Source organism: Lathyrus oleraceus, chromosome 3, assembly GCF_024323335.1.
Source record: "Lathyrus oleraceus cultivar Zhongwan6 chromosome 3, CAAS_Psat_ZW6_1.0, whole genome shotgun sequence".
NCBI lineage: Eukaryota > Viridiplantae > Streptophyta > Magnoliopsida > Fabales > Fabaceae > Lathyrus > Lathyrus oleraceus.
This window is the reverse complement of record NC_066581.1, coordinates 6,502,927-6,575,015: the sequence shown is the minus strand read 5'-3', so window position 1 is coordinate 6,575,015 and position 72,089 is coordinate 6,502,927. Positions and strand designations below refer to the sequence as shown.

The following is a 72,089-nucleotide window of genomic DNA, read 5'->3' as shown; positions in this document are numbered from 1 at the left end:
ATTGATTCTTCCTAATTCTAACTGTGCTAACTGTAACACCCTTCTAAAATACCCCAAATATTTAATTAAAATAACAACATATAAATCAGAGTAATCATGCAATTAAGGGTGTCACACATTCATTTCGCACCATTCGTCATACTATTTAGTCATGCTCATTATTTAACTCAAAACATAAAGTATTGCACAATACGCAGCGGATAGAGATCAAATCGATCATTCAAAACATGTAACATACTACATGTAAACTGGTTCAGCAAACATCAACAACACAATTAAAATGTTCCCTCCCGATGTTACATCTATCAGAGCATGACCCACTAAGGAGACTACACTAGACTCCAAGCATTAGCTTCTACTCAATCACTGCTCGTTACCTGAAAAATAGTTGTAAGGGTGAGTTCCTCAATCGATATAATAAGCATTATAGAATATAATGTCATGTTAAGTAATTTAACACATTAATCACCCTAATCGTATCACACATTCAGTAACGGCACATCAACTCAAACATCATACTCAAGATCAACACAGTTCATACTCATGCTCAATGCCAACACAACACACGTATAACATTGGAATACATCCATTCATATTATACACTACACATATATTATGCAATGAGACTCCATGCATGCGGTACCGACTATTTGTGAACATATAGTTCAACTTCACCGACCAAATCCAGGTACGGCTACCAAGCTCACCAGTCCCACTCATTTGAGACCTAGTGACTCACATCACTAATTCCTCACCATGGGAATTAGCTACCACCCCAAGGGCCATGCTATGCACGCTAATTCACCTAGCATGCAAACATCAAAAAAACAGTCCAAATGACTAACATCACTAATTCCTCACCATGGGAATTAGCTACCACCATAAAGGCCACATTATGTGTAACACCCCGATAAAATAAGATAATTATTTAAATTGAGTTAATAATATATTTATTAATTTAATTAAATAATTGGAATTATTATTATTATTGGAATAATAATTATTGGAATATTATTGGGATTATTATTATTGGATTATTTTTATTGTTATTATTGGAATAAAAGTAGAAATCAGTAAAAAGGTTCCATTTGGTAAAAAGAGTTATTTTCACGTGAAAAGGGAAAAGAGGCAGAAAAGGGAAAAAGGGCAAAGAGCCAGAGGACGAAGGTTGAAGGAAGGAAGGAAAAGCTTGGAGCTCAGAGATTGCCGGATTTACTCAGGTAAGGGGGGTTTATCATCGATTAATGGGTATTATGGGATAATATGTGATGGGTAGTGAGAAACCGTTGATTTGCCTCTGATTGAATGATGTATGATGAATTTGTGAACTTTTGGGATGAACGAAATTGGGATTAAAATTGAAGAAATTCGTAGGAATTAGAGGTAGAAAGGTTAGAAATTTGTGAAATCGAAAGTGTATGATTCGTGTTAGACGAGATGAATGAATTGTGTGTAAAATTTGGACTGTGGAAGGTTGAATTGGATAGATCTCGTAGCAGGAGAAGCCATTGCAGATCTGGAAATTCTGGTTTCTGATCATACGCGTATGGCACTAGGCAATACGCGTATGATATGGCTGGTACGCGTATGGATGAGGCCTTACGCGTATGAGTGAAAAAGATGATGTTTTGAACGTGAAATTGTCTCTGTTGGTACGCGTATGAGAATGTGGTACGCGTAGCATACGCGTATGGGCGTGGGCAATACGCGTATGGACTTGGTCAGGAATGGGCAATACGCGTATGGGCATAGGCAATACGCGTATGGGCAGACTTGTGGTTTTCTGAACTATGGTTGTGCAGTTTTTGGTTGTTTAGGCTGAGTGATGTAACTTAGCTGATGTAGGACGTAGTAGGGATCATTTTCCCGTTGTTTTGAGTAGTATAGGTATTAGTAGAGTGTGCTAATACTGTGTTTGATTATGCGGCATGATATGATATGCTTTTGTGATAAAATGTGTTGATGATGTGTGATGGTATGCATGATGCTGTGAATGTATCAGTTATGTATGCATTTGTGAATAGACTGTTTTATGGCTTAGAGTGTGAGCATATGTCTATTCTTGAGTTGTTGTTGTTGTTGCATTGCTAGGTGATTAGCATGCATATTGTGGCCTTTATGGTGGTAGCTAATTCCCATGGTGAGGAATTAGTGAGTAAATCATTTTGATTGTTGATTGATGTTTGCATGCTAGGTGATTAGCGTGCATAGCATGGCCCATTTGGGGTGGTAGCTAATTCCCATGGTGAGGAATTAGTGAGTGAGTCACTATGTCTCAAATGAGTGGGACTAGTGAGCTTGGTAGCCGTGCCTGGATTTGGACGGTGAGGTTGAACTATATGTTCACAAATAGTCGGTACCGCATGCATGGAGTCTCATTGCATAATATATGTATGGCGTATAATATGAATGGATGTATTCCAATATTATACGTGTTGTTTGTGTTGGTGTTGAGTATTATGTTGAGTTGATGTGCTGTTACTGAATACATGTTTGGATTAGGGTGATGAAGTGTGTTAAATTACTTAACATGACATGATATTTTATAATACTTATTATATTGATTGAGGAACTCACCCTTACAACTGTTTTTCAGGTAACGAGCAGTGATTGAGTAGGAGCTAGTACTTGGAGTCTAGAGTAGTTCATTAGGGGGTCATGCTCTGATAGATGTAACATCGGGAAGGGATGTTTTGAATGTTTTACTGTTGGTTATGAACCATTTTACATGTAATGTGTTATATGTTTTGATTGATTTGATTTATATCCGCTGCGATTTATGCGAATGTTTATTTGATTAAATAAAGAGCATGACTGTTATTTTGGAACATGGTGTGAAGTGTTTATGTGACACCCATAACTGCATAATTACTCTGATGTTGTATTTTGATATTTAATTTAAATTATTGGGGTATTTTAGAAGGGTGTTACATTAGTGGTATCAGAGCATAGTCGGTTGAGTCGAGTCGTAATTATTCTGTTTCCCTGTACGGGATAGGTGTTGTGTACCCCTATCAGTACTTATTGTTTAGCTTGTTGGGTTTTCAGAATAGAGATGGCTGGAAGAGGTAGAGATGATGCTGCGATTGCTGAGGCGCTGGGTATGCTAGCTGGAGTACTTGGAGGGAATCCGAATGTTGTGGGAATGGGAGCTGCTCGTCAATTGAGTGAGTTCCAAAAGAACAATCCTCCAATGTTCAAGGGAGCATACGATCCAGATGGTGCTCAGAAGTGGTTGAAGGAGATTGAGAGGATCTTCCGAGTGACTGAGTGTGCCGAAAACCAGAAGGTCAGGTTCGGTACGCATATGCTGTCAGAGGAAGCGGACGATTGGTGGGTTGCTACCCGCACTGAATTGGAAGCTGTTGGGAATGCTGAGATTACTTGGGCTGTGTTCCGAGAGAGATTCCTGAGGAAGTATTTTCCAGAGGATGTCAGAGGAAAGAAAGAGATAGAGTTCTTGGAATTGAAGCAGGGCAATCGGTCGGTTACTGAATATGCTGCTAAGTTCACAGAGCTGTTGAAGTATTACACTCCCTATAACGAGGCTACTGGGGAATTTTCGAAATGTGTGAAGTTTGAGAACGGGTTACGCCCCGAGATCAAGCAGGCTATTGGGTATCAGCGGATCAGAGTGTTTTCTGACTTGGCTGACTGTTGCAGGATTTTTGAACAGGATTCCAAAGCCAGAGCGGAGAGCAATCAGCAGAGGGTTGATAGAAGAGGCAAGAATCAGAATGATCGTGGAAAACCGTATGCAGCTGGCAAAGGTTTTCAGAGACAGAGTGGGATGAAGAGGCCTAGTGGGGGAGACTCCAGTGCCCCTGCTAAGTGTTACAGATGTGGTCAGGCTGGGCATCGTATCCATGAATGTACTAGTAATGAGAAGAAGTGTTTCAAGTGTGGAAAAGGTGGTCATTTGGCTGCAGACTGCCGGTTGAAGACTGTGACTTGTTTCAACTGTGGAGAGTTGGGTCATATTAGTCCACAGTGTCCTAAGCCGAAGAAGGAGAACCAGTCGGGAGGCAAGGTCTTTGCTTTATCGGGTTCTGAGACTTCTGCAGATGATCGTTTGATCCGAGGTACGTGTTATATTAATGGCTTTCCTCTTGTAGCTATTATTGACACCGGTGCTACTCATTCCTTTATATCCTTGGATTGTGCTGTGAAACTTAAGTTAGAGATATCTGAGATGCGTGGAAGTATGGTGATTGATACTCCTGCGAAGGGTTCAGTGACTACTACTTCAGTTTGTTTAAATTGTCCTTTGAATATTTTTGGTAGAGACTTTGGGATGGACCTTGTGTGTCTTCCACTAGTACAGGTTGATGTTATCCTGGGTATGAACTGGTTGGTGTTTAACCGAGTCTATATCAACTGTTTTGATAAGACTGTGATTTTTCCTAAGATTAAGGAAGGAAAGAGTTTGTTTCTATCTGCAAGGCAGGTGAATGAGGAAGTAGCAGATGGGGCAGAGTTGTTTATGCTGTTAGCGACTTTGGAAACTAAAGATAAACTGGTGATTGGTAATCTAGTCGTGGTATGTGATTTTCCTGATGTGTTTCCTGAAGAAGTGAATGAATTACCGCCAGAGCGTGAAGTTGAGTTCTCGATTGATTTGGTACCTGGTACTAGGCCGATATCGCTGGCTCCGTACCGTATGTCTGCTGTTGAGTTAACTGAATTGAAGAGTCAGTTGGAAGATCTGTTGGATAAGAAATTTATTCGTCCGAGTGTGTCACCGTGGGGTGCACCAGTGTTATTGGTTAAGAAGAAAGAAGGTACTATGAGGTTGTGTGTGGACTACAGGCAATTGAATAAAGTGACTATCAAGAATCGGTATCCTTTGCCGAGGATTGATGATTTGATGGATCAATTGGTTGGTGCGAGTGTGTTCAGCAAGATAGATTTGAGATCTGGGTATCATCAGATACGTGTGAAAACTGAGGATATTCAGAAGACTGCTTTCAGAACAAGGTATGGACATTATGAGTATTCTGTAATGCCTTTTGGCGTGACTAATGCGCCTGAAGTATTTATGGAATACATGAATAGGATTTTCCATCCGTATCTAGACCAGTTTGTTGTGGTGTTTATTGACGATATTTTAGTGTATTCGAAATCTGAAGAAGAGCATGCCGAGCATTTGAGAGTGGTTTTAGAAGTTCTCCGAGAAAAGAAGTTATTTGCTAAACTCTCTAAATGTGAATTTTGGTTAGAAGAGGTGAGTTTTCTTGGTCATGTGATTTCAAGAGGTGGTGTTGCTGTTGATCCTTCTAAGATAGAAGCGGTATCTAAGTGGGAAGCTCCGAAGTCAGTTTCTGAGATAAGGAGTTTTCTTGGACTTGCAGGTTATTATAGGAAGTTCATTGAGGGATTTTCTAAGTTGGCGTTACCGTTGACGATGTTGACTAGAAAGGGGCAAGCGTTTGTTTGGGATTCAAAATGTGAAGAAGGTTTCCAAGAGTTAAAGAGAAGGTTGACTACTGCTCCTATTCTGATATTACCGAGTCCGTCGGAATCATTTGAGGTTTACTGTGATGCTTCATTGTTGGGTTTGGGTGGTGTGTTGATGCAGAATAAGCAGGTTATAGCTTATGCTTCGAGACAACTGAGAGTTCATGAGAGGAACTATCCGACACACGATTTAGAGTTGGCAGCTGTGGTTTTTGGTCTGAAGTTATGGAGGCATTATCTATACGGGTCAAGATTTGAGGTTTTCAGTGACCATAAAAGTTTAAAGTATTTGTTTGATCAGAAAGAGCTGAATATGAGACAGAGGAGATGGTTAGAGTTTCTGAAGGATTATGATTTTGGTTTGAATTACCATCCGGGTAAAGCAAACGTAGTGGCGGATGCATTGAGTCGGAAATCATTGCATATGTCTATGTTAATGGTTAAGGAATTAGATTTGATTGAGCAGTTTAGAGACTTGAGTTTGGTGTGTGAGAGTACTCACAATAGTGTTAAATTGGGAATGTTGAAGTTAACGAGTAATATTTTGGATGAGATTAGAGAGGGTCAGAAATCCGATATGCTTTTGGTTGATAAGTTGACTTTAGTGAATCAAGGTCAAGGTGGTGAATTCAGAGTTGATGAGAGTGGTGTTTTGAAATTTGGTAATCGGGTATGTATTCCGGATGTTACCGAACTTAAGAAGAGTATCCTGGAGGAAGGACATCGTAGTGGCCTGAGTATTCATCCTGGAGCTACGAAGATGTATCATGATTTGAAAAAGTTATTTTGGTGGCCGGGAATGAAAAGAGAAATTGCGAGTTTTGTTTATTCTTGTTTGACTTGTCAGAAGTCAAAGATTGAGCATCAGAAGCCGTCTGGGCTAATGCAACCGTTGGCTATTCCAGAGTGGAAGTGGGATAGTATCAGTATGGATTTTGTGTCTGGTTTGCCGAGGACAAATAAGAATTTTGAAGCTATTTGGGTGATTGTTGACAGATTGACGAAATCGGCTCATTTCATTCCGATCAGAATGGATTATCCGTTAGAGAGATTGGCCGAGTTGTATATTGAGAAGATTGTAAGTTTGCATGGTATTCCGTCTAGTATTGTTTCGGACAGAGATCCTAGATTTACATCGAAGTTCTGGGAAGGTTTGCAGAGGGCTTTGGGAACTAAGCTGAGATTGAGTTCTGCATATCATCCGCAGACTGATGGTCAGACTGAGAGGACGATTCAGTCGCTAGAGGATCTTTTGAGGGCTTGTGTTTTGGAAAAGGGAGGTGCTTGGGATTGTTATTTGCCTTTGATTGAGTTTACCTACAACAATAGTTTTCATTCGAGCATTGGTATGGCGCCGTTTGAAGCTTTGTATGGTAGGAGATGTCGGACACCTTTATGTTGGTATGAGTCCGGTGAGAGTGCTGTGGTTGGACCTGAAATTGTTCAACAAACTACGGAAAAGATTAAGATGATTCAGGAGAAGATGAGAATTGCTCAGAGTCGTCAGAAGAGTTATCATGACAAGAGGAGGAAGTCACTTGAGTTCCAAGAGGGAGATCATGTGTTTCTTCGTGTTACTCCGATAACTGGAGTTGGTCGAGCTTTGAAGTCGAAGAAGTTGACACCTCGATTTATTGGTCCTTATCAGATTTTGGAGAGGATAGGGGAGGTAGCCTATCGTATCGCTTTACCGCCGTCACTTGCGAATTTACATGAGGTTTTTCATGTATCTCAGTTGAGGAGGTACATTCATGATCCGTCGCATGTGGTCCAAGTAGATGATGTCCAGGTGAGAGATAACCTGACTGTTGAAACATCACCTATGAGGATTGAGGATCGAGAGTTGAAGCAGTTGAGGGGTAAAGAGATTGCTTTGGTAAAGGTAGCTTGGGGCGGACCAGCAGGTGGCAATGTGACTTGGGAACTGGAGAGTCAGATGAAAGAGTCCTATCCAGAGTTATTCGCTTGAGGTATGTTTTCGAGGACGAAAACTCTTTTAGTGGGGGAGAGTTGTAACACCCCGATAAAATAAGATAATTATTTAAATTGAGTTAATAATATATTTATTAATTTAATTAAATAATTGGAATTATTATTATTATTGGAATAATAATTATTGGAATATTATTGGGATTATTATTATTGGATTATTTTTATTGTTATTATTGGAATAAAAGTAGAAATCAGTAAAAAGGTTCCATTTGGTAAAAAGAGTTATTTTCACGTGAAAAGGGAAAAGAGGCAGAAAAGGGAAAAAGGGCAAAGAGCCAGAGGACGAAGGTTGAAGGAAGGAAGGAAAAGCTTGGAGCTCAGAGATTGCCGGATTTACTCAGGTAAGGGGGGTTTATCATCGATTAATGGGTATTATGGGATAATATGTGATGGGTAGTGAGAAACCGTTGATTTGCCTCTGATTGAATGATGTATGATGAATTTGTGAACTTTTGGGATGAACGAAATTGGGATTAAAATTGAAGAAATTCGTAGGAATTAGAGGTAGAAAGGTTAGAAATTTGTGAAATCGAAAGTGTATGATTCGTGTTAGACGAGATGAATGAATTGTGTGTAAAATTTGGACTGTGGAAGGTTGAATTGGATAGATCTCGTAGCAGGAGAAGCCATTGCAGATCTGGAAATTCTGGTTTCTGATCATACGCGTATGGCACTAGGCAATACGCGTATGATATGGCTGGTACGCGTATGGATGAGGCCTTACGCGTATGAGTGAAAAAGATGATGTTTTGAACGTGAAATTGTCTCTGTTGGTACGCGTATGAGAATGTGGTACGCGTAGCATACGCGTATGGGCGTGGGCAATACGCGTATGGACTTGGTCAGGAATGGGCAATACGCGTATGGGCATAGGCAATACGCGTATGGGCAGACTTGTGGTTTTCTGAACTATGGTTGTGCAGTTTTTGGTTGTTTAGGCTGAGTGATGTAACTTAGCTGATGTAGGACGTAGTAGGGATCATTTTCCCGTTGTTTTGAGTAGTATAGGTATTAGTAGAGTGTGCTAATACTGTGTTTGATTATGCGGCATGATATGATATGCTTTTGTGATAAAATGTGTTGATGATGTGTGATGGTATGCATGATGCTGTGAATGTATCAGTTATGTATGCATTTGTGAATAGACTGTTTTATGGCTTAGAGTGTGAGCATATGTCTATTCTTGAGTTGTTGTTGTTGTTGCATTGCTAGGTGATTAGCATGCATATTGTGGCCTTTATGGTGGTAGCTAATTCCCATGGTGAGGAATTAGTGAGTAAATCATTTTGATTGTTGATTGATGTTTGCATGCTAGGTGATTAGCGTGCATAGCATGGCCCATTTGGGGTGGTAGCTAATTCCCATGGTGAGGAATTAGTGAGTGAGTCACTATGTCTCAAATGAGTGGGACTAGTGAGCTTGGTAGCCGTGCCTGGATTTGGACGATGAGGTTGAACTATATGTTCACAAATAGTCGGTACCGCATGCATGGAGTCTCATTGCATAATATATGTATGGCGTATAATATGAATGGATGTATTCCAATATTATACGTGTTGTTTGTGTTGGTGTTGAGTATTATGTTGAGTTGATGTGCTGTTACTGAATACATGTTTGGATTAGGGTGATGAAGTGTGTTAAATTACTTAACATGACATGATATTTTATAATACTTATTATATTGATTGAGGAACTCACCCTTACAACTGTTTTTCAGGTAACGAGCAGTGATTGAGTAGGAGCTAGTACTTGGAGTCTAGAGTAGTTCATTAGGGGGTCATGCTCTGATAGATGTAACATCGGGAAGGGATGTTTTGAATGTTTTACTGTTGGTTATGAACCATTTTACATGTAATGTGTTATATGTTTTGATTGATTTGATTTATATCCGCTGTGATTTATGCGAATGTTTATTTGATTAAATAAAGAGCATGACTGTTATTTTGGAACATGGTGTGAAGTGTTTATGTGACACCCATAACTGCATAATTACTCTGATGTTGTATTTTGATATTTAATTTAAATTATTGGGGTATTTTAGAAGGGTGTTACATTATGCACGCTAATCACCTAGCAATGCAACATCACAACAATAATCCACAATGGACCGATGCTCACTCTCTAGGCCATAAAACAGTCCATTCACAACACATGCATAACATACACATTCACAACGTTATGCATACCATCATACAGTATCAACACATGTATCAACACATCATATCATGTCAAATAATTAAACACAGTATTAGCACACTCTACTAATACCTATACTGCTCAAAACAGCGGGAAATAATCCCTACTATATCACACACCGATATAGGCAACCATAAATTAGGCACACAACATTTTAATTAACAATTTTTCCACTCTGCAACAGTGTTAACCGGTTAACGCCCTGGGTTAACCGGTTAACGCAGCACAAACACGCTTCCTGCCCAAAACTTAACAGTGTTAACCAGTTAACACCCTGGGTTAACCGGTTAACGCATACAAAACAACAATTATTCAGAATACATAACAGTGTTAACCGGTTAACACCCTGGGTTAACCGGTTAACGCAAGACAGAAGCTGTTCCTGCGCTAACACAAGGCAGAATGCAGAATACTCCGCATTTTCCGCCGTTGGAGGACTTCCGGACCTCCGATTCCAATTCCGTAAAAAGCTATACGTTCGGAAATTCACAACTAACCCAAACACAGATTCAATTACAGCCTAAACACAGTTTTATCCAACATAATTTTCTAGCATTCATAATCCCAATTAGGGTCAATTCGACGGCTTATCACTACCCATTACATGCTAACCCATAATACCCATTAAACGACGATAAACCCCCTTACCTGAGTTAATCCGGCAATCTCTAAGCTCTAAGCTTTTCTCTTCTCCAACCTTTGCCCTTGCTCTTCCTCTTTGCCCTTTCTCCACTTTCCACTTTTCAGCCGCTTCTCTGTTTCACGTAAAACTCTTTTTACCAAAATGGGATTCTTTTCCCTTACTTCACACTTATATATTTTCCAATAATTATTATTCCAAAATAATAATAATAATAATCCAAAAATTCCAATTATTTAACTAAATTAATAAATATAATATTAATTTAAATCAAATAATTATCTTATTTTTTATTGGGGTGTTACAACTCTCCCCCACTAAAAGAGTTTTCGTCCTCGAAAACATACCTCAAGCGAATAACTCCGGATAAGAATCCTTCATCTGACTCTCTAGTTCCCAAGTCACATTGCCACCTGCTGGTCCTCCCCAAGCTACCTTCACCAAGGCAATCTCTTTACCCCGTAACTTCTTCAACTCTCGATCCTCGATCCTCATAGGTGATGTTTCAACAGTCAGGTTATCTCTCACCTGTACATCATCTACTTGGACCACATGCGAGGGATCAGGAATGTACCTCCTCAACTGAGACACATGAAAAACCTCATGCAAATTCGCAAGCGACGGCGGTAAAGCGATACGATAGGCTACCTCCCCTATCCTCTCCAAAATCTGGTAAGGACCAATAAATCGAGGTGTCAACTTCTTCGACTTCAAAGCTCGACCAACACCAGTTATCGGAGTGACACGAAGAAACACATGATCTCCCTCTTGAAACTCAAGTGACTTCCTCCTCTTGTCGTGATAACTCTTCTGACGACTCTGAGCAATTCTCATCTTCTCCTGAATCATCTTAATCTTTTCCGTAGTCTGTTGAACAATCTCCGGTCCAACCACAACACTCTCACCGGACTCATACCAACATAGAGGCGTCCGACATCTTCTACCATACAAAGCTTCAAACGGTGCCATATCAATGCTCGAATGAAAACTATTGTTGTAGGTAAACTCAATCAAAGGCAAATAACAATCCCAAGCACCTCCCTTTTCCAAAACACAAGCCCTCAAAAGATCCTCTAGTGACTGAATCGTCCTCTCAGTCTGACCATCAGTCTGCGGATGATATTCAGAACTCAATCTCAGCTTAGTTCCCAAAGCCTTCTGCAAACCTTCCCAAAACTTCGATGTAAATCTAGGATCTCTGTCCGAAACAATACTTGACGGAATACCATGCAAACTTACAATCTTCTCAATATACAACTCGGCTAATCTCTCTAACAGATTATCCATTCTGATCGGAATGAAATGAGCCGATTTCGTCAATCTGTCAACAATCACCCAAATGGCTTCAAAATTCTTAATTGTCCTCGGCAAACCAGACACAAAATCCATACTGATACTATCCCACTTCCACTCTGGAATAGTCAACGGTTGCATTAGCCCAGACGGCTTCTGATGCTCAATCTTTGACTTCTGACAAGTCAAATAGGAATAAACAAAACTCGCAATTTCTCTTTTCATTCCCGGCCACCAAAATAACTTTTTCAAATCATGATACATCTTCGTAGCTCCAGGATGAATACTCAGGCCACTACGATGTCCTTCCTCCAGAATACTCTTCTTAAGTTCAGTAACATCCGGAATACACACCCGATTACCAAATTTCAAAACACCATTCTCATTAACTCTGAATTCACCACCTTGACCTTGATTCACTAAAGTCAACTTATCAACCAAAAGCACATCGGATTTCTGACCCTCTCTAATCTCATCCAGAATACCACTCGTTAACTTCAACATTCCCAATTTAACACTATTGTGAGTACTCTCACACACCAAACTCAAGTCTCTAAACTGCTCAATTAAATCCAATTCTTTAACCATTAACATAGACATATGCAATGATTTCCGACTCAATGCATCAGCCACTACGTTTGCTTTACCCGGATGGTAATTCAAACCAAAGTCATAATCCTTCAGAAACTCTAACCATCTCCTCTGTCTCATATTCAGCTCTTTCTGATCAAACAAATACTTTAAACTCTTATGGTCACTAAAAACCTCAAATCTTGACCCGTACAAGTAATGCCTCCATAACTTCAGAACAAATACCACAGCTGCCAACTCTAAATCGTGTGTCGGATAGTTCCTTTCATGAATCCTCAGTTGTCTCGAAGCATAAGCTATAACCTGCTTATTCTGCATCAACACACCACCCAAACCCAACAATGAAGCATCACAGTAAACCTCAAATGATTCCGACGAACTCGGTAATATCAGAATAGGAGCAATAGTTAACCTTCTCTTTACCTCTTGGAAACCTTCTTCACACTTTGAGTCCCAAACAAATGCTTGCCCCTTTCTAGTCAACATCGTCAACGGTAACGCCAACTTAGAAAATCCCTCAATGAATTTCCTATAGTAACCAGCCAATCCAAGGAAACTTCGAATCTCAGCAACAGACTTCGGAGCTTCCCACTTAGACACCGCTTCTATCTTAGAAGGATCAACAGCAACACCACCTCTGGAAATCACATGACCAAGAAAACTAACCTCTTCTAACCAAAATTCACACTTGGATAGTTTAGCAAATAACTTCTTTTCTCGTAGAACTTCTAAAACCACTCTCAAATGCTCAGCATGCTCTTCTTCAGATTTCGAATACACCAAAATGTCATCAATAAACACCACAACAAACTTGTCTAGGTACGGATGGAAAATCCTATTCATATACTCCATGAATACTCCAGGCGCATTAGTCACACCAAAAGGCATTACAGAATACTCATAATGTCCATACCTTGTTCTGAAAGCAGTCTTCTGAATATCCTCAGTTTTCACACGTATCTGATGATATCCCGATCTCAAATCTATCTTGCTGAACACACTCGCACCAACCAACTGATCCATCAAATCATCAATCCTCGGCAAAGGATACTGATTCTTGATCGTCACTTTATTCAGTTGCCTGTAGTCCACACACAACCTCATAGTACCTTCTTTCTTCTTAACCAATAGCACTGGTGCACCCCACGGTGACACACTCGGGCGAATAAATTTCTTATCCAACAGATCTTCCAGCTGACTCTTCAATTCAGCTAACTCAACAGCAGACATACGGTACGGAGCCATCGATATCGGTCTAGTACCAGGTACCAAATCAATCGAGAATTCAACTTCACGCTCTGGCGGTAATTCATTCACTTCTTCCGGAAACACATCAGGAAAATCACACACCACGGCTAGATCGCAAATCACCAGTTTATCTTTAGCCTCCATAGTCGCTAACAGCATAAACAACTCTGCCCCATCGGCTACTTCCTCATTCACCTGCCTCGCGGATAGAAACAAACTCTTTCCTTCTTCAATCTCAGGAAAGGTCACAGTCTTATCAAAACAATTGATATGAACTCGGTTAAACACCAACCAGTTCATACCCAGAATAACATCAATCTGCACTAGTGGAAGACACACAAGGTCTATCCCAAAGTCTCTACCAAAAATACTCAAAGGACAATTCAAACAAACTGAAGTAGTAGTCACTGAACCCTTCGCAGGAGTATCAATCACCATACTTCCATGCATCTCAGATATCTCTAACTTAAGTTTCACAGCACAGTCCAAAGATATAAAGGAATGAGTAGCACCGGTGTCAATAATAGCTACAAGAGGAAAGCCATTAATATAACACGTACCTCGGATCAAACGATCGTCTGCAAAAGTCTCAGAACCCGATAAAGCAAAGACCTTGCCTCCCGACTGGTTCTCCTTCTTTGGCTTAGGACACTGTGGACTGATATGACCCACCTCTCCACAGTTGAAGCAAGTCAAAGTCTTCAACCGGCACTCTGCAGCCAAATGACCACCTTTACCACACTTGAAACACTTCTTCTCCGCACTGGTACACTCGTGGAAACGATGTCCCGCCTGACCACATCTGTAACACTTAGCAGGAGCACTAGAGTCTCCCCCACTAGGCCTCTTCATCCCACTCTGTCTCTGGAAACCTTTGCCAGCTGCATACGGTTTCCCACGATCATTCTGATTCTTGCCTTTCCTATCAACCCTTTGCTGATAGCTCTCCGCTCTGGCCTTGGTATCTTGTTCAAAAATCCTGCAACAGTCAACCAAGTCAGAAAACACTCTAATCCGCTGATACCCAATAGCCTGCTTGATCTCGGGACGTAACCCGTTCTCAAACTTCACACATTTCGAAAATTCCCCAGTAGCCTCATCATAGGGAGTGTAATACTTCGACAGCTCTGTGAACTTAGCAGCATACTCAGTAACAGACCGATTGCCCTGCTTCAATTCCAAGAACTCTATCTCTTTCTTTCCTCTAACATCCTCTGGAAAATACTTCCTCAGGAATCTCTCTCTGAACACAGCCCAAGTGATCTCAGCATTCCCAGCAGATTCCAACTCAGTGCGGGTAGCAACCCGCCAATCATCTGCTTCTTCTGACAGCATATGCGTACCGAACCTGACATTCTGGTTATCGGCACACTCAGTAACTCGGAAGATTCTCTCGATCTCCTTCAACCACTTATGAGCACCATCTGGATCGTATGCTCCCTTGAACATTGGAGGATTGTTCTTCTGGAACTCACTCAGTTGACGAGCAGCTCCCATTCCCACAACATTCGGGTTCCCACCAAGTACTCCAGCTAGCATACCCAGAGCCTCAGCAATCGCAGCATCGTCTCTACCTCTTCCCGCCATCTCTATTCTGAAAACCCAACAAGCTAAATAATAAGTACTGATAGGGTTACACAACACCTATCCCGTACGGGGAAACAGAATAATTACGACTCGACTCGACCGACTATGCTCTGATACCACTAATGTAACACCCTTCTAAAATACCCCAAATATTTAATTAAAATAACAACATATAAATCAGAGTAATCATGCAATTAAGGGTGTCACACATTCATTTCGCACCATTCGTCATACTATTTAGTCATGCTCATTATTTAACTCAAAACATAAAGTATTGCACAATACGCAGCGGATAAAGATCAAATCGATCATTCAAAACATGTAACATACTACATGTAAACTGGTTCAGCAAACATCAACAACACAATTAAAATGTTCCCTCCCGATGTTACATCTATCAGAGCATGACCCACTAAGGAGACTACACTAGACTCCAAGCATTAGCTTCTACTCAATCACTGCTCGTTACCTGAAAAATAGTTGTAAGGGTGAGTTCCTCAATCGATATAATAAGCATTATAGAATATAATGTCATGTTAAGTAATTTAACACATTAATCACCCTAATCGTATCACACATTCAGTAACGACACATCAACTCAAACATCATACTCAAGATCAACACAGTTCATACTCATGCTCAATGCCAACACAACACACGTATAACATTGGAATACATCCATTCATATTATACACTACACATATATTATGCAATGAGACTCCATGCATGCGGTACCGACTATTTGTGAACATATAGTTCAACTTCACCGACCAAATCCAGGTACGGCTACCAAGCTCACCAGTCCCACTCATTTGAGACCTAGTGACTCACATCACTAATTCCTCACCATGGGAATTAGCTACCACCCCAAGGGCCATGCTATGCACGCTAATTCACCTAGCATGCAAACATCAAAAAAACAGTCCAAATGACTAACATCACTAATTCCTCACCATGGGAATTAGCTACCACCATAAAGGCCACATTATGCACGCTAATCACCTAGCAATGCAACATCACAACAATAATCCACAATGGACCGATGCTCACTCTCTAGGCCATAAAACAGTCCATTCACAACACATGCATAACATACACATTCACAACGTTATGCATACCATCATACAGTATCAACACATGTATCAACACATCATATCATGTCAAATAATTAAACACAGTATTAACACACTCTACTAATACCTATACTGCTCAAAACAGCGGGAAATAATCCCTACTATATCACACACCGATATAGGCAACCATAAATTAGGCACACAACATTTTAATTAACAATTTTTCCACTCTGCAACAGTGTTAACCGGTTAACGCCCTGGGTTAACCGGTTAACGCAGCACAAACACGCTTCCTGCCCAAAACTTAACAGTGTTAACCGGTTAACACCCTGGGTTAACCGGTTAACGCAGACAAAACAGCAATTATTCAGAATACATAACAGTGTTAACCGGTTAACACCCTGGGTTAACCGGTTAACGCAAGACAGAAGCTGTTCCTGCGCTAACACAAGGCAGAATGCAGAATACTCCGCATTTTCCGCCGTTGGAGGACTTCCGGACCTCCGATTCCAATTCCGTAAAAAGCTATACGTTCGGAAATTCACAACTAACCCAAACACAGATTCAATTACAGCCTAAACACAATTTTATCCAACATAATTTTCTAGCATTCATAATCCCAATTAGGGTCAATTCGACGGCTTATCACTACCCATTACATGCTAACCCATAATACCCATTAAACGACGATAAACCCCCTTACCTGAGTTAATCCGGCAATCTCTAAGCTCTAAGCTTTTCTCTTCTCCAACCTTTGCCCTTGCTCTTCCTCTTTGCCCTTTCTCCACTTTCCACTTTTCAGCCGCTTCTCTGTTTCACGTAAAACTCTTTTTACCAAAATGGGATTCTTTTCCCTTACTTCACACTTATATATTTTCCAATAATTATTATTCCAAAATAATAATAATAATAATCCAAAAATTCCAATTATTTAACTAAATTAATAAATATAATATTAATTTAAATCAAATAATTATCTTATTTTTTATTGGGGTGTTACACTAACGGGATCGATCGAAAATAGAAATGCACATCAAACTTCAAATCACGATTACTCTCTCAATACTTAATCAAATCACAAATTACAAGCATCATGTTACTCTACATTGGAAGACCTACCGAAGCCACATCATAATTCATGCAATGGAGGAAATCGAATTTTACCTTGTAGATGATGGCAGATGTTGATTTGGCACTTTCAAGGTCCAACAAGTCAAAACAGATGGAGATTAATGGTCAGGAAGGTGAATAGAACGCGTGCCTTAGCTCAAAACAACTCTAGTTGCAAGAATTAGCAAAACACCATAGTAGACCAAGCTTTCCACAGTCCACGATTATCAAGCTTTTGGCATGGCTTTTGCAAAACAGTTCATCCACAAGTCTTGTAGAACATGGATCCAAGAAGAATGATGCAAATTGATGAAGATTTGGATGAAAAATGTTGAAAAATGTGTGATGAAGTTTTTGTGAATTTGGAGAGAAAATGGAGGGAAAAACAGTTACGATTCTTGGAGAATGAAATGTGATTTGCAATTTCTGTTATGATTAGTGATATATACCCCTGCTTAATCCATTTTGCTAATCACAATTACCAAAAATCAAGTGATTAGCATAATTGCATTTTTAAGTGCTATGTCAAAAATGTCCTTTTGCCAATTAACCAATATGACAGCAAATGACAGCTCAAACAATTTCTATCTGGCATTTGGAGTGTGTTAGCAAAGGCCTCATGTGCAAATTCCATGTATTTCTCAAATTCACCATGTTACACCAAAAATACAAATGAATCCACTTAAAAAATGACTTTTTGCCTTGACCATTTTTTATGAATTTTGACCATGCATCATGAAATTACATGTGAAATGGGGTTTTCTCAAAGAAAGATCATCCATTTTGGCCATTCCATGTGAAAGTTATGCCACTTTGATTTTAGGCATTTTTGGAAAATGATTGGACCATAACTTGTCAACCATACATGAGAATTTCATGTTCTTGGACTTTTTGGAAAGGTGAGAGCAAGATCTACAACTTTCATGTTGAACAAAATTTCATTTGAAGCTTTTTTGGACATGTAATTTTGAGGTGAAAAACTTTCCATTTTTGGAAACTTTCATTACAAGTCACTTTCTTTTTTTGGAAACTTTTCTCCTGATTTTATTTTCTTCATTCTTGATGTTTGAAATGCCAAATGAAACTTGTTTCAACATGAATGAAGTGTATCCAACTCTCTCCCACCTCCAAATCCATAAAATCAAGCACAGTTGACCACAATTGACTTTTCTAATTGATAGATGAATTTGGCTGTGCACTGATCAAGTTGAGCCTCAAACTCCTGATGAAATGGCTCAATGATGAGCCCCTAGCTTCCATAAGCTCAATACAATCATGAAATGATCCCCATATCCATTGTAGACCCCACCTCCTTGCCATGCCCTGATTGGCCCAATGCAGATGATTCAGCTGATTAGGGTTGACCAGTGGTCAAAACCCTAATCTCAAGGTATCTGATCAATCTCTTGAATCTTCTGGATGATAACAAGACCATGATGATGATGATGTATCATTTCAACCAAGATCAAGACCAATCTCCTTGAGAAATCATGAAACCCTAATTTGAACCACCACCCTCAGATAGTTAATGATCAGTCCAATGAAACCCTCAGCTTGAATCTTGACCTCTTTATCTTCTGACCAAGACCTAGGAGGATGACTTGCACAATGTTTCCCCATGATATGCAATATGCAATGCCTAATGACCTAAACAATGATATGCAATATGTTAAGCTAGTCCCAAGAGAGGAGGGTAAATTTTGAGGTGTTACAGCCACCTAATCAGCAACCTTAACACCAACATGTGTCGCATCTATCTCGATTGCTGGGTCATGGACATCCTAAACCAGCACATCATGAGCATGAACAACCTTAACATTTTCTCTGGGGTGCTCGACTGATCTCACCGCTCTACGTCGGGTGCTATTGGATGCGCGAAATTGCCCTGCTCAACCAATTATTTATGGTGTGAACCAGTTGGAACCACTCGTCCAACCTGTATCTGGGAAGACTCAACCTCAACAGTCTTAGCTTGATCTTCCGCTTTATCTATCGCTCTGTCTGCAATAATATCGTCCCTGACTTTATATTTCACTGCAAAAAACGGGGAGAAAAATAAGATTAGTTCCTGAAATTTTAATTTGTTTTCTAATTTCACCATAAATTCTAAAATTCATGTGATTTTTTTTTATAAGTATCGAAAATTCTGAAATTTCAAGGGAAATGCAGATCAATTGTACTACAAATTGTAAAATTTTTGAAGACAAAGTTTTCAGAAATACCGATTTTTTTTTTAAGTTCACGGTACAAAATTACATATATTTGATAATTTACGAAACATACTGATTTTGAAATTTCCGATAGAACAAATGAAATTTATTGTTTAAAGTTAAAGGATCAAAATGAATATTTTTAAGAGATTAAAGGTAGTGGACTGTTAGTGTAAATTAGTTTTAGACCATCATCCAATAAAATTATAACATTATACCATATCATATCAGTATTTTAAAATTAAACGTGTGACTTGGCGGAATACACGTCTGTGATTGGTTGACAATGTAAAAATATTTTATTATCAATTAATAACAAAAATCCCATTTTTATAAATAATTATAATTATTTTATTTATTTATTTATAGGATATAAAAAAATAATTAATGGGTTAATTACAAAAAGTTGTCTCATGTATTCCACATCACTATTTAATGATTCATTTCTATAAAAAAAAACAACTTGAAAACAATAAAATATAAAATAGTTTTAGTAACATAAAATTGTATAAAATTATAATTAATATACTATAATTATTTTCATTTTTTATAAAAAGTAAATACCACAAAATTAAATTAAATTATTTGTAAGTTATTGGTTTTTGTAAGACTAAATAGATTCTAAGTAGATAAGCATAGTTGCCACCTACACCTCTTCTGCCGCTACATATCTATAGTTTTTAAATGGGCCAAAACTGGAGAAGCCCAAGAACTACCATTGGCACTACCTTTTATACCCTCAAACCCTAAAATCAATACATTTACGGCGCTGCAGAATTCTCTTCACTCTCCCGTCGTCTCCGTTCTCGTTTCATTCCATTTCCGGTAACAGTTCTCGGTTTCGATTATGCTTCTGTTTTTGTTACTCAACTATCGTTTTTCTCAGATCTTGATTCGCATTCTCTCGTGATTTTTTTTGATTTGTAGTGTGAAAATGTCGCTTGGAGAAACTGCTTGCTCATACGCACTTCTCATCCTCGAAGATGATAAAATTGCCGTCACTGTATCCTTCTTTATTATCTTAGTTTTCTGTTAATTCTAGCTAGTGTTTATAGTTCAATTTACGCAATTAGGGTTTTTGAAATCAATTAGTGTTGTTGAATTCATGTTATTTTTAAATAGATTTACTCAATTAGGGTTTTTCAAGAGGTTTGATTTGGTTTTTCATTTTGTTTGATTTTGAGTACGATGTGTTGCACCTTGACTTGCTGTAAATAGGCTGACAATATCACCACTTTGTTGAAAAGTGCTAAGGTTGATGTCGAATCATACTGGCCCAGCCTATTTGTTAAACTTGCTGAGAAGAAAAATATTAAGGATTTGATTGCTAGTGCTGCTGGTAGTGGAGCCCCAGGAGCTGTTGCCGCTGCCCCAGTTGCTGCTGCCGGTGGTGCAGCTGCCGCTGCGCCCGTAGTCGAGGAGAAAAAGGTAGCTTATTTGTGAAAACCATGTGATATTTTTTTTTGGCAATTTGTTTTTCTAATTTAGTTTTAAACTAATTGAGTTGTTGTTTCAATTTTACAGGAGGAACCCAAAGAAGAGAGTGATGATGACATGGGATTTAGCTTGTTTGATTAGGTTCTGTTTTAATATAATTCAGTCAATTTTTGCTGTGGTACCTTTAGCTATCTGAATATTTTCTACAAATTTTTAGTTTTGTTATCACTTGTGTCCATTTGAGGATTTGGCAAGTAAATTTACATTATTCTGTCTTCTTTCACTGTTTTGTTTGAATGTTTCACTAATATTAAATCATAGATTTTGTCTGTTATTTAAGTATATTTGTTGAGGTTGAAGGTTTATAAAACCTAATACGCTTTGATTAACCCAGTTGTGTACTTATCCTCTCTGCTGGTTTGTTTTGGTACATAGTAATGAGGTTGAAGGTTTATAAAACATAATACTAACACTAATATATATAATTTAGTTAGGGTTCATAATTAATTTGTGGGAATTGATATTCCCAAGATTGTGTGTAAAGTTTGAATGTAATGACAAATGCTAATGATTGGTGAGAAACAATGAATAGATTCACATGTGAGGCTGTTTTGGCCATTCTCTAAGTTTGTAAGTTTGTTGTAACTCTTCTGAGCGCGTATTCAACTCCTCAACACCCACTGTGTTTCTCCTTGAAACACTTGCTTGTGTGCTTCTTTGGCAATTTCCTTTCTTTACAGAATTGCAGTATTATAATCACTTGAGCTCTCTCTCTCTCTCTCTCTCTCTCTCTCTCTCTCTCTCATCCATTACATTTATTTAAACATGAGCCCCTGCCCTTCAATATCATCAAGCTATCTGCTATTACTGTCTTGTTTTTTTCACTGGCAATAATACTACCTTCACTTGTTGTATTGATGAATTTGATTATCTATATTTATGCCAGTATGTCTAGGTTATATTTCAAATTCAACCAGTTTTAGATACCCATTTCGTTCAGTATGTACTATGTTTTTTTTAGTGTTTCCTTTGCGTGGATTTCTTTGTTTTAGATTTTGCCAAGATTCCTTTTTTCATTGTTTATAAAAACCTCCAATTGGAATGTGAAATTCACTTTATTTTTTAGCTTTCTAATTAGTACTCCAATTTGTATCCAACCTTTAGATCACTGTTATAAGCAACTGCATTTTTTTAGGTTCATTGAATTTCTCAAGTGGCAATTAAAAAGGAATAATATTTTTTCAAGAAAATGACACTTGATGTGGAACGGGGGAGTATGCTTTTCGCTTTTTCTATTTAGTGAATTTAGTGGAAATCATTGTTATTTTTATTAAAATGTTCCTTAATACTCCAATACATATATAATATGGTCTCGGGGATAGTCTGGGTGGATTACTACAATGTCTGATCTAGATAACGGTAGTGTGATTTGTCTTCAGTTATGTGTCAACTAAATAAATTTTTGTTGCAAGTATTTTATTTGTCTTCAGTGAAACATATTAGCACTATCCAATGGAGTGGGAGGGATTGAAGGGTACATTGTAATAATATTTAACACTCAATCTGTGTTTAAAAGGAAGATTCGTTTTGAAACTTAAGTTTAGGGATAATAAGAGGAAAATTTTGTCAGATACTCAATCATTTATGCTCCTACGCTTCCGTTATATTTTTTTTTTACTAAGATGCCCTCATATAAATAATTTATTAAAAATTAGAAAATTTAATATAAAAAACTGACTTGTTTTGTAAAGTTTTTGAAAAATAAAATAAAAGTTAAATATTTTTAAAATGATTTCTGAAACTTTTTTGCAAAGTTTTTTGATATGCAAAATAAAAGTTAAAAAGTGTAAAAAAATTGATTATCAGAAAAGATATATAAAATAAAAACTAAATAATTTTAATTTAATCAACGGATTTTTTTTTCAATGTCTACAAAATTAAAAAAATTCAATGTCTACAAAAATAAAAAATGACTAGCGTTTTGTAAAGTCCTCATAAAATAAAAAATAAATTAATTATCAGTAAAAAATGACTACCGTTTTTTAAAGTCCTTTGATATGTAAAATAAAAAATAAATTGATTAGCATAACTTTCCCCTGATAAGTAAAATTAAAAAAAATCGGTGACAATATATATATATATCTAGTGGCAAAATCTCTACTTAGGGGTGTTAATATATATCTAGTGGCAAAATCTCTACTTAGGGGTGTTAAAAAACTGAACTTGAATTGAAAATGAAAAATAGTTTAATTTTTTTTTTTAAATTAAAAAAATAGTTTAACGTTCTTTTAACAAATGGTACCGTTTGAAAAAAATTGTATCATAACAGTTCGGTACAGTTTAAAATTTCTAAACGATATATCAAACCAATAATTTTGATTCGGTTTGATTCTGAGTAAATTAAAACTGTTCGGTTTGAGTGAACTTTGTGTTAGAAAATTTATTTAAATCAAACGAACCGAAATTAGAATCGTGAATAAATCACTTTTCTTATAGTATTTTAAGCATTTTTAAATTGTTCTAGAGTTTGTATGTAGTAATATCCAGGATAATTCAGTCTATACTCGAGTTTACACAAGATTGATGAAAATTCGAATGTAGGGAAGATAAAATTCGAAATTTTGTTTGAAGAGAATATGCTTTTCTGAATCCAGAATATTCAATTTATAGGCGATCCTTGATGAAAACACACTTTCAACAACACTTTTGTTAAATGTTGCTCTGGTTCGCATACAATAACATTTTTTAAAGGTTACACTGTTTCGCATTTTGCAACACTTTACGACGTGTTGCCTATTTATGAATTTAAAATATGAACCGCCTACTACAGCACTTCACAAGTGTTGTCTATTTCTGAATTAAAAAAATTAACTCTCACTTCCATATTTTCTTGTCATTTTGGAATGCACTTAAGATTATTATTTTTTAATAATTTACAACGATCCCCCACTTGTTCTAATAATGACAAGACCAACTCTAGAAAAAGATAAACAAATAATATTAACACAGTTAAGTATCTTTCGATTTGAACTTAACCTTAGTAAGGATAATGCAAAGTCTAATCAGAATGTTAGGTAGAAATGCTTTGAACCGTTATCCTTTGTGATTAAACCGACGTTACCTTACATACACTCTCTAGTGGTTCTTCACATACATCTCTCTTTGAGACGAAACCATGTGTTTTCTCTATTTTTGTGAATTTTGCATGAGAGATACTCCAATTCTCACTTTGAGACAAAACCATCTCGAAATTCATATAGGTGAAGTTTATTTTGTATCTATTTATTGAGATACATATCCTTGATATAGAACTTCATTAAGAGTTTGAAAAAAAACTCAACCCTCAATATGTAATAGTTAACATTCTCATAGAATGTTGCACAAACATCTAAATCAACGACTTGTTATTACCCATTGAATCTTAGGTTAAGATTTGTTAACTTCAGATTGGGTTACTACAATTGCCGGAACACTTATTTAAGGAGTTTCAATCCCATACCTTTTGAGGTAGTCTTTACTAAATCTCTGACCAGTGGTTTAGTAAATGGATCAAATAAATTATAGCTTGATTCTATATATGTGAATGAAATAATTATATATGTAATCAATTTTCTTACGAAAGAATGTATTTTGATTTGAACTTAACCTTAGTAAGGATAATGAAAGTCTAATCGAAAGAATGGCTAGACCCTACTTGCCTAGACTTTCTGTTATACACTTTTTGTATGCTCTAGGCAAAGTGTTTTGCCTACCGCAATGCATAAACATCTTTGAAACATTATCTTTAGCTAATGAAACTTTCAACAGAAGATCCATCAACCATTAAGCTTATGTAGCAGTGGAAACAAGAACCTTGAACTCTGATTCTAAGGTTGAGAGAGTGATCCACATTTATTTCTTGCTCTTCCAAGAAATTGCACCTCCGACTAGTGTAAATATCCACCCAAATACAGATTTATAACACTAAATATTTAATTTGCATAGGTATATCCTTCTAATATGTAAGTAAACCTACAATAATGAGACCAAGTTTTTTGGTTTTCATAAGATAGCCGAAAATCCCAATGATGACCTTCCAGTGCTCACCATCTGGATTTTTATTAAATTTACTAATTTTACTAATTGCAAATGCTACGCCGGGTCTAGTACATTGCATGCAACTGCATATTCCAATTGAGCCACAACTCTTCCATCATTGTTTTGAAGTTTGACACTAGGATTAAATGGAGTGGTCATTTCCTTAAAGCGTAAGTATTTGAACTTATCAAGCATTTTCTCAATATAGTGTGTTTGACTAAGTTCATAACCCCAATATTTCTCTTTAATTTGACCCAAAAATTGTGTCAACTAGTATAAGATCTTTCATCTTGATATTTGGAAGTTAGAAACCTTTTTGTTTCTAAAATTTCATTCATCTCGTTGCTAATGGTCAATCATATAATCAATATGAAAACAAATGAATATCACAATATTCTCACACAACTTTGTGTGTAAACACTTGTAACAAGAATTAAATGAAAAGGGTTTTTAGATAATCATGCATGATGATACAAAAAGGTTTTTAGATGAAGTGAGAGATGAAATTATGAACAATTTAAAAGTAGTATAGTATAAATTGCAATTAGCACCTTAGTTATGTTCACTAGTCTCAAATCTTCACTTGAATTTCTATGTTCAAACCTTCTTGATCAACTTCATCATTGATGTGTGTAACACCCCTTTTTCTATCCTAAAATATTCAACATATAATCAGAGTAAATAAGCACGCATATAAACAAAAGGGCGTCACATCGACGTTTTCAAAAACTAAAAGCTTTCAAAAATCAACCTCATTCATCATCAATATATAATACACCTGTTCATTTAAAATAACACATCTCACTTATCATGAATATTCAAGCATATGCGTTCGCAGCGGAAAATAATGAATACTCATGTATTTCATAACATGATCCATATCCCATACCATGATCATCTCTCAATAATCACCTCAAGATAAAATAAATCAAGTAATAACATAATGCATATCCAAATAAGATATGAGTTCAATACGACTAATCTACCCAGTGTTACATGACCAGAGCATTGACTCACTACTTAGTCTTCAAACTAAAATACGGAAACTCTCCGGCTAATCTCGAGCGAGCTACCGTCCACTTACTTCAGCAATACTACTCTGGAGTATCTGCACGATACCCATGTAAAGGTAACATTCAAACAGAAAGGGTGCGAATTCAAATCATTATGGAGAAGTATAATAAAGCACAATGATTAAATCAACAATTAACGGATTTCATCACACCTTGTATAACCATATAAATAATACTAACCAACATTTATTTCACATATTCCAAACATCCATCAAAATGCAAGGAGTATAATATTCAAATCCAATATTATATTCATAAATATACACACAACTACAACGATCACATAATCACATATTTTGCCAAATTATGTATTCAAACATCACCAAATTCAATTACCATATCTCATACACACATCACAATCACATCAAGTTATGTACTTAAACATCACCAAATTCAATTACCATATCTCATACACACATCACAATCACAACAATGCATACACTCAATTATCACATGACTCTAATGTGACTCAATGCAAGACATGTGACTCTATGCATGCGGTACCTCAATGTGAACCCAAAGTTTCACCGCTTTCCGATTCAATATCTAGAATCCAAGCCACGCTTCCGATCCGGACAAGATCAAAGCCACTACCATGCCTATTTCCAATTAAGGATCAACGTGTGCTACATCTACCACACCTATTTCCAATTAAGGATTAACATGTGCTACATCTACCACGCGCTATTTCCAATTAAGGATCAACGTGTGCTACGTCTATTTCCAATTAAGGATCACTGTCTATCTACCACGCCTATTTCCAATTAAGGATCAACGTGTGCTACGTCTATTTCCAATTAAGGATCACCGTCTATCTACCACGCCTATTTCCAATTAAGGATCAACGTGTGCTACGTCTATTTCCAATTAAGGATCACCGTCTATCTACCACGCCTATTTCCAATTAAGGATCAACGTGTGCTACGTCTATTTCCAATTAAGGATCACCGTCTATGTGAATCCACAGTTTCACCGATTCCACCATGAAGCCGACCATGCCATGAATGAATGTGCAAATACCAACACATAGGCAATTAAGATCATCTCTACCATCTTAACATTCCACATATCACCATAATTCAACTCTATGAATTATCCACAAATGGAACATATACACATTCATAACAATATATCATTCACAATCCACCAATGGTACATATACACATTCATAACACTATATCATTCACAATCCACCAATGGTACATATACACATTCATAACAATATATCATTCACAATCCACCAATGGTATATATACACATTCATAACAATATATCATTCACATAATATCTATTAGAGTCACCTTTCTAATGCTTTAAACCCCAACCCAAAATGATTCACGAGTTGAAAGTTATGAATAAAACCGCGCACGAAGGCATTACTAAAAAATTGTTGTTTTCTAAATTTTCCAACATAATTTTCATCTTCTTCAACCCCAAAAACGTCCATGAAATAATCTCCAAAATTATTTTATTCCTGAAACAAAGTTATAGCCTTCTGTTTCAACTATCCAACGCTTCAAACGGCACTTGATTTGGACTTACGGATCAAAAGTTATGACCAAAACGATTTCGACCGAAAAACATAAAAAGTGCTCGCGATTGCGACGGACAGAATGCAGAATTTTTTGCGGTTTTCATCGTTGGAGGACTTTCGGACCTCCGATTTCGATTCCGTAAAAAGGCAAATGTTCAGAAAATTATAACTCATACAATACCCTAATTATATAACGTTAATTTTCATTTTTAACACAATTAAATCACCACAATCAAGAGTACTCATCAAACCTAACAATTCAAAACAACCATACAAAATTAGGGATTTTAACCTAAACATACATCTACCCATTAACCCGATCATACTAACCCATAATAATAAGGATCCCCCCATTACCTCTTCAATTTTCTGGAAACCCTAGCTCTTCTCTTTATTTTTCCTCTCCTCTTTCTCTATTGCCTTCAAATGATCAAATGAATCCTAATTCCCACTCTCCTCCCCTCTTATATACTAGTATTCTATTTGGGCTTAAAGCATGATACTTCTAATTTAATTAATAGGCCCAATAAGACCTAATATTTAAATATCTCTAATTAGTTCAATTAAATTAAACTAACCCCACATACACACTAAGTTAATTAATACAATTATTTAATTATATCTCATATCAACTAAATAATTAATTAACACACCAAAATTAATTAATATAATCAATTATTATACTACCTAACAACCAATTAATTAATTAACACTCCACATAATTAAAATAAAATATAATAATAATAGTATAATAAATAAATACTAAAATTGGGTTGTTACAATGTGCATGACACTTTTGATCATTTTCTTCTTTGATTATCTTTGTCTTCATCAAAACTAAACTATATATAAGACATATTCTTCACAATCTTCCCTTTTTTGATGATGACAAACTCTTTGAGTTTTTGTTTTGAAAATGATTGAAAAGTCTTCCCCCAAATTGCGTGTCTCCATTTTAATTGGTGAATCTTGCAATGACAAAGTCAAACTTTTGATGTCATTGTTTAAGTGCTTGTTTTTTAATCCATACAAGGATCTGACAAGCTTACACACCTTTTGTTCATTACCAAGAAGTACATAACCTTAAGGTCACTTCATGTAAATCTTCTCGTTGAGATCTCCATTTTGAAATGTCGTTTTGACATCCATTTGATGAACTATAAGGTCATGCAAAGAAACTAATGCAAACAATACTTTAATTATCGCCATCCTTGCTACCGATGCATATGTGTTGAAATAATCAATACCTTATTTTTATCTAAAACTCTTGGTTACTAATCTATACTTGTAGGTGTTTAGTGTACCATCACTATGATACTTCCTTCTAAACACCCACTAGCATTCAATGAGTCCTAATTCTTTAGGTAGATCAGCAAGTTCCCAAGTATTGTTTGAGATTATTGGATCCATTTCATCTTAGATATCATCCTTATAAAAAAAGGAGTCCTTTGAAGCTGTTACTTCTGTATAAGTCTTAAGATCATCTTCCACTTGAAGCATAATATGAACTTTACGAACAAAATTCTCATTATTTCCTTCTACTAGATAATAGAAATAAATTGATTATCGATTTTGTTCGGTTCTAGATCCTTAGTCTTTCAGACTCTCTTACTTATTCTAAGTTCATGTTGTTTTTTCAATAGTCTGTGACGAACTTTCGATTTATGTTTCAACAATTCGTGGAGAACCTTCCTCACGAGATTCTTCATTTGTGGGAATCTCGAATTCCATATCCTCCGTGATAAAATTCTCAAAATTTCACATCTCAGGATTCTAAACTCCAAATCCAGAAGTATATGTAAGTCATGAAAATAAATTTCATCAAACAAAAATAATTCACATAACATATATATCATAATTCAATTTCATAAGTTGAAATTACAAACTTTAATAGATTTTACTACTTTAGTAAATAGTAATTATCAAATCCAAACTTTAACAAATTTTAAAATTTTCAATTTCAATAACTTTTTATCGATTTATTTAACACGGAATAATTACAAATTTTATAAAATGAGAAGCACTTTAATAGAAGGTATTGTGGTTGATTGGTGCACATTATGGTTCCATAATGAACAAGTTTTCTACTCTAAAACAATAATACTCTTTCCGTTTCAAAATAATCGTCCCTTTAACAAATAAAATTTAACTTAAAATTAAGGTCATTTTCATTTTTTAATATAGAAAAAATAATTATTATTTTTCAAATTGTATCTCTTAATAATTAGTATGTGCAAAATTTTCAACATATTAATCTGATTAATTTAATAAAAATATACTTATTACATTTTTTAATTTGTGTGTAAAAAACTTAAACAAAAATCATTTTGAAACGTAGACAATATACAGCCAATATTCATTGACCGATTATAATATAAATACATACTATGAACTAAAGAATTAGTGGGTAAGTAACTCATAACAAATTAATCCTAAAATATAAGATAAATAACAGCGAAATAGAAATAATTAAATAACTCTAGTAAAGGGAGAGTTTGAGAAAATTCTTCATTTGTTTGTACATACTGTATATATAAATTTTTGTCAATATACGCATTTGTAAACAAAATATGTTCAGTGATTTAATTATGTTTATTTATGCTTAAAAAATTAGAAAGTTTCTTAAACCGTACAATATGACTTTTTAAATAATTCTTACCAAAACCTCTTAGGATTTGATGCAAATTTTATATAACGATGATGGGTGTATCTAAGTTTCACGTTGAACATATTGAAAGCGTACTATTATAGTTTAGATTTCTTTTATTCAATTACAATCACCAAGGGTCCATAGCTCAGTGGTAGAGCATTTGACTGCAGATCAAGAGGTCACCGGTTCGAACCCGGTTGGGCCCTTTTTCTTTTCACACAATTTTGAATTTTTTATATTCTGGGCCCTCGCGCTGAATGAACTGTTTTGGTTTTTCATATTTTTGTGATTTTGTAGTTGCATAGAAATAATTCAGATAGGCACTAGAATATGATTTTTCCTATGAAGAAAAATAAAACACTTAGATAATCTCCGTTAGTTTTAAGGATTTTTTTCATACAATATTATAATAATGGGGTGTATTAAAGCCATCAAATTTTCAAACTATTTTTTTTGATAAAAAGAAGAGGTTAAAGGTAGTGCACCGTCAGTGTAAAGAAATATTACACTGACATCCAATCAAAATATTTTATATTGTCAATACACTAATATCCAATCAAAACATTTTATATTGTCAAATCATAACAGTATTTTAAAAATAAAAGTGTGATGTGGCGGGATACACGAGTCTCATTGGTTGACAGTGTAAAAATGTCAGTGTATATTCTTTTTTCTCAAAAAAGAATAAACATTATTTTAATTTTATATTAATATTCTATGATAGATTTTTATATTTTAGTGTATTATCATCAATTTCAAAATGCACATTCAGATATCAGATAACACATTGTCAAAACGAAACAACGATTACAATGGAAACATTTTGAACATAGGGACACAACCCTCCCATGTTTTAGAGAACTGTTCAAATACATGGCAACAATGTTTTGAGAACTTTTAAAAAGTGACAAACAATCAACCAAAATTGGTTCTAACACATCATCAAAACAAACAAGGCTTAAACAGTCCACTACTGATAAAGCATTAGAAACAAGGTTTAAACTATTTCAGTGTTGCTGTGGCATAGGAGGCATTCAGGGGTGGTCTTGATCCCCTTTTTCATCAAGTTCGCTCTGGTGGGGAGGATGTTCTTCTCCAGTCTCCACAAGAAGTTTTTGATTCTGTTATGAATAATAGTTGTCCAAATCTTTTTCCACATCTTCTTTTGATTATGGCTCGATGGTCAGGATGTAGCAGCACGCCTTTTGTTTCCAAGTATGTGATAGTCCATTTTCACAGAATATTCCCCCATCTTTTTCATTGTGCCAAATGAATTTATCTTCCGGCCTTCTCCAAGAAAGTGAGATACTAGTAATTCGGGAACCTTCTATGGGATCGAAGCATGCTTTGATGATGTTTTTTTTTTCCAACAACACATGTCTTGATCAATAAGCTCACTCACAAATGCATCTTTGTAAGGACCCCAAACTGGTCCATGAATTTTAAATCCTGCACCATTGGGCAGTAAATTATCCTGCCAGACTTTTATTGTGACTCCATTACCAATCCTCCACCTCCAACTTTTCTCCACTAGATCTTTGGAGCCCAAGATACTCCTCCAAGCATAACTTGAGGCAAAACCCAACTTTGCTTCTCTAAGAGTACTCTTTGGATAATACATTCTCTTAGAAAACTCTTTCCAATAAAGAAGGGTCGTCGGTTAAAAGTCTCCATAAATTCTTTCCTAATAGACTGAGGTTAAAATCTTCAATACCTCGAAATCCCATGCCTCACACCTTTTATCTGAGAAAATTTGTTCCAACTCATCTAATGAATCTTCTCGTCATCTTTGGAGGAACCCCACAAGAAATGTACTCCTTGAAGACGTCTCCCAAAGCTTGAATTGATCTTAACTTTTTTCTCCTCTACTACTAGTACTATTCCAACAATGTCTTACCATGTTCTCGCATTTGTTATCCCTTGTCCACTCCTCTTCAAATTGAAAAAGTTGCCTTTGTTTTCTGTTGTTATTTTTCATATTGAATTCTAGGCAAATTATTACCACATCGTGATCTCAGCCATACCTTGGGAGATGAAGAATCCTGATAGGTGCAAGTCTATTAATGAGACATGAAGTTTCCAAAGCTTATCTAATTTGCACTGGATATTAGCCTCACCAGATTTGCCACTAGACCACATGAAAGGGTAACCTTCAAATCCCAAATCATGCAATCCGCGTGAATCTATAGCTTGTCTACCCCAAAGGAATTGGCTCGACGTTCTACTTTCTTCCTTGTTTCTCATTCTCAAATTATGTCGTTAAAGTCCCCGAAGCACAACCATTTATCTCCGACCTCATTCTCAATGTTTTGAATAAGACTCCAGGTTTTCTTCTTGTATGTTCTTCTGGGAATCTGTAGATTCCAACAAATCTCCAAGGTTGGTCTTCCTCACTATCGTTAAAATTTCACTAATATGGTTCAAAGAGAAAGAATAAAAGGTCACCTATATTTATTTATTCCATAGAAGCATAATACCTCTCACCCTATCTTTTTCGGATCCTCTACACTCCATTGTGTGACAACTCTGAGTGCTATCCCATATTATGAGTTTTTGAGTGATGTCAAAGTTTGTGATAGAAATGTACTTGAAAATCATTTCAAAAAGATCTCTAGCATGACATATCATTAAAATAACAATTGAGAAGATTTTTGCATCACTAAAATATCATTTTTGCGTATTTTGATGTTTTGGATCGACGCATGAGTTGGTTTATCGATACATGTCTAAATTGCGTTTCTGAAATTCAATTTTGGTTCAGCATGTATCGACTCATATGGTGATGTATCAATACACGTGTAATTGGTTTTCTCAAAAATCAATTTTCCTTCATCATGTATCGACCCATTGGTGGTTGTATCGATACATGGCAATTCAACCTTTTTGTTTGATGTTTTCTACCAAACATGTATCGACCCATTTACTCATGTATCGACTCATGCTATATTAAAATTGTGAAAAATTGTTTTTCAACCCAGTATGGATCGACCCATACCCCATGTATTGATACATCATGATACATTCATTCTGGAAAACGTTTTTGTTACCTCATGTATCGCCCAATTAGGTCATGTGTCGACTCATGAGTCAATTTTTGCACACATGTATCGACTCATGCATCGTATGTATCGACTCATCCAACTAAAATTTTCTGTTATTTTCTGTTTTCACTCTGTTATAAGTAGTAAAACATTATTCTTTTTACACGACACATGAAAACATTTTGAGAGCATTTTTTGTGTGAGCAAGAAACCTGAAAGATACTTTGTCTTCATCATCTTCTCAAATCATCTTTTCACATTCAATCACATTGAAACATAATAATCATTATGCATTGCATCAAGAGATCTTTGAGATAACGTTCAGCTGTAGGATTTGTAATCGAAGCTGGGTTGAAGGGATATAAAGGGGGTTTCTCTGAAAAACCGGAAGGTTTTCCATCAAGAACGGATCGTTTCTTGGGGGGTTTTCATCAAAGTCAAGTGGATCGAATTCAGCCGTAGCGAAGGGGTTTGGAAATCTGGGATATTTCGCAAACAAGTAGTGGAGCAGAGGATTGGTCGTTGATTTTGAGGTTCAAGACTTAATCAGATCGAATCAAGCAGGGTTAAGACAAATTCAACATAATCAGTGGGATTGGTGTTTGTTATTTGTGTTGTAACCTTGTAAACATTTGCAACATTATTGGAAATAAGATCCCAATTTCGATTTCGAAATTGAGGGGAGACGTACCCACACGCGAGGACGATAGTGGGAAACTTCCTTACCAAACTCTCTGCATACAATTTTCTATCCTTGATCTCTTTACTTTTTCAGTAAGTTTATCATTCAATTGTGGTGTTAATTTTTCTGTTGAATGATCCTACATTGGCAAAAAAAATCTGCATAATTGAAAAACTGTTTTAGTGTTTTGATTTGAGAAAATTGCTTTGACAACTCCATTGACAATAAGGATTATTAAACATTGCACACCAACTGTTTGATAAAAGTGTTATGCTTGTTTTTGTTCATTGGAATATAGTGCTGTTTGTGAATTTCATTAAAACGATTATCCAAGCGTGTTTATTTGTTATCAGCATATTGTTATCCATCAGTTTATTGCATGTCTGGTTTTCTAGTAGTCGGTTCAGAATAGCGGAAGTCGATTCGGGACTGCGCTTTTCCGCTAGCCTTTAAAAATCAATTAAAAATTTTAAAATCCGTGATTTTTTTGTGACGATCTATTCACCCCCCCTCTCGATCACCTGCCACACCGTCTAACAAGTGGAATCAGAGTCTGATTCGCTAGTGCTATGTATCTTCTCGTAACGATATGACTTCTGAACCAAATGGGGCTTACAATAGAGCTCCAGTTTTCAACAGTGAAAATTATGACTATTGGAAAGACTGCATGTGAGTACACATAAATTCCATAGAAAGGACTGTATGGGTTGCCATCTGTGACAGTCCTTTTGAGATTACTATAACCAACTCGGAAGACAACATTGTACCAAAACCAGAGGCACAATGGACTGTCGACGATGAAAAGAAGTGGGCGTACGATTGGAAAGCCCGAAACATTTTAATTTCAACACTTTAGAGATAAATGACTACAATCATAGGGAATATCAAAAGTTAAAAATATACATGCTTTAATATTATTGTGAGACCTCGAGAGTTGTTCACTTGAATTAACGCACATGCTTTGATATTGTAGACATACAACACTAGATTACTTTCCACCTCATCTGTCACGATATATCTCATCACATAATATATGAACTTCATTAATCGAATAATTACTCAACATGACTCTCACTATTAATTTAACTTCTTTATTATCACTTATTATTATTCAACATGAACATGTGACAACCTATTATTATTGTTACCTTTTTGCTCATGGCTATTCACAAAGTTTTATTATGAGAATCAATTTAGATTATTTCAATCACTCACTGTGGGATCGATACTCTTACTTTTACATCAATTGCTACTATTTTTTAGTGTGTGTACTTGCACATATAAATAACACAACAAATATTGAGTTGATCATATGTAAAAACCTTGGTAGTTTGTAGAAGGTTTATAGATTGATCTTGTTCAGAAGGTCGAATTGTTTGTAAAGTTGTCTGCGTTGATCATGTATAAAAGCTCAAGATTGTTGTAGTGAAAATTTTAAATGATTTAGGCCGAAACAGGATAAAATCTCCGATGTAATATTTTTATCATTTATCTCTTTTATTTTGTTATTTATCTATTCATCTCTTCTGCCATAAAAAATTTAAATCAATTTTTAAAAAATTCAAAGACACTATTGAATTGGTTTTTAGAGTGAAGAAATTGAATTGGTTGTAGGCAAAGTTAGTTGAGTATTGTGTCTATTTAATTTCTTAAATGAACTAAGACATGAAAACATAGTTACATAGGTGAAGTAAGAGTGAAAATGAAATGAGAAATTGCCAATGCACTTGACGGTGATTTCCACCTTTTTCTTGTTCCCTCCGCCCATTTTCTCTCTTGACTCTAAACAATAATACACTACTAATAACCTTTTCTTCTTCTCTTCTCTTTCTCTTTCTCATTCCATTGATTACAATGTCTGTGTTCTCCACAACACCCAATCTTTCTCTCCCTCTCAGATCCAATGCTAACCCTATTCTTCCTTCTCCCACACTCACACCTTTCTTCGGATCCACTCGCAAATTTCACTCCATTTCTCCAATTAGGCTTTCCAACCAGACCTCCATCGTTGCCTCCGTCTCCGATGCTCTCAAGACCAACACTCTCACTTCACCCTCCAATTTGGTACTTTATCCATTTTCTTATCTGTTTTTTTAATCTTGACTTGTTAATTTCTTCAATGTAGCATGGATTCTTCATAACCTGTTTTTTTGATTTTGAAAAGCTCTCAACCCTGATTGAATAAGCGTATGTTTGGACGTTTGATTCTGGTGAAAAAAATTGATTATGGTTAAAATTGAACTGAATATAAAGAGATTTATGTTTGGATAACTTTATGTAAAATTTCAATGTAAAAATCAAGTTTAAACTCAAAAGCTACAAATTTTAGAATCAATTATGTAGGAAGAATTAATTCTACCTCAGAAGAATCAAACACCTCAAAATCAACACTACACCTCTAGAATTGGTTTGGATTCTTCCAAAAGCTAAACCAAACATACACTAAATAGATTGTTTGGAGCATATAGCACAAGCTCTTGTCATGATTAGAGGCTTATGTATATGATTCTATAAGTTATTTTTATATAAAAAGATAAAATAATGTTAGATTTGTCTTTATATATATGTTATAATTTATTTTCATAATAAGCTATCTTGAAAAACTAATGAAATTTAGCGGAAAAAAAGGTTATGAAAAATGGCATAGGCTGTTTTCGTAAATTCTCTCGAACCGTCTCATAAAACTTAGGTCAGTGGATAAGTTTGATTAAGCCAATCCAAACAGGTTCTCAATGTTATATTTCATTTGTTTAGATACTTCACAATTTGGTGGTGTATGTATGTCACGTGTCTTTTGTGATATGTGAGACGAGAAAAGGAGAGATATTGTTATGCTGCTACTTGCCCATTTAGCTTTGGATTACAGATGAGAATTTTGAGTGTGCTGTTTTTTATTTTGATTTGTTTGTGCGTGCAGCTAATTACCAAGGAGGAAGGTTTGGTTATCTATGAAGACATGATATTAGGCAGGTCTTTTGAAGACATGTGTGCTCAGATGTATTACAGAGGAAAAATGTTTGGTTTTGTTCACTTGTATAATGGCCAAGAAGCTGTGTCAACTGGATTCATCAAGCTTCTTAAGAAAGAAGACTCTGTTGTGAGCACTTATCGAGACCATGTTCATGCACTCAGTAAGGGGGTTCCGGCGCGTGCTGTGATGAGTGAGCTCTTTGGTAAGGCCACTGGATGCTGCCGGGGTCAAGGTGGATCTATGCACATGTTCTCGAAAGAACATAATGTGATCGGTGGGTTTGCTTTTATTGGGGAAGGAATTCCTGTGGCCACTGGAGCAGCATTTTCCAGTAAGTATAAAAGGGAGGTATTGAAACAGGCAGATGCTGATTATGTGACATTGGCATTTTTTGGAGATGGAACGTGTAATAATGGACAGTTCTATGAATGCCTAAACATGGCAGCTTTATGGAAATTGCCTATTGTGTTTGTGGTGGAGAACAATTTGTGGGCTATTGGAATGTCGCATCTAAGGGCAACTTCAGATCCTCAGATATGGAAGAAAGGTCCAGCATTTGGAATGCCCGGGGTTCATGTTGACGGGATGGACGTTTTGAAGGTACGAGAAGTGGCAAAGGAAGCAATTGGGAGAGCTAGGCGAGGAGAGGGACCAACTCTGATAGAATGTGAGACCTATAGATTTAGAGGACATTCATTGGCTGATCCTGATGAGCTTCGTGACCCTGGTGAGCCTTTACATTATGCTTTCCTTTTAGTGTCTATTTTGACTGTGTTGTTAATCTTGAACTTAATTATATTATTATACTCTTTTACAGTTTCGATAGTTACCTTCAGTCTCCCTGCATAATCCGTGTACATTTGTTGTCATATAGTTTACACTTTACTGTGCATTAACTTCCTAGACTTTTGGGGATTTAATTAATTTTAAGAGCATTTTTCTTTGCATGTTTGGATGTCGACTGTATTTTGACGGCAAGGGTAAGATTTGGAATAATTAGTAGTTGTTTGGCTTGGGAAAAGAAATTGTTTTCATTTCTTGTTTTCACTTTTGATTAAAAAAATGTCACATTGTTTAAACTGTTTCCCGTATAAACATTTGAAAATAAAACAGGAAACAAAGTGAAAACAAGATGAGATTTTGTATTCAAAAGTAAATATAGAACACGAAAACAAAACGGGATGATGCTTTCTCAAACTTTACTGACCCTTAAGAAAATATTTATTGAGGGTCGATTCAGTTGAGACATTTTGGCCCCTTTGCTACCCTTAATATATCTCAGCATTTTGGCTGGAAGTGCAAACCTTATGCTGCATATTAACATCCTTATTGAAATATGCAAATGGGGATAGATCTCAATTCCCGTTGTTTGATTAACATCTTTGATCTACCCTTATCAACATTATTCAGAAAATATAGTTTTGAATGCTTGATCTGATTTTTCCAATATTTTGATTTTGTTTTGGCTATGTATTTTTCTACCTTTCAATTTATCCATAATCCGAGTTTAGTTCTGCTTTCATTGTGTTCGCCTAGTTCATATATCTTCTATTTTTGTCTTCCAAGTTGGTAACAAGTAACAACCCATCTGCTTTTGCTTTGGCAGCTGAGAAGGCACACTATGCTAGTAGGGATCCCATCTCTGCATTGAAGAAATATATTATTGAGAACAAATTAGCCAGTGAACTGGAGTTGAAAAACATAGAGAAGAAGATTGACGAGGTCATTGAGGAAGCTGTCGAGTTTGCAGAGGAGAGCCCCGTTCCACACCGCAGCCAGCTTCTGGAAAATGTCTTTGCTGATCCAAAAGGTTTTGGAATTGCACCCGATGGCAGTTACAGATGTGAAGACCCCAAATTCACTCAAGGCACTGCTCATGTCTAATCTTTTCAAGTTTGACATTTTTCTGGTTGGAGCTTTCAGATTCGGATGCATGTTCTTATTCATATACTTAATAGAGTTTTCATGTTAGTTAGAAAATGTATTACCTTTTATAAACTATATAAGCAGGATTTGTTCTTTAGGATGGGATTTTATATTTTTTTCTCCTCATATTTATATCATTCTTAAGGAACTAGTGTCAACAATGAAAATCCATAAAATTGGATTCCTTCTGTTTTCATGTATTTCTTTTCTTCACTGTAAAACTTTATTCATGTAGTTAAAATGGATACATGTGTTGGGAAACAAACAAAGTACAGAGAATCTTCACTGACAATCATACATGAACTTTCATTGTCTTCACCGACAATCATAACTGTCATGAGCAGCCATTGTCTTCACCGACAATTATACTCCACCATCAAGGGTATAGTTACTTGAAGGTACGTCACTCTAATAATTTTCACATTGTCTTCACTGACAATCATAGTTTTAAAAACTATCATACTCTCTCTTAAAGAATATATTTCACTCGAAGATAAACCACTTCAAGAATTTCACATTGTCACACATAATCTTGCATCTTGTGTAACCTTGATTGAATTTCACATTGTCACACATAAACTTGCATCTTGTGTAATTTTGATTGAATTAACACATTTTTTATTTGAACTTTCCACAAGTCAAAATTTTTTTCCATCAATTTTCTCTAATCCAAACTGCACAGCGGAATTTTGTACTGTAACTCAACAATTTTTTCACAAAACTACCTTTCTTTTCTGATGTGGAAGATCAGACAAAATTGCAACCACAAAACATACTAAGAACACTTATACATGGATCGAACCAGACTCTGATACCAGTTGTTGAGAAAAAACACATAAAGTATAAAGAAAAAGAGGAACACAACACACGAACGTAATGTGAGAATTGTTACAACACATAATATACCATCAACTACCCCAAACCCTCAATACACCCTCCAAAACAAATATTTAACTACATCTCACGACACTCTAATACAAGAGCATAATAGAACAGAGAAAGTCAAATACAAGTTTAAAGTGTTTTTGATTGATGCATCTTTAAACGAAGAACTTAAGTCCTATATATAATCTTGGAATCTATCTTCATTCATAAAACTAAACGTTATGAGACTTCTTCAACATGTATATTTTCAATCAACCCCAATAATCTCCACTTTGATAAAAAAAATACATAAATTTTCACTGTCTTCACCGACAATCATATCCCACCATAAAGAGTATCAACATGTAATTTTCAACCAACCCCAACAACATGGACAACATTCACCTGCTTATGTGATTCCTCTATGTTTTGTTTAGGAGTTTTTTAGGAGGAGGAAGGGAGAATTTTTTAAAAAGAGAATGATCGCTTGAGGAATATAAGGATTTAGGTGACTATGATTTCGGGGATTTACTTTTATTTAAAATTTAAAATTTCTTTAATTTGGAAAAATAAAAAAATATATATTGGAAGAGAGGTTTGGAGTGATTAAATAAATTATTTAAATATAATATATATTATTATAGGCTCCAAAAATTAAAAATATATTAATGGGAAATACTCTTATCATTATATACAAAATTATTCTTTTAAAATTTTTTTTTTTTTTTTTTATATTTTTCAAAAATTCTTTTTCGGTGCCATCTCTTCTCCTCCTGTATTATAATTTTCATAATTTGTTGAATAAAAATTTACTTAGTTATCCAAAACCTTTTTATTTAATAATAAATTGATATTTCAAGAATGATTTATTTGAGGGGAAGGGCAGGCAACAACATTTGTCATATTGAAGGCAAAAGCATATTGAGGCCATGGCGTTTGAGCTGAAATTTTTTAGAGGGATTCTTGTTTTATTTTTCTTTTAAAATGATTTTTATAATATACATATATTTTGTTGGAAAAAAGTTTATGAAGATATTTTTTATAAATTTTAAAAAAATATTAATTTAAATAATTATTCTTAAAATGTTATTTATTTCATTATTTTGCTATAATTATTTTCAAATATTTAAAATTTAAAATTTTGATTATATTTTAATCTTTAATAATGTTATAGAATTTTAAATTAATCTTTCAATTTATATAATTTCTTTTTTAATTTTAATTTTTTTTTTATAAAATTCATTTTTGAAGATACAAAGAAAAAATCAATTTTTTAAAAGTAAAACAAACGGAGTCACAATTGTGTTCTTTGTTCATGATTTGCACTTTACGGCAATTGGACGGTTAAGTGTATGTGATAATGTGAACGAGACCACTTTGTCGCATTACGCGAAAAACCGGCGGGAAACGAAGAACAACAGAGCCGCCACCGTGCGTTATTTATCCCAAAAGAGGGAAAGGAAACGCTCAGAGTAAACCTGGAAAAGACGTGGTCTCGCGACCAAAGAGAAAGGGATCGGGAGTCGGTTATGCAAAGGGAAGGTATTAGCACCCCTACGCATCCGTCGTACTCGACGGGATCCACGCACAATAGGAAGTAAAATGGTTGCTAAAACACTGCTCACACACACACAGACTGGCTGAAAGAGACACAGGAAACAAACAAAACTGACTCGGCAGGATATCGCATCCTGGGCCTACTTAGTCTATCAGGCATAGACATCAGAGTCGAAGTAGTTCGGGCTGGGGAAACGGCACATGCTCGCTAGGATATCGCATCCTATGCATACGTATCTCCTTGGACGAAGGAGAATCAGAGCATTCGTAGCTCGGCTGACACGCACACAAACAAACACAGGCAAAGGCAAACGCGGAGCCCGAATGCCAATCACTGGACTTACATCAGCATCCGAACCAAAACACACGCAAGAAGGCAAACGTGGAGCCCGAATGCCAATCACTGGACTTACATCAGCATCCGAACCAACAAACCCACACTAGAACCCGAATGCCACTCGATGGACTTACATCAGCTTCCAAGCAACAAAAGGATACGAAATGCCAATCACTGGGCTTACATCCATCTCCTAACACACACAAAGACAAAACAAAAAGGGCGCCCGGAGAGATCTGCTCATCTCCTGCCTACGTACCTCATCTGGTATGAGGATCAGGGCGACGTAGTTCCCCTACGGAGGGACACAGGACTAGCCTAACCAGATAACAGAGGGAGACACAACTAGGGAGACTACGACTCGAGCCTAGATGTTATCATGCAAATTCATCCCTAAGTTAAGGTTTCTAGCTAACTTGCACAGGAAGCAAGCCTATCCTAAACATGACTTGCACAGGAAGCAAGCCACACCAAACCTATCTTGCACAGGAAGCAAGCTAAAGCAAACACACAAGCACAGGTAGCACACACTATATGCAATCAATGGGCTCAATCAAGGTTAGGTTTTAGTCGAGGGGTCGTATCAACCTCAACAAACAAACCACTGTAACAGGGTAATGTTAGCTCTTAACCCTAACATTGAGAGTTAGGGTGAAGCTGATGAAAGGTAAGTGAAGATGAGACTTCACAACTCTTATCCCTGGCCTGGGAGAGCTTAAGACAAGAATGTGTGGGTTCAGAAAGTGGGAACCCTTCTACACATTTGACACTGACTCAACTGTACAACTGTACAAGATCTTGGGTTAGTATCTGCAATGCATCAACACAGTGGTGTGAGCAAAGCAGATGACACACAGAATAACAGGGGATGGATTGCACATCCCTTATATCTGCCAATGCCTCTTCACTTAGGAGGTCTTTGAATATGTGCAAGGACAAATGTAAACAAACACAAACATTGCCTCTTAAGGAGGACTTCAGACAGGTGCCTGGCCAAGTAACAGGCCAGGTCTTCCAGACTACATGGAGTAAGGAAATTATACCTCAATGCAAATTGCTTATCAAGCAAAGCAAAGCAAAGTTCACAAGGAACTAATAGCAACTAAAGTACCTGAAATCAGTCAAGCACAATTAGTATACCAGACACAAAGTTAAAACAAACAGCATAAACCAACAGACAATACAGTCAAGCATATGTGCAAAGCAACAAGCTCATAACAAGTGAGCTAGGCAACCTACAAAACAAACAAGTTAGTTCATGATAAACAATCAAACTCATTCAACTTGTATTGATCTCTTTGAAGCATTTGTTGCTTAACCTGAAAAACCAAGCTTAAACATGAGTGACAAGACCACTAGGACAAGCCTAGGGTCAAAAGGAGATAAAAAGTTTAAAACAGCAAGGGACAAGTGCCCAAAGTCAAGACAAATCAATCAAGAAGCAAACCCAAGCGGTTTCACATTCATATCATTTACCATCATCATTTCACAAACAAATTAGGTCAAAGCATGGCATATAGAACCTCAAAGAAGTCAACAGAATGTCTCAACTCAAATTCAATTACAAACATTTCAATAAATCCTTAAATAAATCATGATCAAACATCATCCACAACATGATAGGCATACCAAATTTCAGCTCATTTGGATCAAAGGAAGTAGGTCAATGAAAATCAGAAAGTCAAAGCAAGTTCAAGCATACTCATACAAAGCATCAAAACATGCACCAACTTCAATTAATCATAAAACAGTGACAAAACATGATAAATGAATGGGACTAAAACCATGACAAACTTTAAGATGTCTACAATTCACATATCAAATTTCAGGTCCATCCAATAAAGCATTAGAATTTCACAAATCATATGGCATCATGTGTCATAAAAGTCAACAATTTGGTCAAACAGGGGAGAAATTGTCAATCAAATAGGAAATGCATTCAAAAATTCCATAAAAATTCACACACATTCTCAACATGCACAAGTGTCCTCATGCAAAAATCCAGACCATTTTGAGTTCATTAAGCATGGTAATTAAAATCATGAAGTTGGACATGCATGGTGTGACACAAATTGTCACACCCCTATTCAAAAAATCAAATCTCCACAACCAGCAATGATAAAATTACAAACTCTATACCAAAATCACCATGAACATGTCTAGTTTAAGCACAAAAAAATTTGAGAGGCATTGGATCATGTATCATCATTTCACAAGCAAATTGGCAAAGCATACATAAAATGGACACACATGAGCAAACCCTAGCACATTTAAAAATTCACACGTGCAAAAAATCTGGAAAAATCATCATAATAAACTAGAGGTCAAGAGGAGCATTTCACAAAAAATCCCATCAAATTTGGATTAAAATTGAGTGACTTATGATTTTTTGAAGTTGGCCATGCAAAATGAAATAAATATTGAAAAAGAAAATGAATTAATTAAAATAATGAAACGGGAATGGCATAATTGTAATAATAGGACTCACTAAGTGAAACGTCGCGTTTCACTTAGTGAGGTGGCGCTCAGTCATACGCTTCATGGCCCAGAAACGAGTAAAAACATGCAAAGCAAAAATCTGGAGATCAAATACGATGCCTGGGTTCATAAACTAGGGTTTAATGCAACAGTAACTTGTTCATCCACACGATGAACAAATTTCTCAGAATCTGGAAAAGAGCATACCATTCGAACCATCCAACCATGTACAATCCAAATCTAACCCTAGTTTCCAACAATTCGAGCTAAACAGGATGAACCATGCACAAACATATTTGACAACCAAACTTTGAATCCATGTATCTTCCTTAATACTCAACCATTTCTCTTGATTCAAAGCTCAATACATTCATGGCAAAAAGATCTATAAGATGCATAGCACGATTTGGACAAATGTGTGGTTCGAAATCTTACCTAGCTTGAAGCACAGTGTGAATTCGTGAGTCCTTTGGCCGCGATTAGTGGAAACAACAACTTCTTGATGCTCCAGATGATGAATGAATGAGTATTGAGAGCCCAGTTACCTCAATTCCAGCTCCAAATTCGACCTGCCATGACTGATGCTCCAATGTAACAGTGATAGGAGATGGTTTTACAGTCGTGAAAAGGTGCTTGCAATGACTCCAAGAAGGTTTGTGAATGGTGAACCAAAGCTCAAGGACACGGGCTCTTTGCAATTTTTCAGAAAAAATTCAGATGAAGATTTTAGTGTTCTTGAGAGAAAATGGGTTTTTGATCTGTTTTGGTGAATAGTGGCTAGGGTTTTTCAGACTGAAAATGTGCACTATATACTCTGATTAGTAATGCTTAAGTTTGGCTAATGAAGTGGTAATCCAATTTAGCTTAAATGAAGTGTTTTGGTCATTTTACTAAAAACCAACCAAATTGCATGGGGTGCATGTTAATGCACGAAATTGGGCTCAAGCAAATCCAAAATATGATTTCTGAACAATTGTAATTGGTATAATGCATTGGAAATGATTTATTTGAAAGTCCATTTTTCAACTCACCCCTTTTTTAATTCATGCACTTGGAAAAAGGCCATTTTGAATGAAAGATTTTTGGTGAATTGTGATGAAAGATTTGGATAGAGCACATCAAATATGACTTGTAGCAAAAAACCCCACCCAATTTGGCCAAATGGTTTGGAAGATATGCCACTTTGAAGTTCAAAAATTTCTGAGAATGATTTGATCATAACTTACCAACCATAAATGATAAATGAGTGTTCTTGGACTTTTTGGAAAGGTGAGAGCAAGATCTTCAACTTTCATGTTGGACAAAATTTCATTTGAAGCTTGTATGATGATGTAAATTTGAGGAGAAAAACTTTCTATTTTTGGCAATTTCCAATTACAGGTCAACTTACTATTTTAGGAAACTTCTTGTCTGACTTTATTTTCTCCAATCTTGACCTTTGAAATGTCAAATGAGACTTGTATGGACATGAATGAACCCTTTCAAACCATCTCCCACCTTGAAATCCATAAAATCAGGCACAGTTGACCACAATTGACCATAGTTGACTTTCTAGGGTTTCTGGCAGACTGCACATTGACTGATGACTTCTGAGCACCCAATCTTTGACCAAACCACTTCCAAAGGACCCCTAGGTCATGTGAACATGTTGGACCAACCCTAGGGCCTTGTCTAAATGGAAATTGCACTTGCTTGCTTGATTGACTGATCTCCTGACCAGTTTGACCTAATTTTGCCAGAGGAACTTGCACTTGGGCAAAGGACAATGCAATGCTATGCAGTGGACTATGTTATGTTAAATGACCTAATATGAAGATGTATGTACAAAAGGTAGGTGCAAATTTGAGGTGCTACACACTTGAACTTGATGTGTTTGATGTTGGTGCAAAGGTAGAATAAATGATGAACAGAAATATTCTATTAAGAGAATGACGGCTACAAAACATGATAAAAGTTACAATGATTGTCACCCTATTTATAAGCTAAAACTAGGGTTGCTAGAATAGGATAAAATACTAAAATACCCTCTAACAAACTTAGGGGCTAAGAAAATAGTACAACTAATAAATATGAATTACTTCTAATACCATCCCTTAATTCATATTCCATCAAAACTTGTAACACCAATTTCATCCCTTAATCTGAGAAATTGATCAGTCTTGATAGCTTTCGTCAGAACATCTGTCAACTGTTTCTGAGTGCTGCAGTGTACAACTTCTAACACTCCCCTCTGAACTTGATGTCTCAGAAAATGATACTTGGTCTCAATGTGCTTGCTTCTCCCATGCAACACTGGGTTTCTGGCAAGATTGATTGCAGACTTGTTGTCAATCATCAGCTTCAGAGGTTTGTTTACTTTAATCTTCAGATCCTGCAATAAATCCAGAATCCACACAGCTTGGCATGTAGTAACAGCACCTGCAATGTATTCAGCTTCACAAGTTGACAACGCCACAACAGGTTGCTTCTTGGAACACCAAGAAATGGGACCTCCCAGAAGTTTGAATAAGTACCCAAACGTACTTCTTCTGTCAACTTTGTCTCCACACCAATCAGAATCTGAATAACTCAGAAGTTCTGACTCATCCTTTCTTCCCGAAGGAAATAATACTCCATACCTCAGAGTTCCCTTGATATACCTCAGAATCCTGACAGCAGCTTGGTAATGGGATCACTTAGGTTTACTCATGAACCTACTAACCATCCCAACTGAATAGCAAATATCAGGTTTGGTATTGCACAAATACCTCAGAGAACCAACCAACTGTTTGAAGGTTGTAGCGTCCACATCCTTTTCCATCAGAGTCAGAATCCAGTTTCTGATTTGTATCAGAAGGTGTGACAGCAATCTTACAATTCTTCAGTTCAAATCTCTTCAGAAGTTCTAATTCATACTTGAGCTGATGCAAAATAATACCTTTCTCAGAGTATCTGAACTCCATCCCTAGAAAGTATGTCATTTTGCCTAGATCAGTCATTTCAAATTCATTCATCAGAACTTTCTTGAACTTGGCTATCTCATGTTCAGAACTTCCAGTCAGCAGTATATCATCAACATGTAAACATACCAGAGTCATATTTCCTTCAGAAGTATGCTGAACATAGACACCGTACTCCATCTCACATTTCTGAAAGCCTTGCTTCTTGAAAAATGAATCAATCTTCTGATTCCAAGTTTTGGGCGCTTGTTTCAATCCATATAGAGCTTTGTATAATCTGTACACCATCCCTTCCTGATTCTTTTTCACAAATCCAGGAGGTTGTGACACGTAAACTTCTTCTTCTAATGAACCGTTCAGAAATGCAGATTTTACATCTAAATGCATCAGAGGCCAATTCCTGTTAGCAGCTATTGCAATCACCATTCTGATTGTTTCGTGTCTTGCTACAGGTGCAAAAGCTTCAGAGTAATCCAGCCCAGGTTTTTGTAGAAATCCTCTGGCTACCAACCTTGCTTTGTGTTTGCCAATTGAACCATCTGGCTTTAACTTCTGCTTGAAAACCCATCTGACGCTGATGGCTTTCTTGTCTTTTGGAAGTTATGTCAGCTTCCAAGTCTTGTTTCTCTCTATAGCATCAAGTTCTTCTTTCATGGCCTTCAGCCAGAGCTTCTGCTTAAGAGCCTCTTCTGTACTTATGGGTTCAGAGTCTACTAACATGGCACACTGAATAACTTCTCCTTCAGAGTCTACTTCAGTGTCTTGCAGCATGTCAAATTCTACATATCTTCTGGGGATGTTTCTGATTCTTTGTGGTCTCTGAACTTGTTCAGAGTCTTGAGCTTCAGAGTTTCTAGCTTCAGATGGTTGACTTTCTCCAGAGCTTTGACCATCTTCAGGGGCTGGCATATTTCCAGAGTCTGAATTGCCATCAAAATCTGGATTACCATCAGAGTCTGGGTCATCAGAGTCTGGATCATCAGAGTCACCTTTATCTTCTGAGTCTTCTCCAGAGTCAGAATCACTATTAGAATCAGAATCAACGTCAGAGTTTACTCCAACTTCAGAAATTCTTAACTCTGACCTTTCTTCAGAAGTTCTAACATCAGAATCAGATTGAGACTTATCCCAATTCCAAAATTCTGATTCCTTCACAATCACATCTCTGCTGAATTCAATTTTGTTGGTTTCTGGACAATAGAGCTTGTATGCACCTGTACTGTGGTACCCTATCAGAATCATCACTTTGCTTCTATCATCCAACTTCTGTCTTCTGGCTTCTGGAACATGTTTATAACAAACAGAACCAAACACCTTCAGATGACTAACACTTTGCTTATCTCCAGTCCACTTCTGTATTGGAACTATTTCCTTCAACTTCTTCGTAGGACATCGGTTGAGTACATACGTTGCAGTGGCAACAACTTCTTCCCAGAGCTTCTGAGGAAGTTTCTTCTCCTTTAGCATGCTTCTCACCATATCAAGCAAAGTGCGGTTTCTCCTTTCAGCAAGACCATTGTGTTGAGGGGTATAAGGAGCAGTAACCTCATGCTCAATTCCATTCTCCTCACAGAACTTCTGGAACTCTTTGGAGTTATACTCACCTCCACCGTCAGTTCTAAGAATCTTCAACTTCTGACCACTCTGATTCTCAGCCTTCATTCTGAACTTCTTGAATTCATCAAACACCTCGTGTTTAAACTTAATAAGGGATACCCATGTCATTCTTGTGAATTCATCAACAAATAACACAAAGTATTTATTCCCTCCAATCGATGCTACTGGAAATGGACCACACACATCAGAATGTGCAACTCCCAAGGCATGTTTTGCTCTTGGAGCAGTTTCTGACGCAAATGGCAATAGTGGTTGTTTTCCTTCCATGCAAACTTTGCATGACTTTTCAGGCTTCTTAATTGCAGGAATTCCATGTACCAACTTCTTTGAATTCAGATGTTTTAAGCTTCTGAAATTCAAATGACCAAATCTTTTGTGCCACAACTCACTCTCCTTCTCAGCACTTGTTGCACTAAGACATTCTGAGTCTGTAATTCTGACATTCACCTTGAATGTTCTATTCCTTCCCTGTTCTGACTCCATAATCAACTTCTGGTTGCAGTCATACAACTTCAGAAGATTGTCCTTCATGGTAACTGAAAAACCTTTCTCAATTAATTGTCCCACACTCATCAGATTGCTTCTGATGCCAGGTACATACCACACGTTCTGAATCAATGCTGTTTTCCCATTGTTCAGAATCACTCTGACATTTCCCATACCTTCTGCATTAAGATATTTGTCATCAGCACATCTGATCTTTGTCCTCTTTTCAGAGTCAAAGTCAACCAACCATTTCTTGTTTCCAGTAAGATAATTTGAACAGCCAGTGTCCATATACCACCAGTCTATCAGATCCATGTCATCAGATTCAGAGGCCATCAATAGCACAGATTCGTCATCAGAACTTCTGGCTATATTTGCTTCTTCTGATTTTCTCTCCTTGTTTGACCAACAGTCTCTAGCAAAGTGACCAAACTTCTTACAACAGTAACATTGGATCTTCTTCTTGTCATACTTCTCTTTTCCCTTCCGAGCATTCTTTTGTCTATCAGAGGTTGAGCTTTCTGACTTCTGACCACCATCAGATCTTCTCCTGGCTTCTGACTGCTTCTGATACCTCCTGTCAGAAGTTGCTTTCAGAGCCTGCTGCTCTACTTCTCTTTCAGAAGTTCTCTCAGTCAAACGCAACTCTTGCGCTTCTAGACTGCTCTGCAGCTCTTCAATTCTCATGGTGCTCAAATCTTTGGAATGTTCTATTGCTACCACAATGTAATCAAATTGACAGGTAAGGGATCTCAATACCTTCTCCATGATTGTTTCTTCAGAAAGAGTTTCTCCACACACTTTCATCTCATTAGTGATCAGAATCACTCTGGAGATGTATTCAGAAACTTTCTCATTATTCTTCATGTTGAGATTCTCATATTGCTTTCTCAAGGACTGAAGCTTCACCTTCTTCACTGATGCGTCACCACCATAATATCTAACCAGTGTGTCCCATGCAACCTTTGCTGTCGTTGAATCTGCAATCTTCTCAAACACATTTACATCAACACATTGATGAATGAAGAACAATGCTTTCTGATCCTTCTTCCTTACTTCCTTCTGCATGTTTTTCTGCTCATCCGTCGCATCTGCTGCTACCGGAACATAACCATCAGTGACAAGATCTAGAACATCTTGAGCACCGAACAGTACACGCATTTGGATCATCCAACGATTCCAGTTTTTACCGTTAAATACTGGAAGTTTGGTGTTCATGTTGCCGTTTCCGTTCATCTTTCTACCTTGCACAGTACACTCAGATTTCTCACAGTGTTTCCCAACCCACAGAATTAAAATTCTGATCAGATTTTGTTCAAGATTCAACACGAATCTAAGAATCAAAATCAAACACACAAGACCTCACGTTCACTCGTGTTTCCCGTGTTTCCGAATGAATCCGAACCGGGGATCTAGATACCAATTGTTGGTGCAAAGGTAGAATAAATGATGAACGTAAATATTCTATTAAGAGAATGAAGGCTACAAAACATGATAAAAGTTACAATGATTGCCACCCTATTTATAAGCTAAAACTAGGGTTGCTAGAATAGGATAAAATACTAAAATACCCTCTAACAAACTTAGGGGCTAAGAAAATAGTACAACTAATAAATATGAATTACTTCTAATATTTGAGGCTTCTTTAAAGCATAAAATGATTGATTTATGCTACTAATGAACAACTCTATTCTATTTTATTGCAATGGTGGGACATTGTCTTAACATTTCTTTGAATTTCTCAGAAGCATAAAAAAAGTGATTCACCCCTTATTTAAATGATGTGATCTCGAAGTATTTAATTAATCTTTAATCCATTTTCAAATACCGGTAACTTCACTATTAGAAATTAGCAGCAACAATGACTAAATAAACCTTATTACAGTGTATAACTATATTTGTAAATTACAGTGTTATGAATTGGCTTAATAAACCTCATATAGATTATTTTAACACATCAAGAAAGAAGAACCCTAAAAATCTCAAAAACACAAATCAAGCAATCACTTTAATTTGTTACTTTTTATAAAAGAAGAATGAATAAAGTTTTTTACCTGTTAGATGCCGGTCACTTTAATCTGTTCTGATTCTGGTTCCGGTAGCAAACCCATATGAGAAAGAAAGGAAAGGTAGGAGCTTTTTACCTTATCTGTATTTTAACCTAACTTTGAATGAAAAAGAAAAAATAAAAATTAATTTTAATTTAAAATAATGATGTTTTAGTAATTTAATATATATGAATTAAAAAAAAATAAAAAGTTCAGGGGTGGTCGTGGCCTTCCCACGTCCCCCCTCAGTTCCGCCACTTGGCGAAGTCAACCTCCACATACATGATTAGTAATGATGCCTTTTGTTTCAACAATGATTTAATTTATTATATTAAATGAATGAATAAAAATTTAAGATAACAACCCCGACAACGACACCATAAACTTGTTGTGGATCAAACGTGTGCAAGTATACACAATAAACTCAATAGCAAGTGATACGAAAAATATTGATCCCGTGAGGATTCTGTTTTAAATGTCTCATTAGTCATCCAAAATAATAAAGTTGCCCATGAGCTAAAACGATACTAAAATTGAGTAACATGTCACAAGTTTGCATACAGTAAAAAGTAATAGTAATAAGAAATGAGTTTGAGTCAGGTTTTACAAGATTGTTGGACAATGATCCATTCAATAATTTCATCTAATGTTTGTGATTTCGTGTGGTGTCATGTCATATGTAGACAAGGCTAAACCTTATAGTGAACAATATGAAAATATGCAATGGTTCATTAAGATTAGAGCCCTTACTACAAGTAAAATTTCCTATCTGACCATTTCTTATTTTATTAGAAATTTCAACATTGTAACAATCCGTTGACTTTTTCTTCGTTAGAATCTTCTTCTTCGGATTCTGAGTCATCCCATGTAGCCATTAGCCCCTTCTTGCCTTTAGAAAAATTCTTCTTAGGCCTTCTGTCCTTTTTCAGTTTAGGACAATCATTTTTATAGTGGTCTGACTCCTTGCACTCAAAATAGATAACTTCTTTTCCAGAACCTTGCTTATTTGTGCAAATGAAGAATCAAAACGACCAGCAACCCTTCTGACTCCTATGAACTTTCCTTGACCACTTTTCTTGTGCTTCTAGAGTCTGTTGACTCTCTTTGAAATTAGAGACAATTCATCATCATCTTCTGAGTCTTCATCAGATCCTTCTGATTCTTCCTCAGCTTGATAAGCTCTTATCTTCTCAGGCTTAGACTTTAGAGCAACAAATTTACCTCGCTTTTGAGGTTCATCTTTCTCGAGCTCAATCTCGCGGCTTCTTAAAGAACTAACAAGTTCTTCAAGGCTTATACTGTTTGGATCCGTTTCCAGCTTCAAAGCAGTTATCATAGGTCTCCATTTTTCAAGAAGACTTCTGATAATCTTCTTGAAATGGTCAGCTGTAGAGTATCCTTTATCCAAAACTTTTAGTCATGCAACAAGCATTTAAAACCTTGAGAACATACTCTCCACCGTTCCATCATCTTCCATTTTAAATGCCTCGTACTCAGGATCGGCCCAATCATATCGGAGGCCCCGTTCTAATTTTAAAAATGGGTTCCAAATTTTTTTAAAAATACAATTATAATAATAAAAATACATATATCAAAAATACAATTATGTAATAATTAAAAATAAATTTAATTATAATTATTTTGAGTTTTGATCAATATTGATTTTTGTATGTATTGAGTTTTTATCATAACATTTCTTTCAATTATTGAGTTTTTTAATAATATATTTTTTTTTATTAATATTTATGAAAAAAATCAAAATTTTAAAATTTGGGGCCCTGTGCTGCAGCACATGCTGCACTTGCATAGGACCGGCCCTGCTCGTACTTCGGGATTAAGGTCAAGACCTTTGTCTCCTTTACTTGAGTATTCCCCTCATGAGTCATCCTCAGAGAGTCAAAATGGATTTGGCATAATCTCTGTTTGTTATCTTCTCATACTCAGTATAAGAGATATCATTTAGCAATATAGTTCTGGTTTTATGATGATTTTTGAAATCTTTCTTCTATTTATCAGTCATAACACTTCTTGCTATATTGTTTCCTTCAGCATTAACTGGATGAACGTAGCCATCGACTATAAGATCCCATAGATCAACATCGTAATCAAGAAAGAAGCTTTCTATTATATCTTTCCAATAATCAAATTTCTCACTATCAAAGATTGGTTGTTTTGCACTGTAGTGATCTCTTTCATTATTGTTAACAACTGTCATTGTTTCTCACACAAATTGGATCGGTACTGAACACGATGAAGTGTTGATAAAACTTTTATCACAATCAGAGTCGGAGGTCTGATGCCAATTGAAGGTGTGAAAAACAAGAAATGGGGGTTTGAATTAGATGTTGCAAAAAGAAAATCTTTTTACCAACTAAAGAACACCACAAACAAGTTAACGAAAATGAGATAAAAACACAAGTATTTTTATCCTATTTCGCTTGAAACTCAAAGCTACTCCAGTCCACCCGCCAATGTGATTTTTCCTTATACACAAGGACTTAATCCACTATAATCAACATATTATAATAATCACAAAGAATAACCTTCTTTGTCTTCTCAAGGATCCAACTATACCCTAGTCTCCTTAAGGACTCACAAAGAATAACCTTCTTAAGGAATCAAACAAACAATTTGAATAATATTTTATGTGTTATAAGTTGTTTCTATATAAACAGATTTTACACAAATAATAAACAAACACTTAAAGAAAATTTGTGTACAAAAAAATGATAGTTTTTCACAAAGAAACAGACTTGTCAAAATGTTGTATCACCGATATTTTTTCAAGTCTCCAAGTCTCACTTATATAGCATAAGAAAAAGACTGTTGGATGGTAAAATGGGAAAAGCCCATAGAGTGGTTGTCCACTGTTGGATAGTGAAAGGAGTGATACTGCGTACTGTCATTCGCCCACAAAATTAGTGGCAGACGTGATGTATAGTATTATCCTTGTCCACGAAATCAGGTAGTGGAAATGATATTTGATTTGTACTATGTACTATTTGATCACGTTCCCATTTGATCTTATCTTCAAGTTTATTAGCTTCTGATGAAAGTTGTTGAAGCATAAAATGAAGAAATATGAAGCTGGATTCAAAAACTTTAGAAGTTTTGGTCATAACCTTGGCAATGTCAGTAGTCTGGCTTGAGATCTTCAGAATCTTCAGAGTCTTCAGAATCTATGAAATGAAGAAATATAAAGCTGGATTAAAAAACTTTAGAATTTTTGGTCAAAACCTTGAACCTCAATCGTCTGGCTTGAGATCTTTAGAATTTTCAGCTACGTAACACAACTTCAGAAGCTTTCCATTCTTCAGAAGCTTTGGTGATCAGAGTCACATCCAGAATCACGAACTGAGAGAACGTTGCAGCAGCAACATAACATTTCCTCAGAAACTTCTCAGGAGTGAATCAGCACAGAACCAAAAAGATCATTGCAGCAGCTTGAATATCTTTCATAACTTCTAATAACTGACGCATAAACGGACTTGGAACTCATTGTTCAGAAATTGATGACGTTGCACATCATATACTCAGAATCAAAACTACTTGTTAAAGCTACATAATAACAAATCATTTGGGATCCAAAAAATTTCTCACGCAAATACAATATTGTTATCATCAAAACTTAAGATATAGATGCAGAATCAAATTTTATTCTAGCAATTTATAATATTATTATATTGTTTAATTAATTTTTTAATTTTTTAAATTTATTATATTATTTTATTATCAGATTAATAACAAATAAATTTAATGAGAATTGTAAATTAGTGTAATTATAGAATATATAACTCACTTCTCTTTGATCAAATTAAACATCAAAGAGATTTACGATGCAGGTAATCCTAATAGTTTTTTTAAAGGTTACATGTCTGGTTCTTAAAATTTGACCAAATATCTTTTTTATATAATTTTAATATTATTTAGTTATTATAACATAATTATAAATATTAATAAATTGAATTAATAAATTGAATTTTGAATTAAGGAATCAAAACTTAAGAAAAATGAAAACAGAAGGATAAAAATTATAATTAAGATAAAAGGTCAGAAATTCATTAGTTTATTGGTCTGACAAATGAATCGGTCAAGTTACACAATTTTCACCGGGTCAATTATAGTTATGATTCGATAATCTTATCAGACCACTATATCCTCCGATTCACAATCTAATCGATCTCGGCGACCACCAGAATAATCCGAATTTTAAAACACTGATTAAAATAAATATTATAATAAATTAAAATATTTTTTATAATTTTCTCAAAATAAAAATACAATTTTTTATTTGACCATATGATAGTATATTTCATAAAATTAAACAATGGTTATTTTTATTTGACCATATGACTGTATATTATCACCATATGTGAAGGTTGAATTTGATGTTACACGTTTATCGAAATCAGAAATTATGTTTTTGAAACATGATTTTCCAAGTAATGGACTGCATCTAATAACCAATGTTTGGTTTGATGAACTGTCATATGTGCTTCTTAGTCATGTGTCAATCTTAATGTAGGGTACACAATTTGGAAAATAACTAACAAGAGTGTATCCATCACATGGTCAACACTTGAACTATAGTGTATATACAAGAAGTAACTCGACCTGACCCAAGTATTAGAGGCTGAAATTTTTACTCGATATAGAACCTACTCTTATATTATATTTTTTTTATTAAAATACTCTCACATAAATAATTTATCAAAAATTAAAAAAATTAACTATTACAAAGACTTCTCATATAAAAATATAAAAGTTAAAAATACTAAAAATATCACCGAAATTCTTTTCCAAAGTCTAAAAAATAAAAAAAATTAATGTTTAAAATTAACTATCGAAACTCTTTTCCAAAGTCTTCCGATATATAAGAAAGTTAATGTTAAAAATTTACTACCGAATTTTTTTTTGTAAAATCTTTCGATACACAAAATAAAAGTTAAGATATAATTTAAAATGACTATCAAAATTTATTTTACAAAATCTTTCGATACTCAAAATAAAAGTTAAATAAAAAAACTAACTATCGCTTTTGCAAAGTCTTTTAATATATAAAATAAAGGTTAAAAAATATTTCAAAAAATTAACTACAAGAACTTCTTTACAAAGTCTTCGGTACACAAAATAAAAATTAAAAAATATTTAAAAATTAACTATCGAAATTGTTATGCAAGCAAAATAAAAGTTAAAAAATATTTAAAAATTAACTATCAAAATTAATGTTAAAAACTGACTATTGAAACTCTTATGCATAGTCTTCTAATATACAAAATAAAAATAAAAAAATATTAAGAAATTAATTATCTAAACTTTTTTTCAAAGTCTTCCAAAATATAAAATAAAATAAAAATTAAAAAATATTTTTAAAAAATAGATTAATTAAAAATATACAAGAGCAAAATTAATATTTTTTTATAAAATATAGGAATATATTAACAAAATAGGGTATGAGATAAAATTTTCTTAGTTCAGCAACAAAATTTTCATGATAAATAAGAAATCCACTTAGATTGGTGTTAAATCTTTAGTGTTCCGCTAACATTGTTTTTACCACTGAAATGCAACAATTCCAATGCACAATCATCATAGAGTTCACACAATCAAGTCTATCTAAACTAAGAATTCAGTAATGTTGATATCAATCTGTGATAAGGACGAATATACTTGAGAATATTTGATTGAATCAACTGAAAATTCAAAGGAATTAACCAAACACTAGATTTAGATCAAGTTTTCAATTTAATTTATATACACCCATCAGTATAAAGGTTTCTTCAAAATGTGAGCCAATCATTTTAGGAATACACTGATCAGCTACCTATTAGCTTGTTTAGGAAGACTAACTTAAGTCAATACTCCCCTAGGCTTGTTTTACTGATACATTCTGTTGTTAGAAGCTGTTATAACAACTAGTATTAGTTAGTATTAGTTAGTTATGTTAGTTACACTCCTAGCTCTATATAATGCCTAATTGTAAAGCAAATAATGTCAATAAAACATTAGCATGTAGCATGAATAATGTGTTTAACACGTCTTATGTCAATCCTTTTAATCTCAATCTTAGGTTTGAAATGCATCCTGTTTTCTCATATCTCTTTGACTGAGAATGTAACTCCAATAGTGAAAATGACAATACCTTAACAGCGATACCTGTTGTAACTGGTAGTTTAGAGAGGCCGCCAGTGGTTCAGAACATAGGGAGACCACCTTAAGAGCCACCTCATTAAAATCAATTTTCATTGATTTGAAACATCACCTCAGTCACAAAAGTGCATCAGAAAATGGCAAGTAGGTAATGAGGAACAATGACTGTTTCACACAAGATGGTCCATGCATAAACTAAGACTATCTTGGGTGGTAAATCTGATTACACTAGTGGCTTTATTTGTTCTTAAAGCTAGTATAATGCAAATATCATCACAAAACTGTGATGCCAAAAACTAAAATTAATAACAATAAGAATGAAGATGTGATACATATTAAGAAGAAAATTGAAAGAAGAAAATGTGAAGAGATCATATAGACTATATTACAACTTCAAAGCAGCTATTGCTTCTGGTTTAAAATCAACTCGTAGACCCAATACACGCCTAACCTCGGCTGGAGTTAATCTCCAGGTCATAGGTCCAGAGTTCTCACCCCAGAAATCTAGAATCTCAGAGACCTTTTCTAAATTTAGAATTGTTGCCATTTGAGTAACACGTGCAAACTTGTCTCTAACAGTCCTCTGTGTCATGATGCTGAAATGACTAACTAGAGCTCGAGCATCTCTGTCAAGCTGAAGACCACCAAGCTGACTAAATCGTTTTTGCATCATAATGACTTCAAGCCTTTTCACCATGAAGTCAATAACCAAATGAACAAAAGTATCATAATTGTTAGCAGTCATTAGTGGCTGTAGCCAAGCCACATTTGTCTCCACGGCATGGAGAAGTCTCTGAACCCATGGGTCATTCACCTCATTATCTGCATACTCAGCCTCCGAAAGCTCATAGCTGATTGTTCCTACACTGTCTAATAGTGGCCGTATCCGTGGTGCAACGGTTGCTACAAGTTGTTCTATGCCAGAATTCAAAGCTTGCTTAAAAGCATTGCTGCTATCTCCCAACTCAGACAAACAAGATTTAACCTTTTCTCGATCAGCTAGTGCAGGAAACACCTGTATGAAGTAATTCAGCCAGTTAATGCGGGTATGTTAGAAGAACGTATATTAAGTAGGTAAATCAAGCCTCTACCAAAAAATATGACCTATAGTTTATGACTTCATAAAAGAGAAAATTCTGTTTAAATTGAGAAACAATTTTCAAAAAAAATGCAATTCGGCTCCACCTACAAACCTCATACCAATTAAAGTGAGCAATTGTGGAAGCTTAAGCTAATGACAAAAAAATTGCAGTTAGTTTGCAAATTTATACTCCCTCCGTTCCTTTTTAACTGTCATTTTTTGACTTTTTACACATACCAATAAAGTTAATCATTATTGTTACTTTTTAAACAACAATTGTCATTTTACCTATCATACCCTTAATTTTTATTACATTCATTTTACTTTTTCTCTCTCCATAATAATTACCTATGGGTAATTTTGACAAAAGTGCATTTAATACTACATAGAACTTTACAAGTGACAATTAAAAAGAAACAAAAATTTATCAAAAAATTGACACTTATAAAGGAACAGAGGGAGTACCAGTTAAGATACACCCAAGGTTTAACAAAAAGTGATCCTTCCTGTATAGAATTGAAGATTATAACAGTCTCTATTGGTACTACACAAACACTGTCCTTTCTTTACTAAATAGACACAGAGTTAAAAAATTTACTGTAATCAGAGGTCTTTTTGAGGTCATCACCAATATTTTGAAAATTGACACTAAACAATATGCTATGAGCATTAAACAGGAAGTATTCAGTTCTCAAAGTGAAATCATCAACAATCCCATTTCCAAAGCAAATTTTGATGGCATTCCTACAGTTAACTATCTACAAATTTATGTAAATAATATCAGCCATTAATTGATACAAATTTCACTGTCAAGTATATATAACTAGAAATGAAAAATATACCACCTACCTCAGCACACTGTTCTTCAATTTCATGTTTCAACTTGAGAACATATTCACTACTAACATCCATGTTATTCAAAGCCGTTGCAATATCTGTGCCAGTCTTTTGCACACCAACACCGCCAAAGAACAACTTTGCACCAAGGTTTGGCTCTCTAATTTTCTGTTGTAATGCTTCATGATATTCATTGCTTAGCAAACTACTAGCACCGCTCAATACGGCAACAACAGAACTGATATTGGTAGTGGATATAGCCCTTCGCAAGCAACTCTGCAAGACATAGAACACATCATCCACCATAGAAGTGGTTAGGCTATCAGGGTCATGTTCATCAATCATTATAGCCTTCCTAACATTCTCAACCATGAAAAATCCCTCAAGAATGACGTAAAACCCAGTCAAATCCTGCGCAACTTTGCTGAAGCTACCACTCCTAAAAGCCTTGGTAGCACGAGGGAGCAATTCGGGGTCAACAGAAGTGAGGCCTTTGATTTTCGAAATCATAAATTCAGTATAATCCTCACCGAGCTGCATAAGCGATAGAATCTCTTCCAAGTACAACTCAACCTCTCTTGGATCAGGTCCCTCGGAAACTCCTCCAACAGCAAGCAAATTGTTGTTGCGCGCATTTATTTCAGACGATAACTGAGCCAATTTCCTATACTCCATGTACTTGTTCAATATAACCGAACCCCTCGAATCACATTCCTCCTGAAGCTCACAGATTGCATACACAACACCATCCTCACCACATAAACCACTCAAAATCTCACTGTTCTCTTCAATAGCCAACACAATATCCTTAAACAAAGACGTTAAACAACCAACAAAATTCACATTCCTTTGTTCATTGGACATCAACATAGACATAGACTCCACCAATTGCTCAAACTCCATCCTGGATCTCATCCCAATCACTTTCTTCAAATACCCAACATACACCTGCAAACCCTCCTCCTCAAGACCAAGCGGAGTATAAAGACGAACAAACCTAAGAATAACAGGATGATCCCTCTGATCCACCGCCGCGGAAAGCTTCTTCCGAACAATCCCCTCAAGCTGTTTCTTCACATCAAGCAAACGCTCCCTCTGGATCTGAATCTGATCAGAACCAGAATCCTTAAACTGCGAATCAATCTGAAGAAAAGTCTGAACATACCTAGCAGCAGACTCATAATCCTCACTCTCCAACGCACGAAGAACACCGTCAAGACAATTACCACGCTCAACAATAGCATCAATCCGATGGAGCGTGGATCTAACGCGCGACTGCGCTAGATCAAGCTCCCGAACCTTTAAACTAACCTGATCGGCGAGATGAGAAGTTGACGTAACATTTGAAAGCATGTAATCGGAATCCGATTTAACGATTTCGAGAACATCGGAGGAGCGTTGAAGCTGTATGAGGTGTCGATCGAGATCGGTCCGCTGTGATAAGAGATCGTCGAGTTGCATATCGAGAGATCGCTGGTGAGCGATGCATTCGTGGAGGAGACGCGTCATTGCTCCGACGTCGGTGAGAGTCCGGACGTATTCGACCGCCTCTGATTTGCCGAAATCGATTGACCATTTGTTTTCTTCGTCGGGTGCGGGGGTGTGAGTGTGGGGAGTTGGTGTGGAACCCATTTTTGAATCCAGTGGCAATGTGTTTGTTGATTATGCAATGCAGTTACAGGGATAGTGGTTGTTGGATGAATTCAACGTTAATGGTAGTGATGCTTGCTGCTGCTGGTGTGTTGGGATTGGGAGAAGAAGAAGAAGAAATAAAACTAAAAAATAAATGGATAAATAAATCATTAAACTTTTCTTTTTATTTATAAATTTTGTACTACTAAATTAAATTAATCAAACATTCATTTGAAATCCAGAGAAAATACTACATATAAAGGATTAAATTAATTGACTAAACACAAATTCAATGATAAAATAAAATAAGTATATCAACTTTAAATTTTGATTTAAAGATGTAATTCATTTAAGTAATATATTTTTATTATTTTACTTTATTGAAATTGATTATTATAATATATAAAATATTTAATTTAAATTTAATCTCTTAAATCTCAATAACATAAAAAAAATCATAGTTTAAATATATTTTTAGTCTCGTACTTTGATATTTTTTAACTTTTAGTCGTTCTATTTTAAAAATTAATTATTTTATCTTTGAATTTTGCATCACTTTGAATTTATATGACCCCTTCACTTTTTATATGTAGGTAGTTTCATTGATGATTTGGTAAGGTCATATTTTTTAATTAAATTGATTGATTAAATTATTGAAAAGAGATTTATAAATATCATTTGAATGAGATTTATAATCATAGTGTAATGATCCTAAACATCATAAATTCTATGAATTGATTAACTATTGTCGTAAGGTATGCTAAGTGTTGTCAAGTTAGATAATACTTGATGTTCAAGGATGTATCTGATCATATAATAATGAGATAATAAAAGAAATCAAGAGAAAGGTCTTTTAAATCCATCCTTTAATGAATATCACAACTCAAAGTGTATCTGATCATATAATAATGAGATAATAAAAGAAATCAAGAGAAAGGTCTTAAATTCATCCTTTAATGAATATCACAACTCAAAGTGTTTGTAATATATTTCTCAATCCAATAGATTTCTCTCCAAAAGTACTCAACATTTAACTTTGAATCCTAAAAGTTTCCTCCTTTGTTATAACAAGATTAGCCACAAAGAATAGATATGAAAACTTTTATTTGGTTAAGATTTTGAGGACATCCGCTTCACACATTTCCTACATTCCTCATGCATGACTCCAATGGATTTTCACATGCTTACACATGAATACGCCCACCTCATTGATGAAGCAGTAGCGAAATCCAAGAAAAACGCTCTTCCACCGACTCCCACATGAGGCAAAAAATAAAATAAAAAATTCTTCATTGTATGTATTGTAATGAGAAATATTTTAAGGTCTATATAATAGTGATCAAAAATATTTGGATTTCAATCCTTAAGATTATTAATATTATTCTTACAAAAATGAATTTGCTCAACCCAAATCCCATTACTAATCTAAGATTGCCTCATGAAATTAGATAAATTATTACGAGTAATCCAAAGAATTTAGGAAGTTAAAAGGGTGTGGGAACTTGGTCCCTAAAAGAATAATCAAAGATAACATGATGATCAGACTTAAACTTAAGAAGATAAAATAAGATATCATCAAAAAGGACAGACACAAATATATAAAATCCACCACATTACTAAGTAAATAGGTTGCCTTAAAAACCAATATAAATCAAACCAAGTTGTAAAGCAATTTATACAATTCGAGATAAAAAGAATTTTGCACAAATAATAACTTCATTCAAGATTTAGGGCTTGTTTGTGGTGATTATAAGTATTTTATACAAAATCTATTGGGCTAAAATGAGATTAAGTAGTTTTATTTACTTAATTTTAAAATAGTTTTTTTTTTACAAAAACTCAAAACAAACAATTTTTTTTTTTAGTTTCCTACTAAGAATTCACCATAATTGATGATTACTAACCAATGCTCAAACCCTCCGCCACTAATTACCGTAGACTACATTTAAGCACCATGTTTAAGACTATCTTTAACCATCATTTTTATGCATATATGTTTTTGAATCTGACTCCTATTTACTATCATTCTTACCACCACTTAGGTCATAGTCAATTATCACTTCATTCATCTTAATCAAGAAACTAATCACTAATCCACAACCAACCATCACTCTAACCACCACTTTGACCATCACCAATCACTACCACTAACCACTATCTCGACAATCATAAATTATCACTGACCAACACTAACTTTCATTTTGATCCCACTGACCATCCGTGACCACGAGTGATCGATACATCCCTCCGCTTTTAACCAATATTATTAAAATTAGTAATTAATAAATAACTATATTATACATTTATAACATTTTAAGGTAGTACACTTGATAGAGATTGAAAAATGAAAAAACTATGATTGAATCTTTAGCAAGTGATTTATTAATTACTTTTTCAATTAAATTTATTTTCTGCTAACCTTTGGTCGAGCCCAATATTAATCTAAAGAGGTTATCCAAAATATTTCTTAAGGTGAAATGATTATCTCCTTGAAGGAATCTGATCAAGAAAGAAGTAGACTTCAAAATTATTCCCCAGCTTAGAAAGCATCAAAGAATTTGTGAATTATGTTCGAGAAATAGTCAAAGGGGAGTCCTCCAAAGCTTAACTACCGTTTGATTTTAAAGTTTGATGATACCTTCCATAGAAATAAGTAAGATCTTAGGTCCTATTTTGGTGGCTTTCTATGAATTGTTCATGACCATCTCGTTATAAGGTAGCTGTCACACTCGAATTTTGTCCCTAGATCCAGAAATCGATTCATTCATAGGACATTTGCATCATCTACATACATTGACATGCATTTCTTTAGGCCTAATGCCTAAAAAGTCAACCAACATAAAATTTCAGTTTTACAGATAAATCGGCTAAATCAATTTTTAATTGCGCGTAAAATTAGCGAGCAACAATTTTTGAGTTCAGACTTGCAATTATCTATTTTATTGATCTACGTTTCGCGTGGTTTAGTCTGGTGTACTCATTTTATTTTTTCACACCCGTTTATGTTCGCATTTTTATCGGTCTAAACTTTTTCATTTGTACATTTTTTATTGCAAGATTTGATCTGCGACAGTCAGTTTTACAAAACTTTATTTCACGTAGATTATTTAATGTGTTCATTTTATTTTTTCAAATATTTCCGTGTTCGATTTTTATTAATTTTAATTCCTTTTATTTTATTTGTTTTAATCAAAATATTTAGAAAAAAATAAATAGAGACAAATAAATAATTGATTTTATTTTATTTGTTTTTATCAAAAAGTTGTGAATGTCATCTCACTTATTTTTCTAGACTCAAATTGATCATTAAAAAAAACTAAGGGTGAAACCCGTTGGGCGAGATCGTCCAGACCTGCAAAACTCAGAAGTGTGATTTTGCCATTGAAGCCCCATTAAAGCTCTGATTTTGATCACCAGTCACCCAAATCGAACATGAAACATCATAAACATATCATACTATGATTTATACATCAATTACTCACTCATTAAACAATTAATCCATCACTTTATCATGAATTAACTCAACTATATTCACACCTTAAAACACGCAATTTCAACACAAATTCATAATTAAAACGATTAACTCATAAACATAAAGCACCATAACATCAGATATGAATTTCACATCAATTCATGGCATAAAAACAAAATCACAATCATCATTTATCATATTAACATCGAACAGTAGAGAAAAGAGAACACAATTGGAGGTTAATAAAACCTCTCTACCATTTCATGATCAAGACACCCTTAGATGAATAACCCCCTACCTTTTAAATTCAGCATCAACACAAGTAATCAATCTCTACGAGGTCTCCTTCCTCAAGCCCTAGCTCCTTTCCAAAGCTCTCTAGCTCTTCTCTTTTCACGTTTACAACAAAACTCCTTAAAAACCCTTATTTTTCTATTTCTCTTCAAACATAATATAACTCAATTAAATTTCTATTAATTCAATTATGGTCAAACTAAAACATAAGCTCTCTCCATTAACCATATAATTTCTATTATTTATACATCCATCACAACTCTTATATTCTACCAATTTCTCATTATTCAATTAATTAAATTCCACCAAAAATCTAATTAATCACACACAATTCACAACAAGTGTCATTACCGTCTAAACACATCACAAATCACTAAATTAATTAAATAATTCAATAACTAATTAAATCGGGGTATTACAAAAAACATTAGAGGAACCAACACCCTTATGTTGGGTAGGTGATATGAGATGAAGTCAACCTTTAAAATAAGTACCATTTAAATGACATTTATAATCATACTCAAAGTAGTGCAATGATCCTAAACATCACAAATACTATGAATGGATTAAGGATTGCCATAAGTTAAGGTATGCTGAGTGTTGTCAAATTAGATAATACTCGATGTTGAAGGATGTATCTAATCATATAATAGATAATAAGAGAAAATCAGAGAAAAATCTTAGATCCATCATTTAATAAATATCACTACTCAAATGTTTGCAATGTATTTCTCAGTCCAATAGATTTCTCTCCAAAAGTACTCAATCTTTAACCTTAAATCCTAAAAGTTCCCTCATTTGCTATCACAAGATTAACCACAAAGAATAAAGATGAAAACTTATATTTGGTTAAGATTTTGATGACATCCGATTCACACATGTCCTACACTCCTCATGCACGGCTCTAATGGATTTCCACAAGCTCACACATGAATACATCCACCTCACAGATGAAGTAGAAGCGAAAGTCGAGAAAAACATTCGGCCACCGACTCGTACATGAGGCAAAAGAAAAAAATCTTCTTCGTTTGTATTGTAATGGAAAATATTTTAAGATTTACACAATAGTTACAAAAAACATTTGAATTTCAATCTTTAATACTATTCTTACAAAAATGAATTTGCTCAATCCATTTCCCATTACTAACTCAAGATTTTCTCATGAAACGATATAAATTGTTACAAGTAGCCTAAAAAATTTAGGAAGTTAAAAGGGTGTGGGAACTTGGTCCCTAAAAGGATAAACAAAGATAACATGTGATCAAACTTAAACTTAGAAAGATAGAATAAGGTACCATCAAGAAAGGACAGACACATATGTATAGAGCCTACCACATTACTAAGTAAATGGGTCACCTTAAAATCCAATATGAATCATATCACAATTATGAAGTGAAGGTGAGAAAAACAAGAAAGGGGGGTTTGAATTGTTTGAAAAATTAAGCGCTTTTGCAAAATGAAAATCACACAAAGATTTTATACTGGTTCGCTTATAACACAAAGCTACTCCAGTCCACCCGGCCAAGGTGATTTCGCCTTCAACAAGGACTTAATCCACTAATCTTGAAAGATTACAAACAACCCCTAAGAGAAAAGAAAATCTCTTAGTCCTCTCAAGTCTACAGACTACAACAAGTCACTTGAGGAAATCGAATAAAAATAGATACAAGATGTGTAATCTAGAGTGCTTCTAAGAAAGCAAATATTACAAACTTAAGAACAAATTTTTCACTTGATAAGCAACAGCTTAGTGAAAATCTTTGAAGAACAAAGAAGTTTTTCTTGAGCGTGATATAATTTCAGTATAGTTTTGGCTAGTGATTTCTTGGTATTTGCTGAATGAGATTTCTTCTCTATTTATAGGAGTTGAAGTAGAGTTGAAGTAGCGTTGAATCTATTGGATATTGAGATGTAATTACGCCATTCCATTAATAGCTTCTGCAGTAGACTTTTTCACTTAGAAGTGACTACTTACCACAATTAGTAACTTCTCTCTTGGAAGTGGAGATTAACGTCTCTTTTCTGATTGAGGAAATCCATTTGCAGAACTTTAACTTGGCTTAAACGTTACTTCATCATGATTAACAATTCTGATTAGAGTCTTTGTGTATCTGGAGAAATTGGCTTCTGATGTTATTTCTTGAATGTTCAGATGGCGCTGATAACTTCAGAGTTTGCAGAAGACATTTGTTCAGAGTCAGAGCTTCTAGACTTTACTTCATGTTCAGATGCTTCTGATATTTTGTAGTTTTGTCCAGAGTCAGAGCTTCTTGAAACGAGATTTCACTTTAGATGCTTCTGATACTTGAGATTTTGCATCTGATCTTGTTTTGCATCTGATGACATCATCAGATTTATTTCTTCTTTCTTTAGAACCCTGCACACTTAGAAACTTTTCGTTAGGGTACCACTTTTGGTTTCATCCTTTGTTATCATCAAAATCATGGAATCTATTGTAGAACTATTTTTGTTCTTACAATCTCCCCCTTTTTGATGATGACAAAACAAATAAAAATTATCAGATGAAACATGAAAAATATTAGATCAGATAGACAAAAGCTCCCCCTGAGTTAGTACTAGGGAGTTCAGAAGTTCTTACCAGAGCTTTCCAAGTAATTAGGTTTCTGAAAACTTTCTGCAAATGCTTAACTTTAAAGTTAGAGTTATTTAATCAGAGCTATTATTTAATCAGAGCTATTTATATCAGAACTATTTCTATAATTGTTGCAGAATGCTTAAGGTTTTAGACATAGTTTTCATCAGAGCTATTTAATAATTTCTCCCCCTTTTTGGCATAATCAAAAAGGCATAAAACATAAAAAATAGAGAGAAAAACACTTCATTAAACAGCACAAAGGCAAACAGCAGTCAAAAAACAACAGATTCAAAGAAATAACAGAGCTAACAAAGAAAAGACAGAAGCTAAAAAACACTAGGCAACCAAAATAAATCCTAAGTGCCTAAGGGTTTGGAGGAGGAGGAAGTCTCTGTAGTAGCATGGCAAACATATTCTGGAGGTTTTCATTCAGAGCGTCTTGTTTGTCCATCCTTGCCCGGAGCTCACTCTGATCTTGCTTGATCTCTTTCTGATCTTGCTTGATCTCCTTCAGAGTGTTAAGAATCAGAGGGATCGCAGAGGAAGACTCCCCCTGAATCAGAGCCTGCTGAGTTTCAGCTTCAGCAGCAGCTTGGGCTTCTGCATCTGCCTTAGCCTTGGCTTCAGCTTCCTGAATTCTCAGAAGTTCTGCTTCCTTTGCCAGGCGTTCTTCTTCCAACCTCTTAGCTTCTTCTTCAGCTTCCTTAGCTAATCTTTCTTCTTCCAATCTCTTAGCCTCAGCTTCTCTAGCCAGTCTCTCTTGAAGTCTTTCCTCAGAGTCTCTGATGTAGCCATTTCTGACTTGTTCAGAGATACTCTTCAGCCTATAAGACTCAGAGGTCATCCAACTAATAACTCTGTTCCAGTGTGTCCTAACAGATTTAGGATCATCACTGACTTCAGAATTTTTAGCCAGAGACTTGATCTTCTGGACTGAGGATTCTGCAACCTGAATAATGGCCTCCTCAAGGGTAGGTGTGATAATTTTAGGTTCAGGTTCAGGTGAAAGAGGTGGAGAGTTTTGAGGGCTGAGATGTAGAGGTTGAGGTTCAGTTTCTGGTTCTGGCTGGGGTTCAGATTCTGCTTCTGGTTGAAGTTCAGAATCTGGGTCTGGTTGAAGACTGGGGGATGAGGCATAGAGTGGGTTTACATCTAATGGGTCAGAGTCTGGGCTAGGTACAGCGGGAATAAGTGGTGGAGTGATATAAGGTTCAGATGGTTGAATCACAGGTGGTTGGGTTTCAGAGGGTGTGGTGGTTGTTTGTGGTGGAATAGAGGTTCGGAGGGGAGAGGTTACTTCAGTTTGTGTTTGAGTTTGTGGAGCGAAATTTTTAGCATAAATTTCAGCTATTGTTGGGGAGTTTGGGTCAGAGTGTTCTTGATCAGAAGACTCATGATCAGAGGACTCTTGGTTAGAAGAAGAAGGGGAAAGGTAAGGTGGTGACTCATACTCAGAGGATGAGGAAGAACTGTGGTGATATAGTTGATTAGGGTCAGAGGTTGTTGTAAAAGTACGGGCAATATTTAGAACAGGTGGAGGTTGAGAGGTTCTAATGGTAGAAGGTGGTATTTCTGAGGTTGTAAAAATTGGTTGAGAGGAGAGAGGGTTAGAGGAAGCCATTACAGATTCAGAAGAGACAGGAGGAATGGACTTACCAGAGGAAGAAGAGACTTTCAGAGGAGCTTTGGTTCCAGATGATTCTCCAGTTCTGGGTTTCTTTGCCTTCCTTGCTTCCTCAGCTATCTTCTTCTCAGAAAGGCCTCTTTTGTATCTGACCAGATCTTCTACAGAATCCAGACAGTCTTCAAGGCGGAAATCAGAAACGTCAATGCCTTCATCCAGACGATCCTGAAGGTAGATGGCAATGGCATCTCTGGGTTCATTTTTGAAGAACCTTTCAAGGCCATGAGGCATCTTCCTCTGATCCTTCAGAGCTTCCCAGGTCACATTCATAGTGGGCTTGACTCTGATGTCTTTGATGATTCCCATACTCCTCAGATTTCTGGCATTCAGAGGCTTTCCAACGTCAATTGCCAGATCATCCATACATCTGGTCTTCTCCAGAGCATCTACCAGCCCATGCTCAATGAAGATGTCAGAGAGCAATCTTCCCAGAGGGATGTAGGATCTGGGCTTCATATTGTTCCTTGTTTCTCTGACTGAATCCCTCAGATATCTGAAGAGAAGAACAGGGAGGTTGATTGGAATACCCTTCTGAATACAGTAGAGGATGCACTTCTGATCAGCATTTATATAATCTGAAGAGTTGGAGGCTGGACGATGATGGATTGTTCCCAGAATAATCTTCAACCAAACTCGGAGGTTCTGATGAAGCTCCTTGTTCTTAGAGGGGTTTCCTTCAACATTTGCTTTGAAGATTGTAGGGTTAATGACTTCTGTGATGCGCTTGGACCTTGGAGGAATGTTGTAAATCCTTTTACCTCCAGTTCTCTCCATGTTCAGCAAAGAGGCAATAGATGCTTCTGTGATGATGATCTTCACTCCCAGAACAAAAGAAACAATGAACTCATCATCAGCATCTGCACATCTCCAGAACTCTTTCACCAGAAGAGGATAGATTGGACCATACAATCTGTTGAAGTAGTTTTCCCAACCTTGCTTGCGAAGATCTTCAGTTAAATCAACGCCATTTCTTCTCAAATTCTCAAAATCTACCAGCGATTCACATAGAACATCCAAACCTTCAAAGGGAGTTGAAAGGTTTATGTGTTGTTCGCGTTCCAAAATGTGAGGTTCTTTGTAAACTGGGGTTGTGGTAACATCTACAACCATGGGTGTTTGAGTGTTTGAGGTTTGGGGGTTAGAAGCAGCTTCCATTTGTTGGGAGAAGTCAAAAACAGATTGTTCTTGAGGATTCATGATGAAGATTGATGAAGAAGATGAAGAACTGAGAAGGTTGCAGAGAAAACTTCGAGAGAGGGTTTAGGGTTTAAGAGTGAGTGAGAGTGATAAGTGTGTGAAATGTGAGAAAAGTGTTTATATACCTAAGGGTAAAAACACATGCAAAACGACACACATACCAGCGTTAGCACAAAAACCAAAATGGCACGTTTGGGGGAAAAATGATTACAGCTCATTAATGAATGTCTAATCCCAACAGTAAGCACACTGCTCGAGGAGATTTCAAGCGTTCTGACCTTTGATTTCTCTTGACAGCTGTCTAGAAGTTCTAGGGTTAGACGCATGTTCCCCACGTGTTGATGTATCTGATCTTCAGGAATACCAAAGGATTTCTGAAGATTTCTAACTCAGATATCTTCTTAACTTGGTAGAAGTATCAGAGTCAGAGGCAGAAGTATATTTGTTTTTATCAGAGTCTCATTTTACATGTTCAGAGCCAAATTTTACTCAGGACAATTTTTAATGTTCAGATTTTCTAAGATGAAACGAAATCTATCTTCAGCTAGAGGCTTAGTAAAGATATCTGCCCATTGATGTTCTGTATCAATGAACTTCAGCGTTACTATTCCTTTCTGAACATAGTCTCTAATAAAATGATGTTTAATTTCTATGTGTTTGGCTCTGGAATGTAGAATGGGATTCTTACTTAAACAAATAGCAGCAGTATTATCACAAAGGATAGGAATGTTACTCTCAAAGATTTGTAGATCTTCTAGCTGATGTTTCATCCAGAGCATCTGAGTTGTGCATAGTGACGCTGAGATATATTCTGCTTCTGCAGTTGATAGAGCAATTGTTGACTGTCTTTTGCTAGCCCAGGAGATTAAGTTGTTTCCCAGAAGCTGGCAATTTCCAGATGTGCTTTTACGTTCTATTCTATCTCCTGCATAATCTGCATCACAATAACCAGAAAGCCTATACTCTGATGTTTTCTCATACATCAGGCCCAGGTTAGGGGTTCCTTTCAGATACTTAAGAATTCTCTTAACAGCTGTTAAATGAGATTCTCTAGGATCTGATTGGAATCTGGCACAAAGACAGACGCTAAAGAGAATATCAGGACGAGTAGCAGTCAGATAGAGAAGAGAGCCTATCATACCTCGATAGAGCTTCTGACAAACCTTGTTGCTTACCTCTTCCTTCTCCAGAATGCAAGTTGGATGCATGGGAGTCTTTGCAGAATTGCATTCAGACATATCAAACTTCTTTAGAACGTCTTTAATGTACTTGCTTTGATGAATGTACGTGACTTCTGGAGTTTGATTGATTTGAATTCCCAGAAAGAACTTTAGTTCTTGCATTAGACTCATTTCAAATTCTGCCTGCATTAACTTAGAAAATTCTTGGCAAACAGAGATATTAGCAGAACCAAAAATAATGTCATCAACATAAATTTGGCATATCATGAGATCATTTTTATGATTTTTACAGAAGAGTGTAGAATCAACTTTCCCTCTGATAAAATTTTGTTCCAGAAGAAAATTACTTAAGCGTTCATACCAAGCTCTGGGAGCTTGTTTAAGTCCATATAAGGATTTCTTAAGTTTGAAAACATGTTCTGGAAAATTTGAGTTTTCAAAACCAGGAGGTTGATTTACATACACTTCTTCTGAAATATAACCATTTAGAAATGCACTCTTGACATCCATTTGGTATAATTTTATAGAGTGATTAATAGCAAATGATACAAGAAGACGAATAGACTCTAACCTTGCGACTGGAGCAAAAGTTTCATTATAATCAATACCTTCTTGTTGACTATAACCTTGAGCTACCAGTCGTGCTTTGTTTCTGACAACTTCTCCTTTCTCGTTCAGTTTGTTTCTGAACACCCATCTGGTTCCAATGACATGAGTGCCTCTGGGTTTAGGAACAAGATCCCAGACATCATTCTTGGAGAATTGATCTAGCTCTTCTTGCATGGCTGCCACCCAATCATTATCTTGAAGAGCTTCATCACAGGACGTAGGCTCAATCAGAGACACTAGTC

The 72,089-nt window shown here is 35.6% G+C and overlaps 3 protein-coding genes and 1 non-coding gene across 4 annotated transcripts; 3 read left to right on the top strand and 1 right to left on the bottom strand.

Moving 5' to 3' along the window:
* Window positions 1–20,057: 20,057 nt before the first annotated feature.
* LOC127132067 (60S acidic ribosomal protein P1) lies at window positions 20,058–21,168 on the top strand. The gene is made up of 4 exons (XM_051060937.1): window positions 20,058–20,222; window positions 20,325–20,400; window positions 20,616–20,825; window positions 20,922–21,168. Exons 2-4 carry the CDS (start codon window positions 20,332–20,334, stop codon window positions 20,973–20,975), a joined length of 333 nt encoding a protein of 110 aa, XP_050916894.1. The 5' UTR covers window positions 20,058–20,222; window positions 20,325–20,331; the 3' UTR covers window positions 20,976–21,168.
* Window positions 21,169–30,302: 9,134 nt separating this feature from the next.
* Window positions 30,303–30,374, top strand: TRNAC-GCA (transfer RNA cysteine (anticodon GCA)). The gene has a single exon. It is a non-coding gene; the product is annotated as a tRNA-Cys (tRNA).
* A 5,193-nt stretch (window positions 30,375–35,567) lies between these two features.
* On the top strand, window positions 35,568–38,988 carry LOC127132066 (pyruvate dehydrogenase E1 component subunit alpha-3, chloroplastic). The gene is made up of 3 exons (XM_051060936.1): window positions 35,568–35,955; window positions 36,809–37,589; window positions 38,469–38,988. Exons 1-3 carry the CDS (start codon window positions 35,746–35,748, stop codon window positions 38,744–38,746), a joined length of 1,269 nt encoding a protein of 422 aa, XP_050916893.1. The 5' UTR covers window positions 35,568–35,745; the 3' UTR covers window positions 38,747–38,988.
* Window positions 38,989–57,523: 18,535 nt separating this feature from the next.
* LOC127132065 (conserved oligomeric Golgi complex subunit 4) lies at window positions 57,524–61,004 on the bottom strand. The gene is made up of 2 exons (XM_051060935.1): window positions 59,195–61,004; window positions 57,524–58,279 (listed from the first exon to the last, which is right to left on the bottom strand). The coding sequence occupies exons 1-2, from the start codon at window positions 60,812–60,814 to the stop codon at window positions 57,650–57,652; spliced, it is 2,250 nt and encodes a 749-aa protein (XP_050916892.1). The 5' UTR covers window positions 60,815–61,004; the 3' UTR covers window positions 57,524–57,649.
* Between the last annotated feature and the right edge of the window lie 11,085 nt (window positions 61,005–72,089).

What these genes read in the sequence shown, in the direction of transcription:
- LOC127132067 (XM_051060937.1), top strand. Translation starts at nt 20,332, where the DNA reads ATGTCGCTTGGAGAAACTGCTTGCTCATACGCACTTCTCATCCTCGAA. An exon ending in ATGATAAAATTGCCGTCACT is followed by an intron (nt 20,401 to 20,615) that starts GTATCCTTCTTT and finishes TGCTGTAAATAG; the next exon opens with GCTGACAATATCACCACTTT. An exon ending in CCGTAGTCGAGGAGAAAAAG is followed by an intron (nt 20,826 to 20,921) that starts GTAGCTTATTTG and finishes TCAATTTTACAG; the next exon opens with GAGGAACCCAAAGAAGAGAG.
- LOC127132066 (XM_051060936.1), top strand. Translation starts at nt 35,746, where the DNA reads ATGTCTGTGTTCTCCACAACACCCAATCTTTCTCTCCCTCTCAGATCC. An exon ending in TCACTTCACCCTCCAATTTG is followed by an intron (nt 35,956 to 36,808) that starts GTACTTTATCCA and finishes TTGTGCGTGCAG; the next exon opens with CTAATTACCAAGGAGGAAGG. An exon ending in TGATGAGCTTCGTGACCCTG is followed by an intron (nt 37,590 to 38,468) that starts GTGAGCCTTTAC and finishes TTGCTTTGGCAG; the next exon opens with CTGAGAAGGCACACTATGCT.
- LOC127132065 (XM_051060935.1), bottom strand. Translation starts at nt 60,814, where the DNA reads ATGGGTTCCACACCAACTCCCCACACTCACACCCCCGCACCCGACGAA. An exon ending in TTGAAGAACAGTGTGCTGAG is followed by an intron (nt 58,280 to 59,194) that starts GTAGGTGGTATA and finishes TACTTCATACAG; the next exon opens with GTGTTTCCTGCACTAGCTGA.